Source organism: Centruroides vittatus, unplaced genomic scaffold (assembly GCF_030686945.1).
Source record: "Centruroides vittatus isolate TY-2023 unplaced genomic scaffold, ASM3068694v2 contig_178, whole genome shotgun sequence".
In the NCBI taxonomy this organism is placed as follows: domain Eukaryota; kingdom Metazoa; phylum Arthropoda; class Arachnida; order Scorpiones; family Buthidae; genus Centruroides; species Centruroides vittatus.
The window spans coordinates 265864-329034 of NW_027121089.1; the positions used below are offsets into that span (position 1 = coordinate 265864).

At 36.6% G+C, this 63171-nt stretch overlaps 1 protein-coding gene and 1 long non-coding RNA gene across 6 annotated transcripts; one reads left to right on the top strand and one right to left on the bottom strand.

Moving 5' to 3' along the window:
• Positions 1-8501: 8501 nt before the first annotated feature.
• Positions 8502-11470, top strand: LOC136969409 (uncharacterized). Its single transcript, XR_010879820.1, has 3 exons — positions 8502-8809; positions 9552-9653; positions 11372-11470. It is a non-coding gene; the product is annotated as an uncharacterized lncRNA (long non-coding RNA).
• Positions 11471-14493: 3023 nt separating this feature from the next.
• On the bottom strand, positions 14494-58392 carry LOC136969400 (puratrophin-1-like). Of its 5 annotated transcripts, none has more exons than XM_067263539.1 (27): positions 58319-58392; positions 55133-55531; positions 52509-52700; positions 40715-41111; positions 39548-39700; positions 38190-38301; positions 38013-38112; positions 37868-37948; positions 37680-37796; positions 37348-37586; positions 37128-37266; positions 34347-34469; positions 32737-32943; positions 32456-32659; positions 31492-32114; positions 31247-31396; positions 31084-31159; positions 25133-25306; positions 23940-24029; positions 23692-23835; positions 22276-22353; positions 22014-22193; positions 16896-17073; positions 15945-16064; positions 15457-15669; positions 15229-15386; positions 14494-14783 (listed from the first exon to the last, which is right to left on the bottom strand). In XM_067263539.1, exons 1-27 carry the CDS (start codon positions 58373-58375, stop codon positions 14763-14765), a joined length of 4725 nt encoding a protein of 1574 aa, XP_067119640.1. In that variant the 5' UTR covers positions 58376-58392; the 3' UTR covers positions 14494-14762. The 5 variants fall into 5 exon arrangements, with proteins under 5 accessions (XP_067119640.1, XP_067119639.1, XP_067119638.1 ...); XM_067263538.1 differs by having other exon boundaries at positions 31247-31399; XM_067263537.1 differs by having other exon boundaries at positions 31247-31399; positions 31489-32114.
• Between the last annotated feature and the right edge of the window lie 4779 nt (positions 58393-63171).

The window sequence follows — 63171 nt, forward strand, 5'->3', positions numbered from 1 at the left end:
AAAATCTACTTAAAAATAAAAAATATACCCTATTCTGATTTACATGTTTTAAGAAAGTTTTAAAAACCTCCAGTCCACTAGTGGTCGAGTGGATGGAGATTTCCCACGAACCGTTTCCATATAGAAAATACTTAACATTATTAATTGCAGCACACAAAGGGGTATTAATAACAATAATATATTTTAGTGGCTCGTTATTAAGTGAGCTTGAAGTTAAAACACCTTTATATATTAATGGATCGTATATCTTGACAATTATTATCTTGTGTCATGCAATGTGTGACGTCACAGCTGGAATTCTAACAACTGAGTAAACAAATTTTTCTTGCTGTTCTACATTTCTAACATGGGAGAGAACAATACACTTTTGGTCGGTGCGAAGAATGTTAATCTACTTGAAAGAATACGAAATGTATTGAACTCAGAAAGTAACATCGTTGTAAAATTGATTACATTTAGATTTCTGTGTTTATACTCTGCATTTTTGATACCTGACAAAGAAAATAATGTTGGTTTTTACTTTAGAAATTCGAAATTTAAGGATGTAGCTTACTTTATTCTTCTAATGGATATGATAACTGACGCAATTGACTATGTTGTGGATAAAGGTAATCGCAATTGTTTGTAATACTAAAATATATTATATATAATCTAATATTCTCTTATTTCTATAGTGTTTAGTAAAGAAGACGAAGAAATAAATTAAGATTGATTATACATTGAATCATAAACACTGGTAATTGATCGCGGGTTTTGACCTTACCAACGCACTGGTCACATGGAGTTTTACCCACGTTCTGACATATAGAGGCCAGTTCCTCTATTTGTGTCCTCCTTATTCCATCAATTTTATTTAAACTTTCAGTATAGACGATCAGTTGTCGAGTGATTTATTCATTTACTATAAGTAAAAACTAAATAACAAGTAGATCAAGTATGGTCTGATCACTAGACTGGTGGATCCATGACTGATGAACACCTGCATAATAGACACTTTTCAAGTACAGTATACTCCGCTTATTGCAATCACAATTCGGTTACTGTTGTCATTATCTTCGTAGGGTATTTTTAATTATGAATTAGTAGCAAACAATTGTTGCAATGTAGATTAATGGGATAAGACAACACAACACGTGTACACTCTGTCAAGTGGGAAATTCTTTTCCAGGAAGACTTCTATCAAAAATTGGTCCATGTTGAAATGGTGGCTACAGAAGACCTAGAAAACTTTATGTGGCCAGGCTATTGTGAGGCGCAAACACGCGACTAGTGCTTAAACTCTGACACTGGTTAGTATTAGAAATTGATAGTGTTGTAACTTTTAAACGTTTGTAACATTCTATGTGAAACCATTTACGATAGTCATGATTGTTTCTGCTCAATATAAAATTATGCATGCACCAATATTTAAATTTAGTTACAATTAGAAACAGTACAATTAATTCTACTCCTTGTAGTGAATTTTATTACTGATATAAATAAATACAATAAATTTATATAATACTTTACTTGTTGCATTTGATTACTCTGCTTATTTCATTCTTATGTATCGATTTCGGTAACCGTACAACCTCGATTATCCGTCAACTGCTACGTGTAAATAACAATGATTAAAATCTTGTGCAACTAACCTAGTACTTCTCTCCCTGCCATCAGGACAATTTTGATGCGTTCTTCCTGTGTTTGGGCAATGTCATGCCTGTTCTTCAACCTGTAACAACAAAGGAAACACGTTAATAATTTTGTAACCGTTCGAGATAGGTGAACAAATCTGTCATCAATTAATTCCTTGCAAAATTCTGACTCTAAATGATGTGTCACATGACCCCCTTCCCATTTAAAATTTCGGAATTGCATTCAATATGGCCGCCATCGTGTAACACACATCAATCTGTTTCCCCCTCGGTTTAATGTATTCCTGATTTGAGCAAATTAATTTTGGGTACAATCTATATTTTGTAGCAGAAATGTAAGTTACTTTCTCTACTTGCACTAGGTTTTTATAAACTTGAAATTGCAATATAAAAATCAAATGGAGATTTTCAGGTAGAGACACAACACAACACTTGGGCGATCTGCAACGTGTTGTGTATTTTCTATAGGTAAACGTCCTGTATTTGCATGAAAATCCTACGGGATCAACCAATTGGTGAGGTGTGAACCCGCGACCAGCTACCAATGTTCTAGTGGTATTATTCACTCGGGTACTAGTGGGCTAGGGTTGTATTTGGAAGTTTTAGGTAAATTATAGGGATATTTTAAGTAATTATTTAAAATATTCCATTAGATTTTAGTGAGATAATTAGTTTTATTGATTGATTTATTCATGTGTTGCAATCAATATACGATAATTAATTCGTAAAAGTAGGACGTGTAAGGTAACAACGCTATTTTCAAGATTCGATTTTGATATACATTTTGAAAATTCAAATAGTTTATTGTTCTAAGTAAAAGTTAAATTATTCACCCTGAAAATCATTTCAAGACCAACTAAATGTTTTTATCCTATTGTCTATGTATGACTTCTTGTATGAAAACATTAAGCAGTTTGATATATCACCTGTTTATGCCACGTGATCTCTGAAATTACGGTACATTAACGGCAGTAAACACTACAATAATTGAGTAAACACAATTAAGTTGCTACGAAGGCTTGAGTGTGTGTGTTTTGCAGTCGTTCTTCATTATTTATTAAGGGAAATAAACAATGAGTAGAGCTGTGCAAAATGTTACCGAAGTAAGTAAGGGGCATTAATTAACAATCGAATCACAACGTTAAATAGCCAAATTCTATTAATAACCACGTTATCTGGTAAAGTGGCTTTATCCATATCTATTCAAGTCACTTTACCTAACGACGTGCCCTGAATCCATTTATTTTTTAGGGTATTTACATAATAACATGCAAATGCACAGCAAAATGTTGGTGGTATTGTGTGACTGGATATCTAATTGAAGCTTATTGATCATTAATAGCTATCCCAAAAGCCGGATAGACAGGCGAGTAAGATTGAATCCTACCACTCTGAAAATCCAGGATCGAATCAGGACAGGTCGTAAAATACCTGGAAATTTTCGAGGGATGGTCCATCCAGATATGTTCAGTCCCGTCCCTCACCATTTTCTTACCATCGTGAGTGTTATTTTCCCAGATATTCCGCTCTTGAAGGATCAAGATAAGATCTGGGCCACCCATATGGGGGTAAAATCCCAGCATATTTTGAGGAGTGGACCGTGTAGATAGGTCCCACCTAGAGGGACCGTAAAATCGGAGACATTTTTCGAGGGATGGTCCGTATAGATATGTCATACCCTGTCCTTCACCATCTGTCCAACCCTTTATCTGCCTGAACGGAATTCCTAAAAAAGCCTTAAATTTTAATATCGTGTTAAATATTTAACAGTGTCCTGGTTCAGGCGACATTTTTGGGGGCGGTTGCCGCTATTTGAGGTTCGACTGCATTGTGTAAGCATCAGTATCGTTATACAAGTAGACGATAGACAATACTTAACGACATCAGCAATTAAACTATTTATTGTTTATGGGGATACTAGTAACATTGTTCTACGTCTTACTGTTTAAACAATCATCGTACAAATTGTACGCTACAAATGCTTATTTTAAAAGTAAAAGTTTTACAAATATAAAGGTTACAACCTGTAGTAACACATGGTTCTGTTATAACTGATACAAGTGCATTTAACTACTTATTATTTACTATCTTCTATTATAAATGAAGAAACTAACCAACGTATACATAATTATTTTAATAGTTAAATCCATTTTGCAATTTCGTCCACTTCATCCCTCATCAGTTTCTTCGGTTGCGGCCTGCATTTGATGCATTCCTTAAAATAAAGTAAAGAAAATATTAGTATTTAAATCGATAAGATTAAAACAATAATAGATCAATGAAAACATAAATTAAACTAATTGTGTTTCTGTGATTTAAACTTTAACAATGCTGTAATTTGAATTGATAATATAAGGCAACACAGCACACGGGCAATCTGTCAAAGAGAGGGATTCCTCTCTTTGGCAGAAGAGGGCATTTATGAAAAATCGACTCCTAGTTAGGTGTTAGGAATGTAAATAAAAAAACCCAGGAAAACTGCACGAGTTCAGCCAATAGGGCCAACTAAATACCAGTATTCGGTGGTTTTATCCACTAAGCCAATGGTGGGCTCGTCTAATTTAAATGGCTTTATGGTCTGTTCATACTTTTTCCACCCTGAGAATACTAAGAGGGCTTTTCTAGTCCTACCTATCGCATATTCGGCAAGGCCCTCAATGGATTCAGCTGGGTAGTGACGGATGGGGAACGACATTTCCGACACAGTCCTAAATTTGACTCCTAAACCATCTCAGCCATCCGGCCATTTTGACGGTTAGAGAAGGAAACTGTACGAAATTTACGCATGTTTTTATTATGTGTACATGCATGAAATTGCTCACGGACTTAAAACTTGCTGTACTTAAACAAGACAATACGAAATTGTACGTAGAAAGTATTTTAAGGTTATAAATGTTAAACTTACTTGACAAGGATACGTTTGGGCAGCATTGATATAATTATCGCAATTGTGATCGCTATTATCGCCTCCGCACTCAAGATGCAATGAATCGCATCGATCATTACGGTAATTAGAAGAATTAATGAAAACGAAAGCATCATATTCTTATGGAATAGAAGCAAATCCGATGGTCTAGGAAATAGCTTAAGGAAGAAGAAGATACATATTAATCTGAATACGTGCAACTTTAGGACGACATTTTCTTCTGATTTTAAAATATTCCACATCTTTTGATATAGAGGAACATGTTCCACATGATGCTCGAGACACTTCTCGGTGCCTAAACATTTGTTGTCTGACATGACAAATTGACATACAACAGCCAAACGAGAAAATTATGGTTCTTCTAATAGAGTGGCCTAATCACGACAGCTCAGTTGTTGGGAACACCCGTGACGTAAGTTTCATGTTGAACATTGCGTGATCCAAACCCATAATCCTTGAGTTTGTCAGATAAATGAATTTTTTTAACGTCCTTTGTTCAGATGGCCGGTGACTTTTTACGCTACCTACAGCTCTGGAGGGCTCGGGATAAAATCCGAGCGGCCGAAAACCTCCAGGAAATTTTCGGTGTGGGCCCTTCTTCTGTCCCATTGTGGCTCTGGTACCCTCTTAGTACCCACAAATTATAAACAGAAGCACTGTACTTATACATTATTGCCGTTCAAGTTCTTTGACACAACGCTTTCGTGTTAATTGTCTACGTCACACGACACTTCACTACATAAGTGCCTTCTCGCTTACGAAAGACGTCACGCATCGTCGTTATCGCATTTATATCGTAGACACCCCTTTACAACGCTTATAACACAATGCAACCTTAATCTTACTTTTCGTAAACAATAAGCATGCAAATTCATATCAGACATAAGACTCGCGTTATAACGGGGTAAAAAATTTAATGTGATGTTTTCTCTCATCCATAAGTATACTGATACGTATTTTGGCATTACATTTTACGTATTTATAATTATGTATGGTCTGAAATTATGTATGACTTTATCCTCCAATCCTTTATATAATGAAGAATCAGGGTATACCAGAGTTAGCCTTTTTTCAGGCTAATTCTTCCTTAAAGTTTTCCATATTTTGTGTTTTGTTCCTGATACTCAGGATAAGTTCCTTATTTTCACACCAGATGGCAGCACGAACGAATGGTAAGTGAATTCTGCCACTGTACTTTGCATGTAGCTTTTATTGACTATGAAAAGGCATTCTATGGTGTAAAGCTAAACGTAATCCATTAAACTGTAAGCATGTTGCCTGGAAATACTGCTTTAAATAGCTGGATAAGTAAGTAAGGGATACAAGGATCAGAGATGAAGCAAAGGTAAATATGTATTGATCCAGATCAAATCTCTTGCATGAAGACGGGATAGACATGTTATAAAAAGTGATGTTAACTTGTTAAACACTAACTTTATAGTGTATTTTGAAGACACGTGGCAAATTTTCATCGGTTGTCTTTATTTAGTTGATATGGTACATCATTTTTCCGTACGCGAACCGTACGGAAAATATGTACTATCACTAAATAGGCTGTTTTTTCCCCTCCTCAGCCAACTATAATATAATGCATATTGATTACTTATTACAGTAGAAGGTACAGTACGTACATAAGAACTAATAGCGAGGTCGAGGCCGAAGTTTTAAACGCGAAAACGTGTACGTCGGACGTTCGGCGCCGCTTTCCTGTAAACCTAGAAGTTTGACAATGGCGTTTGGAACGTCGATCATGATTCCACTGACTTTCCAAACGCCATTGTCAAACTTCTAGGCTTACAGGAAAGCGGCGTCGAACGTCCGACGTACACGTTTTCGCGTTTAATGAAAGGTATACGTTACGGGGATTGGGATAAATATGCTGTAAATGTGTAAATATAATGTTAATTTATGGACAATCCCTACTGTAATTCATTCAAAGATAAACCAGCAACGAGTTGCTGAACTTTCCTGGAATCATTTCAGTGGCGCCATCTCTTATCATATTTCATTAAAACAATTTTTTTATATTTTTAAATATTATAAAATGGCAAAAACTTTAATTTTGAGGGGAGTGATGGGTTTTATAAAAACTTGTAAATACTAATAACGAGTGAAATCGCCATTAAGATCTGAATAAATAATTTACAGTCAACGTTTTTGAGGCCTGTGTAAACGTAAGGCCCGTGTCAAATGGTCCTTCCTTGTTACAGGGTCTGTTCAACTGATACGTAAAAGTAAGGTTTTACATTCATTAGCACTACAATTCAAAGTTTTATTACATTTTCCTGGTTAAAATCTTGGTATCATGCGGATATTGCGTGAGTGTTTCTCATTCCGATTGCCATGTTTATGATATTTACATAGTTGCTTACGTCATAGATGTAGGGATCTTTCAGTAGACAATACTCGCGTCGATAACGTAATAGTCGCTTAACATTTGAAGCGAATTGTCTTTGCTGTTTTCGTTGTTTAACATGGAAAACAGCCAGTACGATGATACAAAGCCTATTATTATACCAAACGAGAAAAATTTTGAGGGGGGAAAAAAACGCATTGACATGAGTTCAGAAAGGAGTGCCGTTATCAGGTCTTACATTTTAAGAATCCTCTGTTTCACCTGCATATACCTGTTCCTTCCCGAGAATGAAACGTACTTGGACACGACCCTTAAGAGAATTTTGGCCACGCTCCTTGGAACGTTCTTAGTTGCTCTACTCGTTAGATTCGCTTGTTTCTTGTGGAACAGGAAGACAACCGTTGCCATGTGGTGCTTGTTCCTTGTGTTTATGTTCATGCCAGCGTATTTCCCCGAAAAGTAAAAGGTACATCATGTAATTTACTACATTTTACAAAGGAAATTATTTCTAATTAACCCATTAATGTAATTATTTTATATATATTTCAAGCGCATAAACAAGGAAACTTCACGAAATTCAAGAAGTTGAATCCATGCAAGTGGACTCTCACGTTAGTAAAGATTTCGTTATAATTTAACTCGGATGTTAATTATACTTAAAAAAATATAATCGAATTAGGAAATTTGCATTCATAACTTACGTAATATCGTGTATAACGCGCACGTAAATAGCATTGTAAACAGAAAATCTAATAATAGATCGTAGCAATAACACATTTAATGTATTTAATACGTTATACGTACATTTTCGTTCGATTTTACGCAATTAATATTTGAAATTTTGTAAATGTAAGTAAAATATTTGCCGTTGAGGCTATGTAACATGTGTAAAATTGTATAAACAATAATAAAATTAAATCAAATTAATTATATATTTAATGTTGTTACTTGTTTTAGTTATTATTTTGACAGAGTACATACCTAATTGAATAATAATTTTACATCTTAACCTGTTGTATACCTTTATATAATACATCCTTAATATATATATTTTCAATAGAGTATGTTTCAGTTTTAGAAGAAAACATGGAAAAGTATGCCATGTTATGCAACTGACACCAGTAAATCATTGTGTGATATCGATTTTCCTGTATGATAACATGTTTCTATTGGAATTATAGTCTATATTATAAAGAAATTGAAGAAAATAGAGGTTAAATATAATTATAATTATAATGGATAATTAATATTTAACACTAAAATTATGGCTTTTGTCTCACCTTGTGTTTTACCTGTTAGCTCGAATACGTTACAGATTAAAAAAAAGTATGTTCAGTTCGTACATAAACACCAATAATTCAACTGTTTACACACGAGAAACATCATTTAATTTGTTAAATAATATGCACATTTAAACAGTGACAAATACACGAGACGTCTGTGACGTTTTTATGAATTTTTATAATAGTTACCATAGTGATATCTACCGTCACCGATATGTTGTGACGCTAATTCTGTTTATTATTTGGAAGGAAATTGTATCAGGTAGTAACAGTTACGGCATATAAAGATGACGCCAAATAATAAACCATTTTTAATGTACATTTATGAGCTTTACGAATCATACTTCCGGAAGACTTGGGAGTATACGAAAATAGAAGATCATACACGTATAAAGTTAAATATATTTAGAAGCCTGTTCGTGTTGAATGCCATTATCTTTAGAACAGAAGTAAATTCACTGGCTGAGTTTATAAATCTCGTGATGAGACTGGTCATGGCTGTGATAATTACAATGATAGTAAATGCATTTATGAATGTGTGGGCCTTAAGAATTAGAATCTGTCTCGTTGTATTAGTCATTGCTATGATTTACCAAGCGATGTTTGGAAGGTAAGTGACAAAAGTTTATTGCTTATACTTTAATTACTATTGTATTTTAATTTTCACCCCTCTACTAAGTCTAAATATAAGGCCCTAAGGCCTCGGTTATAGGCTTCAAAGCTAGGCCTTTGCAAATCCTGTCATGACCTACCTTAACGCAATACGAAAACAGAAACACGTGTTATCAGCGATTGTTCGTTCATGTGTATCATACCGAGCTATCGATTTATGATAATTAATATTCACTCTTGACAAATGACTCGATTTTTATACGTAGTTGTTTAATAACACATCCCGCGAATTATACAAAATCTTGCCTCGTACACTCTAATTTTCAAGTACTGTATACAAACACTGCTTAATTAACAATACTTCGCTAGTGTATCCTTGTGTTTTTAGTCAGAAAATCAAAAACATAGCAATTTAAAGGAATGTGCAGTGGTAGTTTTGATCACGAGAAGGCATAGCAACCACGCGAGGCCAAAACGATCGATACAGCTAGTTATTTGTACTTTTTTCTTCCCTACGGGCACTAAGACGAGGCCTTTCTTAACAAAGCCTCGTCACAACGCTGCATGTCTTCAATATAACTGAGGAACTGCGATGATAGGGAAATACAGTAGACATTATAAATTTCACCAATATTTTATGAATTACAGTGTCTAGATTAATAAATATTTTATTTTCTGTAATATTGAGAAGAAAGTAAATTATTTTGAAAGCTAATTCTTCCATTTTTTAATCCCTAAAGCAAAGAATTGAACGAAGAAAAGGGTGAAGAACACCTGGAAGATCAAGAACACCTGGAAGATCAATCAAGTCTTTAACAATCGCATTGTACTTGCATTCATCTGTAAATATTCTATAATTTTCATTTAATGTATTTAATTTTATTCAAGGAGGCCCTAAGCTATAGAACTTTACGGGGCCTTTCCCATCACAATATATTTTAAACAAATACTTGGATAATTATTAAACGCAATTCGATGCAGTCACGCTTAGTACCTTTATTCTTTTTACACGTAAAAAATCGTTTCGAGGCCTTAGGCCCGAATTTCTTCCTAATCTAAGTAAGATACTGTTCTTCTTAATGTAAGTCTCGTGCTTTTAAATTTATTATTATTTGATGGGACAGGAAAGGTCCAGCTTATGGCCACAAATTGTCACAGGACACGAGGCTGAGGCCTCTCAGAATTCGAGGCCTTTGTTACTTGTTTTATTTCTCAACAGATGGCGCTAAGTGTATAGGAGGTTGACTCAACTATATACGAACTTCCCAACCGGACCGGAAGTCACGTGATTTTTTAAAATAGAAATATGATTAAAATCGCAGTGATGATGTAACAATAAGTAATAAATAAAAATAAATTAATTATACGCTATACCCAACACTAGTGTATTAATTAATGCAGTTGTTTTAGATTATGTACACACCGGGCTTTAACAAATGCGCCATTCCGAAGACAATCGCTCCACCTGTTGAAAGCAGCTAAGTAAACAAGCAAATGACAATGTCCCTTTCGTATAAAACGAACTATTTCATTGGTTTACTTAGCGGCATGAAACGAATAGGCGCCATTTTTAAGTACAGTGGCATACGCGTTTATGTATGCCCGCCATTTTACTAATTTAATCGTGTAAAAATTAACCGTTATCATATCGATTTCGTTCATTGGCAGCGAGTGAAAATAGCGTAATTTATCAGTAACCTGTGACTTAATTTCCTGTGTTTTTAAAAGCTAATTAACGGTGTCTTTTGTAAATACCTTATCAGACGAACGCTGTATTTTAAATTTTCAAAATGAATCCGAATCAGAGTGACCTTAACGAACGTTTGTTATGGAAATTTAAATTCGAAATTTCCAATGTTTGGAGGGAGATAAAGTTGGAAAAACACGTACGTGTAAAGTTACACTTGTTTAGAATTCTTTTTGTGTTAACTGCGTGTTTCTGTAACACTGAAATCGAGTTCCAGAAGGTTTTCCTGAACTTTGTTATGGCTATTGTTACTGCTGTGGCAATTAATAAGGTTGTGTCGTTAATTAATACATCTGTTAATGCCATACACCAGGTTTGGGTTGTGACAACGAAGGTTATGTTTGCTGTGGTCGTCATTGCGCTATTTTATCAACTTTTATATAAATTTTAAGGTAAGGTATCTCTTTGTAAAATTGTTAAGTATTGTTAGTATAGTTAAGGCTTAGAGTGTAAATTGAATATAAACTACCGTGTTATATGTGGTAGTCGATAACACGGTAGTTACGTGACGTGTTATGCGAATTCGTGCAATACGAAACCAAGGACTAATGCAAAACACAGCGTTAAGTACCAAAGTTAAAAGTAGGCCTATATGAAGTGAGGCATGCTTTAAACAGGCGTATGAAGTAGGCATACATGAAGTGAAGCACACTCTAAAAGGCGCATGAAATATACGAAATGAGGCATGCTGTAAATAGGCATACGAGGCATATTTAAAGTGTGCCTCAGTTTAGAAATCTTCCAGATTATTTAATATTTTTTAAACTTTTAAACATAATTTAACAGCAATTTTTACTTTTTTCTTCCCTGTAGACAAGAATTTCTGAAGAAAAACATTACTTGAAAGAGCTCAAGAAAGTTCAGTGTTGAACACCATAAATGTATTATACTGTTAATAAATAATATCGTTAAATATAATTAAATACAGTATTGTGTTTATTATGTAATTGTTAAGGTAAACACGCCTGCCAAAAGTATGGTTCTTACCTCAATATTTTCGTAGCAATTTCTTGATCCATTCTTATAGCATTCACTTTTCGATTTAGCGCTATCATTCACTTGCCTTTAAAATTAGCACTAAATCGAGTGATGCTTAAGCATCAAGAATTACGTACAGTCAACTCTCGATATAGTGAACTCGAGTAAATCGAGTAAATCAGTTCAAAATATTTATTGGCGTTTTACCAAGGAGGAGCGCTAAATCCAGGTCTGATTGTAGTTATAGTGACACGTCGTTTCGGTTTTAAATACCGATATTATAGATAATTCTCACCTTCAGTAAATTGAAACAAGAAATAAACTTCGAACTTTGCAAAACGCCCATAAAAACTTATCAAAGTTTCGATTTCGATTCGTGTAAAAAGAGGATCGTGTAAACTGAATTCACAACGTGTTCGGTAACAGAACTGATGACGTTTGTGGTGTGTTTGAGTAATGCAACAACGAATTTTGGGCCACACTGTACCTTAATGCGATGCTCTTGTATAAGAAATGTTTCGTGTCCCGTTAAATAACTGTTTCGTATGTAATATACAAAGTGACCCAAAAATCCTTTAACACGGGATGACACACTTTATTTAGATATAGATTAATGTCGTGTGCATATGATTTCATATACACATGCACACACATTCCAGAAAGCCTTCTTGCTGGCATATACCAATTTATGAACAGCCTCAGAGGTGCCCATACATTGGAGCACTTGTGGCATGTGCTCCACGTTTTGCCTGGGTTGCCCTTTTTTTTATCCCCGAGGAGTTCCTAAATTTCATTATCAATCAAACAACAGAAAAGTCATGACTTCTATCCTTTTCTACAAATATAAAAGAAACCAATGAACAATATGTTGTTTATCAGATAAATATACTTTTGACCCACAACCCATAGATAACAGATCTCACACTAGTTAATGGCACTGGGGAAACAGACAATATTGAATCTTATTGGGTAATATCATCAGTGATTAATCATAATGCATTCCTAGAACAATAAAAGTGTCTAAACTAGATTCTGTTGAAGCATAGAAAACAACAGGAACTACTATGTTTAACATGTTTTCCATGCTCACATGAACAATAGTGTTGAGGAAAAACAAGAATTTCTTACTGTAATAACAAAATGAATTTATTACCCAAAGTTAGGTACAAACATGGTTACTTTTTGACATAATCACCAAGATTGAGGAATTTGTCATATCTGCGGACAAGCTTTTCCATCCCCTTGTCATAGAATGTTGCCGCCAGTGAATTGAGATGGCCTTAACAATGTTGTTTTGTAGATTGTCATTAGTCTCAAACCTCTGCCCTACTAACTGCACATTTACAGTTCAGGAAACAGGTGGAAGTCTTCACATATTAAAAAGTTATAAGCTGGGTGGAAGTCTTCACCACCTTTAAACTCCCAGCATATAGCCCCGAGCGACTTCCACCTAATTCCTGTTCAGGAATTAGGTGGAAGTCGCTCGGGGCTATATGCTGGGTGCACACACGCCTGGCACACAGGCCGTGATTGGCTCATGTATTTAAGTGACTCGTACAACACGGATTCATATAACACAGAACTTATATACCGTGTTATAGGGGGGTCTACTGTATTTACATCTGAACTTGAAGGCAGTTTGTAAATTCATTCTTTCTAGTGTTTAGTTAGTTATAATATCGCAGAATTCTTGTAAAATTGTAAAATAAACACACACTAAACCGAATTTTATTTACAGAAAACTTTTTATTACTTTTAGTGAGACTTATAAACATTGCATTTTACTGATTATAAAATCTGTTCAAGAACACACATTAGATCAAGACAATAAATGGCACCTAAGATGAATAAAAACAGCTTATTTTTTACACAGAACAAATCCTTTATATTCCTCGTTATATATATTTATAATATATACATAACCACCTGCGGGTGGTCCCGTCTTCGTCGTGACGAATACTGGAATTTTTGTGTCATTTTAGAATGATCGTTTCATAAATATTACTTTATAGAAGGCAAGCTACTTAGGCAATTGATGCGGACTTCAATATCACATTACAATTCTACGCAAAATGATTTGTCGTTTGATAAATAACAAGTGGATCACTGTCGATCTTAAAGACTAGGAATTTGCTTAAGGTAAATTTCCAGTTTTTAACAATGGTTCTATTGGGTGAGATGATCTGTTATTGCTTAAGTGATGACAAATACTGTTCTGGATATTTCAAGAGACTGTAGACATTACCATTCAATTCTAATGTGAATTGGTAGAAGTAAATTTTGATTATCTGGCTAGTTTTTGGTTTAATTAACATAGTTCGAAGCATTATAATGGTTGGATAATTTTAAATATAGCATTAATAGATAATCTTATACCTCATTTATCTGTTTGAATGACATAATTTAATTCTACCAATTGATAATGGATGGAGTTTTGGATGGTGAACGACCCGAAATCCGAATTTCTCGGTAACTGGCTTTCGTATTGTCCAATTTTTCGTCGAAAAACCGAATGGTCGGATAAATAGAACAATAAATACTTTAATTGTTTAACATTTTCCTTTTGTAAATTGTATAATATTAATAAAAATGGATATAAAATGACTTAAAACTGAGCAGATGACAAGAGGATTTCAGGCACTTCACCAAATTATGGAATGCTATGTTTACAAAATCAATAGAAAAATCTATATAAGTACATAACTGTTCACTTAATAAAGTTATAACTAAATTAATAGTTGATTTTAATATATATATGTATATATTAATTATTATTATTACTGTTATGGAACATAGAATAACTTCTGGAAGCAATATATTATTAAAAAATAATAATTATTATTACAACAAACAACAAAATTTGATTTTAAATGTAACAAAGTATTAAAGATATGTTATATAAGTTTGGTGTAAAAATTAAATATAGTTATGGTACACACAAAAAACAACAAAGAAAATCTTAATGCGTCCATAGTTTTATCGTTTAAAAATACAAAAACCTAGCACAAATATTGTGCTTTACTCTTATCTTCCTGGAAACAAAGCATCGCTTTGTGTGTTTGCTTCGTACAAAGGAGCGACGTTTCATCCCTTTGGCATGCGGTCTGCAATTTTCTCTTCCGTTCTTTAACTCGGAAGTTTAAATCAGAACTGGAGGCACTTCTCCGCAGATGAGGTAGACTTATACTATGAAGTGGATACATTTATGAGTTGTTAGTGGTTTAAGTCACATTGGTGTTGATACCGACTGTTTAAAAAGGAAAAAATACATGAAACTGGAGTTAGAACACTAAAGAAAGTAGGCTTGCCAGATTTATGCAATGTCAAAAACTGGGACAGGCAACAGAAGCATCCTCATCTCCCCGTTACAATTCAACGTACTTAAATTTCATGCAACACAAAATTCAGTTATTATGACAAGAAAACAATGTACACTGAAGTCACATGATATCCTGTCTTTGCTGTTATTTGACAGGAGGGATGGAAGGCAGTAGGGGTGCATTTGAGTAGGAAGAGGAACTGACAGTAATTCGGCTGCCAAGCCGGTGCTGGACGTCAAGATCGAGCCACCTTTCTTGGCAAAAGTTGCTCCTCTGCCTTTCAATTTACATAAATTTTGGTACCTCACCACTAACTGGGACTGTGCCAGTTGAACCGGGATGTCTGGCAAGCCTAAGGATACGATAACTTACCTCCTCATCGGGTTCTTCATTAAGAGAGAGGAAATTAGATGACGGTAAGTCTTGAGATAATAAACTATCACTACGTTCGGGTTTAGACAGCATACTGGATTGATCTAAATCGGTCACTCCATCCCCCACGATGCTGGTGTCCGTGCAAAAGCCGCTCTCTGCAAGAAAATTTGAATAAGTAAAAGAAGATCTAGATTTGTTTACGTTACCAGATTTTAATCGACTTACCCGTCGAACATTGCGATTGTTGCGTCACGGATCTACATCCCCTGTGGGGACTGTCGCTGGACTCGACTCCTAGATTGACGTTAGTACATAAACTAAAAGAGGAATGACTACTTCCCGAAGATGAAGAAGAACTAATGGATATTATAGAATGTGGACGTTTGTTGCGCATTTGTTCAAACGATGACATTCCGGTACTGCCTCGATAATACGAACCTACCAAAAGATTTCAACTTTAGTTGGAGTTTCGACTCATTTTTATTAAAATTATATAATATTACACCAACAAAAATTAATGATTCGAGGAAATAGTCACTCTTAGAGCATAGAATGTCCTGATCCTCTAACAGAGACAGGGTATAGAAACACCCCTCAAGTTGCTAGATATAATGTAATAAACGGTTCATAATAAAAACGGAAAGTAGGTGGGATCATTAGAGCTGAATCGAGAATGGAACAAGTAATTTACAGTAGATAATTGCACAACTTACCCCTATTTAATTGATGATGGAGATTAACAAATCTATCGTTTATCTGATCTTCATTCGGTCTAATATCTAAACACGGTTTTCTTCCAATGCCCATAGATGACATTTCGGCTAGGCGCATCTCTGAAAGAGTTTCATTTGTTTTTATAATATTAATACTATTTTGAAATGAAAGAGATGATACGCTTGCTCGAGAGATTGCAGAAAACATTAAACTTTATTAACAATCATAACGAATTCCGTGAGTCGAGCCTGGAATGCTTTGGAACATGGAAATTCCATTATAATACACAAATATAAGAAAACTTGCAGAAAATATTAGCTCTATCCTTCCTTTTTTCTACTGGTATTTGATTTTTTCATTGTTTTCTATCAAGTTTGCTCAGTTGTAAGTGGTTGTGTTTTAGTAAGATCGCAAACTGATGTGTTAAAGATAGTTTTGTATATGTATTTACCTTCCTCTAGCTCTGCATTCTCACTTGATGCCTTTATTTGTGTGTGGGATGGGAATCGTGGTCAGTTATTTGATACAGTTAATTTGTCTCTGCTCTCTACAAGGATCCTTTCTAATTATGGGTAAAATTATTTATTATTAAACTATTGTTTTTATTATTAAGGTTTATTATTAACACAACCTTTAATCAAGACAAAGAACTTGATTGAAGGTTGTTCTATCGTGATTCCGCAGGACCACAGCATCTCGGAACTAATGGGGTGACAAACTAAATGTGGTCCTGACATTTAATAATTATTCTTTTCGAGAATATATTCACTTATATTTTCCGTACTTTCGCCCTCTTCGTACACATTAAAACATTAAATCTGTCTTCGTACGCAGGCCAGCAAAATTATTATTGTTAGAGTGATTAATTAAATGTTAAATGAAAGTGTTTAATTTAGAAATATTAAACCTTATGATTTCGAAATTAATTAATTAAAAATAATTGTTCTCACCTCGATTTCTAAGCGCCTGCTTCCATAACAATTTAGATATTTCTTGCACCCAAAGATGTTTGATTTCTGCATTTGGAGCCTGTAAGACGTAAGTATCTTGCAACTTCCTCTTCCTGAACCAAATTTCGAATTTCGTAGGGCTCTCTCCGATTTGTTCCGTCAGACCTATGTCCGTCGTCTGGACGCAAAATAAAATGTTTAGAGTATTTTGCTTTATAAATTAGGAAATAAACTTAAGACCATTTAACAAAACATTAATAAGTTCATTTGGATAACATTATGTAGCCCACCGGTAAAAAATTCACTGGACCACCGAGTAACAGGTTTGCACCTCGTCAACAGTAAGGCCACATGAATTTTTCTGGATTTTTTTCATGTGTCAAGTACCTAAACAGAAAGTATGGTGAGCAGGCATTTCCCTTGACATATCACTTTAATGTTGTATTGCCTTACACCCGTCAATTCAATTCAATAAAAGTAACATTACGCAGACACTTTGTGTAAATCTGCATGCACATTAGAATAGATATATATGATATCAAGCATATTAAGTGCATATATGTAAAGAGAGAAACCTCTCTTTCAATTTGGGTTTTGCCGCGCGTCGCGCTGTCGTCGACATGGCACGTGTGGAAGAGAAATATGGCATCATTCGATATATCATTGTAAATTGTGAAGACAAAGGAATCGATTTAGAAAAAAATAAACTTTAAATGTCGTTTCTTTGTTTACAGGCGAGCATGCCCATTACATATTAAAAGTGTTACTTTGCTAATGTAAATTTAAAACTAAAAAAATAAAACCTTTGTTTACAGAGCAACACATCGTAGTTTATTTCGTTTGTCTAGTCTTTTCCCTTTCTGGAAGATAATATAAGTCTTATAAAACGACATTTTTGTTACAAAATCTAACTGAAAAATGGAAAAACTTCGCTTCGAATTCACATTGTTACCAGGAAGTGATGGAAAATCAAACTTTTATGGTATAACTTCAATAACCACAAGTGACAATAAAGTGTATGCAATACCAGAAGAGCTACGTTCTGCGGATTGTCATACAGGCATAATAAAAACACATGCCTTTGCTAAAGTGAAGAAAAGTTTAGTAAAAAGATACCAAGTAAGAAGGGTCTGGATTACATTGACTGGGGAACTTAAGAATACTTACCTAGATGAGGAGGGAAATTTGCAGTTTGACGGTCAATTTTTAGAAGAATTGAATCAAGAAGAGCTTAATACAGTACAGAAAGAAGAAACCCATACATTAGAAAAACTGTTCGAGAAATTTATAGAAAGTACACAGGAAAATAGACCGCAGAACTTAAAAAATGTCGCAGAACGGTTCGTACTTGAAAACTTTACAAGCAAACATATGAATGCAAACCAGTGGATTAATAATTTTGAAAAGGAATGCATCCGCTTCGATGTGAAAACAGATGAGAAGAAAATTGAAATGCTGAGGCTGTTTATGGATAAGAGTTGTGCAGACTGGTACAGTTCCATGATTGTAAAATTAACAATTAATGCAGAATGGTCAACATGGAAAGAAAAATTCTGTGAGTCATTTGCAAGCAAGGGATGGAGCCCCGTCACCAATGCATTGTTATTTAAATATAAAGAAGGTTCATTGTTGGATTATGCAATAAGAAAAGAACACCTTTTATTGGAGATGAGAAGATCAATCGATACAGGTACAATGGTGGATCTTATTGCAGCCGGTTTACCAGAATTCATACTAAATAAGATTGACAGAGAAGCAATAGAAGATACAGTCAGCTTGTTTAATGAGGTGAGCAAGTATGAACACATGATGAAAAAAAAAAGTTGTGCACCAAAGAAGAAATATGGAAATATCAAAACAAATAATAGAAATGAAGAACATTCCCCATGTAAAATTTGTGAAAAATTAAATAAAGGTATTCGTTATCACCCGGAAGATACATGCTGGTTCAACGATAAAAGAGGATGAGAAAGAAAAAAAAATATTAGACATGTGAACAATACAAGAATAGAAACTGAGTTAAATGAGACTGATAAAATAAAAAAAACGAATAGTAACGCCATTAATAAAGGTCAAACTACTATTGAGCGATAAATTAGAAGTATATGGAGTGTATGATTCAGGTTCCAACGTGTCTCTGGTTAATTCTAAATTACTGAAACTAAAAGGAGGAGGAAGTAATTTGTACAATTGTACAGATGTACAATTGAAGATAAAAAAGAAATAGAAGAACAAATAGCGAAATTATTAGATAATAAACTGATAGAAGAATCCTACAGCTCGTTTGCGGCACCCGTTACTTTAGCATTTAAAAAAGAAGAAAACAAAAGGTCAAGGCTATGTATAGATTTCAGGAATTTGAATAAAATAGTAGTACCCCAAGCTCAACCATTTCCTCAACCCATTAATAGATGATCTGTTGATAAAGAATTGTAAACTTTTTTCAACTCTTGATATTAACTCTGCATTTTGGTCTGTTCCTTTACGAGTTGCAAACAGGAAAATCAAGATTTACCAATCAATATTTATACTGACGCTTCTTTAGAAGGTGTTGGGGCCATTTTAAAACAGATACAACCCGACGGAAAAGAAAAACCGGTGGCTTACTTTTCAGAAAAACTAAATGGAGCCCAAAAGATAAAGAAAGCAATATACTTAGAATGTCTAGCTATTGCACAAGCAGTGAGATACTGGCAATACTGGTTAATTGGCAAATCATTCACGGTTTATTCAGACCACAAACCACTTGAGAACATGAATTTAAAATCTAGAACTGATGAAGAATTAGGTGATTTGACATACTACCTATCACAATATGATTTTACAATAAAATATGCACCTGGAAAGCAAAATTTGGAAGCACATTGCCTTAGTAGAAATCCAGTATTAGAATCAAATACAAATACAGATGAACAGTTAAAAGTTGTAAACTTACTTAAACTAGAAGATATTGTATCAGATCAAAATAAAAATATAGAAATACAGAGAAAAAAAAAAGCAAATTGATTGAAAAACAACGATTATACTTTAAGAAGGTTGGAAAAAAAAGAAAAAATAATACTTACGGAAGAATTCGGCATCAAACTATTGAAAAATTTACATGAAAACTTGTGCCATATTGGAATTAGACAATTAGTCAATTCTATACAGCCAAAAATCTAACAAATAATATCAGAAAGGTTTGTAAAAGCTGTGAAATTTGTATAAAAAACAAATCAAGAGGACACAACAAATATGGATTTATGTCTCATCTAGGCCCAGCTGCAAAGCCTTTTGAAATAATGTCCATTGACACAATTGGAGGCTTCGGAGATTCAAGATCAACAAGAAGATACCTACATTTGCTGGTAGATCACTTTACCAGATATGCATTTATTAAAACATCAAAAACACAGAGCGCAAATGATTTTATAAAATTAGTCCAGGAGATAACAAAAACAGAGAATATTGGTATGATTCTTACCGACCAATACCCAGGAATTAATTCGAAAGAATTCAAGAAATTCTTACAAGACAAGCAGATACCTATTGTGTTCACGGCAGTAAATGCACCATTTTCAAATGGTCTGAACAAAAGGCTAAATCAAACATTAGTAAACAAAATTAGATGTAAAATAAATGAAAGAGGAAAGAAGAAAGCATGGACAACAATAGCACAAGAATAAAACAAGATATATCGCATAGTGACTGGAATAAGGATAGAACGACAGCATTAAATATCGTTTCTTTGTTTACAGGTGAGCATGCCCATTACATATTGAAAGTGTTACTTTGCTAATGTAAATTTAAAACTAAAAAAATAAAACCTTTGTTTACAGAGCAACACATCGTAGTTGATTTCGTTTGTCTAGTCTTTTCCCTTTCTGGAAGATAAGTCTTATATATATATACTGTAACTCCATGAGAAAAATAATCACTAAACACTAAAAAAAATACTGGAAAATACAAGAATTTGAGTGCTTTCAAGTTAGCATTCGTAGTCAAGAATATCGCCATTGTGGAGGCAAAAAAAGCAGATTTAACCGATCGGTTAGTATGGTTATAAAAAGAAAAAGGTTGTAAAATGCATCAGTCCAAAACAGCAATTGCAGCATTCAGGACAGCTTTCCAGACTTTCAAGTGTTATTTATAGTTATTTAAAAGTAAATTGAGAGCAAGGTATATATTTTTTAAAGTAACTGACTAGTAGAGATAAAATGAGATCATATAAAGATTGTTTTGTTAAGTTGCGGCTATGCAACACTCGGGCAATCTGCCTAGGGGGATGCCTTCTGGGAGGTCTTTTTAATGGTAACTAGCCTCTATTGAGGCATTACAGACATAGAGTAAATATGTCGGATCTACATAGGGACTAATAGGGCTCAAGCCACGGGCCCCCAGCGTCGAGGGCCCACAAAATTTGAATTATCGTCATAAATTTTTAATACTTTTTCATTATAATATATTTCATATATTTCATGTGTAGATATAATGGGCTTTATAATAGTCCATACTTTTTTATTCACACCAAATAATGTTTCTGCCTATTGTTTAGTGCTGGAGATAGGCCTGTTATTTTTATTATAACTTTCGGCATGCCCAAAAAATTTGGTTAGGATTTGCCCGATAAATAGTTTGTAAAAGAGTGCCAGCAGTAGAAGTGCCGGCACTCTTGTATAAACTATTGGCCACATTCTGGATGCAGGTGCGGCAAAAATTGGTTTTACTTCAGCTGCAAGATTATCAAGCTGGCACCGAACGTTGATAAATTATATGTAAGTTCTTCCTCTTCATTTTTTAATTCTTTTTTTCCTTTCACACATTAAAAATGACTTTTATTCATATCCATTATGCATTCAGCCTGGCACTCAAATCACATGGTGAGGGATGTTATTGATGTATCAGGGTTAAACTACCCTGAAAATTGCTCCAGACTTAAATCCGAGTTCCCAGAACAGCAGGCTTGACCATCTTTGTAATCATCAGTGAAACGTTACTGATTATTTGACCCAAATTCAAACCCAGGAGCCATCAAACATATGTCTTAGCCATCTTATTTGTTCAGTTATCAAATATCAGTGTAACACAATCGAAACTAGGTTAATGTAAATCTATCTACAAGTAATTAATTTTGCTTACCTTAATGCTATGTTTATACTGATAGATATCGAATCCCTTTCTTTCAGGATCCCTCCTGGCTTTACTGAATAAAATTAAGTCTTCAAATAAAAAGAGATGACGGAAGGACTTTTTCGATCTCCCCTGCCACACTAAAAATTCTTCCTGTCGTAGAAGTCTTCCTTGTTCTTTCACGTTAACCTAACGAATTCAATTTTCCAAATTACGTTAACAATACTTTTAATAGTAAAGTCACGTGAGTATGTATAGTTTAGTTACTAACGTCGCATTCTCTCAACGCATCCATGGCGAGTAGGTCGTTTCCGTGTCTTAATTGAAAACGAACCATTTCTTCTGCAGCCTAAACAATAAGAAATAGAGAAGTAAGCGATGCATGAATAACAAATGAATTTATTGTCTTTCCCTGTAAAAAACACAGTACAAAAATTGTAACAATGTCTGAAATGTAAAGCTGTCTCTGAATTAAAATTAAGATTCCCGAGAGAAACTTTCAGAAAATTTCAAAGCTAAGGATAGATTTAAATAATTTATTCTATTGTACGGTATCAAAGAGGTGTGAAATGAACTATTCTTTATCGACAGCTGTAAGATTCCATCAATGTTTGGTTGACGAGTCATTGTACTCCTGATATTGACCACGCGAAATTTGATCCAGTTTCTTTGATAAGCAGCTATTACAAATAATAATAACATAATTAAAGAAATTTAGATAATCTAACGAGTATCTAAAGTATATTTCTGTGATTTGAATAAAAGACAGCAACTTCTAAACGTGCATACTAGTATCTGTGTAGATAATTTTGTGCCTTTGACAACCTTTGACGCTACATAAACTGACGATCACATTATGCTACGTCTGCATATAGACTTTACATTTTTGCATCAAAACTAATTAGATTATGTAATGTTCTTATACCACACTTGTTAATAGCAAGGTTGAGGCTGGAAGTTTTCAATGCGAAAACGTGTATGTCGGACATTCGGCGCCTCTTTCCTGTAAGCCTAGAAGTTTGATGATGGCGTTTGGCCTTCTAGGCTTACGGGAAAGCGGCGCTCGACGTCCGACGTACAAGTTTTTGCGTTTAAAACTTCGGCCTCAACCTCGCTAATGTCACTGTGCAGTGCTGGATGGTGAAAAATAATAAAGTGAGGCAAGCTTTGTGATTGCCATTTTTTTATACAATACATGAAATTAATAATGGGAATAACAATTTAGTGTTGCACTTTCATCTTTATAATTTACAACCTCTTGCAAGCTTTGGAGCATCGCAGATTTCTGTTTTATGAGAGTTTCAAGAGTTCATTAAGTAAACTGGCCCTCTCATTGTATTCAATTACTTGATAATATGTTTTTAATTTATTGTTTTATCCAAACTGCTTGATAATTGAGTCATTAAACTGCTTTTCATTAACTAAAAACTCATTATAAATTATAGAAATTTCTAATTTAAGACAATTTGGCAAATTTATAACTAATATTAGTTCTTAGAAACATGTAATTGCTGTAGATTTGCAATAATTTTGCTCTATTCTAATGATTTTAAAGCATTTTAAATGAAATTCTGAAGTGAATTCTTGAAAATGTAGCTGTTAAGGTACAGTTATACCATTTTAATGGTATATCAATGAAATATTCATTGTATAATGCTTCAAAATAATGTTTTTACTTAAAACTTACCTTAAGATCGTGATGATCGGAATCTCTTTCCGGGCATTCTTTCAACAACTGCTTAAGAAGAAGGGCATATTTTCCCATTCTTTGTACGGGCTTCAACAGATAACTGGCTAAATCCATTTTGTCACTAAGTTCAAGCTGTTTTTCCTAAACAATTAGAAGGACAAGTAAATATTAATTACAATTAAAACCTGTGTTATTACAATATACACCACTTTACAGAGATTATAAATGATATTCCGCACGCTTACCCTGAAAAATGTTGTGCCGTATTCCAGCATCAGTCCGTCCGACTTTGGTTTGTTTTTGTTGTAAAGAGCGTATAAATAAAACTGCGATTCCTGTAAAGGCAAACTGATTTTAATCCTTTTTTTTAATCATTACGTTATTTTATATACAATAAAATTAATTGCCTTGTTTATATTTTCTAAGAAAATACTTTTTTTCAAAATAAAATTTCCTGTTTAGTCTGAGGTTGTGTATTATTCATCGCCACGTCGTTATAATCTGATATTTGTGCCTTCAAGGACACTTTACGTAACGCGACACTCTAAACTATCGATTGTGTAAGCTTAAAACTTAAGAAAATCATTAAAGTATAATTTAATAAATGTTCCAAGAAAGCAATTTCTAAATTTAGAAATTTTTTTTTATACAACACTGTAGTTCATTTGTATTTAGAAGTTGCTTTTAGAGTAAGTTTGTAGATTTAAAAACATAATCACAATAGTGAATTTATATGCAATTTATATATTTTAAGATACAAATTCATTCAAATTGTCATTGTAGGGATGATGCTAAGTACGCAGGTTGCACCTAGTATCATCCCTGCTATACCCTAGATTGCTACATGCACAGGTGCATCTAGCAATACCCCTGGCATCAACGCTTTCTCGAGTTTTCAGCCGTACAGCGGTACCCTTACTTGCCGGCACCCGAACACTTTCCTTACCACACTTACCACCAATGTCGGCGTTACATAAAGTTATTAATTTTAAGAGAAATTGGCAATTCTTTTATATCCAGGCAGCGTCGTAACTAGTCTTTTATGCGACCGGTGAGAGCTTCTGTAACTACGCCCCAAGACTATGATATAAAACTTGGTCCAGGTCATTTCTACACCCTGTGCCAGGGCACCGCTGGCATCGCCCTAGTTACGGCACTGTATCCAGGGTTGAACATTTCATAGAAATTTGTAAATTTCAATCAAATTTCGGTCTTGCAACTTGAAATTTACAAATCTATGTGAAATTACAATTAAAATGTATGAAATTTAAGACAAACTGATACATTTTAAAACAACTTGATTCATTTGATGAGAAAGATTCTAGTGTAATTACTGTTTACAGTTTATTTCATTTTAAAATTTCAACTTTAAACATGCTTGTTAAGCATTTAATTATAATTATAAAATGCCTATTTATTAAAAATACAGGAAACTTACATATTTTAAGAAGCATTGTCCAACAGTAAATGGATGGCTTTCACAAGTCTCTATTTCCTGGAGGAAGTATTGTCTGTGAAATTCATAGATTTTCTCTATGTTGCCAAATATACCGTTCCTTTGACCTCTAAGAGCTTGAGGAATATCTTCTCGCAGAAGTTCCGGAACATAATTCTGGAAAAAAACATAGTAAATATTTCACTAAATAGACTTAAATGTGTTTATATATTACACTCATCAAGCCCATTAATAATTATTAATCCTTGTTTATATTTTTCTCTTTTCACTTACAGTGAAAAGGCTTTATCTGATATAGATTATCACTCAATGATACCTGATAAAATATATTTTTCTATCAATAACTTTATTTGTTTTAAAGGAAACTGCTCCATTAACTCATTTGTAGATCCATAAAGAGTGCCACTAAAATAAATTACGGTTTCCTTCCATGTTTTAAAAGGTAAACACAATTAAAAGCTGCGTAACGAGTTGACTTTTCTTCTTATATCTCGTACATTTAGAAGGTATATAATGCTTACATAATTTACTGTGAAATTTTATAATTTATTGTCGTTATCCTTATAACTGGGTTTAATTACATAAAATTTAATAATTGTCAAGCATAAGATTATAAAGGATAATCAGATAGAAATGGTTAAAGATTGTTTTGTCTCTTGCACCTGTCAATATTTTCCTACCTGTGTCATGTCAGCTTCTTATGAATTCATGAAGTGTAAGGACAATATACACAAGTTATGCAATTCTTCTGGCTAAGTTGCAACATTTCTGAGGGAAAAATTCTTCACATTTTAAGTAACTTCTGCACATAAATTATCTTTACGCACACTACATATAGATTTATGATACTACAGTGACTTCAGAGATGGTATAATTCTACAAGTATGCATCTGTACATGAGACAATACATGAAAAATTTTCGCACAAACTTGTATTTAGAGTATTTTGCAGCATTTCTGTGTTAAATGCACTTATTTTAAGGATTTTTAAGGCCACTTCACGATACAGGAATCCTATACAGACATCATTCATAACCTAGTTTAAGTCATAGCAACAGGTGGTGGACAGAGTTACAGCAAGAGTGAAGGGTGATGATGTATGCAAAGAAAATCTAGAATGTATGGCGCGTATCAGTTAACAATTGCATACCCCTAGCTAAATGTTTCGTGTGGGATACTGTAGGATTTTACAATAATGCTACAAAAACTATTGCATTTTATCTGAAGATGCATGTAAATGCTGTACTTCATAAAACGTTCTTGCAGCTGGTTGTGCTTCATGAAATAATCTTGCAGCAAGATGCAGCAAGTTGTGCTTCATGAAATAATCTTGCAACAAGATGCAGCAAGTTGTGCTTCATGAAATAATCTTGCAGCAAGATGCAGCAAGTTGTGCTTCATGAAATAATCTTGCAACAAGATGCAGCAAGTCTGAAGATGCATGTAAATGCTGTACTTCATAAAACGTTCTTGCAGCTGGTTGTGCTTCATGAAATAATCTTGCAGCAAGATGCAGCAAGTTGTGCTTCATGAAATAATCTTGCAACAAGATGCAGCAAGTTGTGCTTCATGAAATAATCTTGCAGCAAGATGCAGCAAGTTGTGCTTCATGAAATAATCTTGCAGCAAGATGCAGCAAGTTGTGCTTCATGAAATAATCTTGCAACAAGTTGTACTTCATAACGCATTCTTGCAGCTAACTGTACTTCATGTTCTTGCATATATCATATTCTATAAGAATTATAGCTTTTGCATATAATACTAGCATATGCAAGACTTACAAACATCACTCCAACAAGATGCCAGAGTATGTAAGTACAACAGTAAAGTACAGAATATACAAGGCTATTTTAAGAAGGGTTCATCTTTAACCTTCAGTCGTCACCATTTTTAAATGTTTCAAGGTGAGCCATACTATAAAATACCAGACGAAATTTATAATCTTATATCACTTTTAATAACCAAAATTACAGAAATTAAGTACTTTGTAGCAAATATTAACAAGGAGTGGTAATTGATATCCCTTCACGCGCCTGATATAATCAGCAGAAAATTCTTTATCAATATAAACAAATAATCTGTTTAAAGCATATCTTTAAAAACAATCATAAAAAAAACAAATAAATGCGTCATAGACTACATTTAAAATGCAAAAGAACGAACTTATGAATGGCGCTGTTTAATTCGTTTATGCAAAACAGTAACAAGTCTGTTGACACTGACTCGTTTGTAACGTTTTCCTCCCCTCTCCTCACTTTATTCAAATTTTCTCCTTGACAGCTTACCAGACTAATTACATATTCTTAAGAGGGTTTATTTTCCATTCATATATAAACAAGTAAACTTAGTTTATTTAAAGAAAACGTAACGGGAAGAACGTAATTTGCTTATCCGGCTTATCAGAATATAACCGTAGACCTTTACACTTTGTACCAGTGGGAAAAAGTAAATGGCAAAATGGTTTCATCTAAACATATTCATAATCTGATCTTTGTTTTCTCGTCGTTTGTTTAATTTGTATTATTTAACGCTTTGGTTGTGTAATTTTGGGTAGAAATTTAGGTTGAATGCTTGGGTATTGCTACTGAAACTGATGAAGAAACCTGAAGAATTCTGGAAGCTCGCAAGAGCTCCTGAAAGGGAAGAAATTTTACAAGAAGTTTATGAGAATGAAAAGATTGAGCTCCTGAATATAGGAGAAAAATCTGACGCAAACAAGAGGAGGATCAGAAAACGCAGCTGAAAAACAGGAGGAAGATCAGAAGAATCTCACGAAAACAAGAGGAAGATCAGAAACAGAAGCTGAAAAAAGAAGGAAGATCAGAAAGAGTAGATCATAAAAAGCGGAAGATCACGAAAAAATGTTCTTAAAGAACAGAAATCTCAGGAGCTGCTGAGAAAGGAAAAAAATCACAAAAACAGGATCCTGAAAAGGAGTAAATCTCAGGAAGAAAGAAGGAATTTCAGAGAAGAAATTTTGGAAGAAAAGAAAGTGCAGAAAAAACTTCTAATATAGGAAAACCTGAGTGAGAGCTCTTAACAAAGTAGAAATATAATAAAAGTAGAAAGCTACAGTAATCGATCTGCACACGAACAAACTGCGCATACGTATCGGGTGAATTAGGGCAGTGTCCTATGTAAATCGAAGTGGAGACCTCCCACCAGCATCCCTTTTAATCACATAATAAAATGTATATCTGCTTTCGAGTAAAAAATAAATACAGGAGGAGGAGGTTGGCCACATTAAGGAGGATATATCGAGTGCGTAGGCATACAGGACGTTAACCCTGTATCCAGGATCTATAAGAGGCCATGTTAAGTTAGCTTTTAATTATTCTACATTGATTGTTTCTGAAAAGGAAAGTCGTGTATACATTGATATAAGAGGCCTTTGATGGTCTACAGACGAATTTCAATGTCGTTACTTCGTTAATGAGCTAAACAAGATTGGAGCGTCGTTATAAACGGGATGTAAATATCGTTTTTTTATTTTTTATAATAGTGTATACGCAGTATTGATGTACAGGTTTCGTGTTTGTGTAGCTTCAAACAAGCGTGGGGATGCACTTTTTATAAAGAAGGGTGCACTATTGTGAAGAGGAAACCGAGCTGCTGATCTTCTCCCTTAAAAAAACAGCCACTTTAGAAGGAAAGAAAAGGTGAAAACTCAGAGAAAAAGTCCCTGAGAATAGTAAACTTCAGGCTTATTATTATATACGAAAGCTCATATTTGTATTTTTTTTTTTTTTTTCTTGAATTACGAGCAAAATTTAAATATTTTAACAGGGAAATGTTCGTTAAAACAAGCAAATAATGCGCTAAAAAGAGGGAGGAGGTAGAAGTAGTAAACAGTAACTGAAGGATAATGACGTAAAGAATTAATACAATAGCCCTCCCGCCATGTCATCGAGGAGTGTTTAAAGATCTATTTTTAATGCTCAAGGGCCCACTTTTCCTTCTATATTACAGAAAAATGGATCGAAAGATGAATGGAAATGGATACAAAGCTTTAAAAAGAGAAGGTAGTAAATACTGTATAAATAGCAGGCTCGAGTACACGAGGAAAAAAAAAAGGGCAATATTGAACGAGAAGTTTGGTAATAAATTTGAAAAATGAACAATTAAATCTCGAAATAGAAATTAAACTAAGCATTGGGAGCTATTAAAAAGTGCGTTTTGGTTATTCTTACCAGATGCGATCGTTTGTCAAAGTACAAAGTTCAATGCTACTATAAAGTAAACAGATGTTAAGCTGTGTGAAGTGCAATATAAAGGATATCGCGACATCGAACTCGACAAAGTGGCGTTTTCTTTTATAAAATATTTCACTAAATTTCAAGAATTAGCTTTATTCGTAAGCTCATATGCTGGTAAATTTGTGCGACCATTCTGTTTGTCGCTCAAACCACAAAGATCCAATAAAAAATGGCGAATCCTAGATAATTTTTTTTATATTTATTTATTTAGTGACTCATTATAATGCCAATGCAACTGTTTTATTTAGAGTTTCATTCTATTTTTGAAAATTAAAAACGGGACAAATACGGGAAAATGTAGGGAAATATTGATAAATTCAGGGAAAAAAATAGGGAAATATTGACAAATGCAGAGAAAATTTAGGGAAATATTGATAAATGCAGGGAAAATGTAGGAAAATATTGATAAATGTAGGGGAAAATATAGGGAAATATTGATAAATGTAGGAAAAAATATAGGGAAATATTGATAAATGTAGGGAAAAATATACGGAAATATTGATAAATGCAGGAAAATTTAGGAAAATATTGATAAATGCAGGGGATATAGGAAAATATTGATAAATGTAAGAAAAATTTAGGGAAATATTGATAAATGCAGGAAAAATATAGGAAAAAATTAATAAATGGTAGGGAAAAATATAGGGAGAAAATTGATAAATATAGGGTGATGTTAAGTAAACTACAATGATAAAAAAAATTTCTTTGGTGTGTAGATGAAACAGGACTTTAATAAATAATATCAGTTGAAACTTATCTTTTTCAGTTTGTTATATAAAGTTATCTGCATTGATAATTAATTACTATCGCAATTTCGAGGGGAGATCCATGATCCATTAATGAGGGGGAGAAACTGGAAACTTTCTGCTTGTAAGCAAAAATTTTGTATAAACAGTTTATGCTAATTTCAAAGTTTAATGTGGGAAACCTCGTAGGTCATCGCTACTGTGGGAAAGAGGGCAGAATTCAGTTAACCGTCTTATTCGTTATTATATTTTTATTCTTTCCACTAATTTACGATTTATACTCACTGACGAACTTAGATACAAACCACGGTTAGGCCACCATTTGTGTGTGATTTTTTTCTTTAATTAAACACATGATTCGGGATTAATCATGTATCATCTTAGGAGTATCTCATGGAGATTTTTTCATCTCAAATGACCTCACTATAGGGACATTAAAGGGAACTGCATACAGATTGCTGAAGAGAACATTGGTTCCTGCATGGGATGGAAGAAATTATCTCAAAGATATTCCCTGATAATGGGGAATAGCCCTTTGAAAATGTTAAATAATTCCCTTCACACTACGCTAGTGTCTTCAGAGAGGAGGTCTTCATCTTACAAGTCATTGTTTTTTTTTTACATTCTTCTACGTCAGAAGAACACTAGAGATTACCGAAAAACACTGGCATTCCCCCGTTCAAGATTAATGGACGGAGAAGAATAAATAGGATAATTTTTAAGTTAAACTGTACCTAATGAAAGTTGTTCAACTAAATTAAAAGCCATAGAATTTTTAATTCATTATTAATGGCTTACACCTATGGTGCAAACAGAGAATATACTCTGCCATCTTTCCCTCGGTGTAGCTTATAATAAATTGGTTTCCCGGGAGAATATGGGTGGAGTCATAGCTCAGCACGATTGGGTGGGGTCACGATAATTCTACTTACCTCGATGATGTATTCTAAAGATTTAACGTAGTCTCTCTCCGTCTGTATCATCTCCCTCATAATCAGCATCAGAGTTCTTTAAAATGGAAAAAAAAGATGGTAAGATGGGATTTTTACGGCTTTGAAAGTAATGAAAGTGCTTCAAAATAGTGGGAATGCTCACTTTTTTGATTTCCCTTTGTCTTCTGCGCTGGATATTTCAGAAAGGTCTAAACTGGAAGGTCGTGTCAGGTGACTATTTACAGGTACGGGACTGAAAACCGGACTGGAGTGACGCTGTTCCGGATAATTGATTACTTTTCTATTTTCCGGGCTGCTGTAACAGGGAGGTTTTTCATGAACACACTCGCCCCTTTCCGGTGCTTGAATTGTAGGCAAAAAAAATCAAGTAAAATAGACACTAACTACCTGTTATCGATTGCTTCCTCTTGGTTTTTATCTTTCTGAAGTCTTTTGTTCTGCACTCGGACCTCTTCGGTGACTTTTTCGAGTTCCTCTTCACAGAACTGCCATGCTTGCGAGGGATTGTGCTTCTTCGCCTGCTCTTGAATGCTGTTATTATTGATTTTATCTTCCAACTGCCTGCATTTGATGCTTGTAGGCGTCGTGCTGTGTTGCCCCACTCTTGCCTCCAGAACGGAAGTTGGTATAGAAGCAACCGGACCCTGTGTCGTCAGGTCTTCTGTGATGAGCCCTTGATTAAGAAACTGCTCTTCTTTCTGTTGCAGGTACCAGTTCAACTCTACATCCTGGTTGAGTCTGGGATACATCCCGTTAGTGTATGATAAATACAGTCCAAATGGCGAGCCTGTAGCTATGGAATGTCTTTGATACAGCTGAGAACTGGATAGGGACTGCAAACACGTGACATTCGATTGCGTACCCCAAGGATTCTGTGTACAAGATTTGTGTCTGTACTTCGGTGTTTCCTTCCCTTTCATCTCGTTTTCAAGCTGGTGTTTAGCTTTCAGTAACATCTCTCGTCGAGTTTTCACTAGCTCTGTCGTCACTTGACATCTCGACCGTGCTGTCTACATATTCAAAAACAAAAATAAACTTTATTAAATATAAATATAACCTAATCTGTTTCTTTAAATAGGGCAAATCGCCTTTTATCGATTATAACCCGAACAATTATCACGTTTTTATTTTTATTTATCGTAAATTGTTTAATAAATTTCCATCTGTTATCTTCAAGACAAATGCACCTAATAAAGTAACACTTGTTTCGCCCTCAAAACTAACAGAAAAGTTTTATTTCTAGGCTATCAAAACACTCCTACACCCTCCAAAACATCGTAAATTTTCTTGCCTAACCCCCTAAAGCAACAAAGATTTTAATACTATTCTAGTATACGTAACAAAAAGGCACCTTGCATTGTTCCAATAAGCGTTCGTTGTGAAGATTCTTTGCGATGGCACTCATTTCTTCGAACACCTCATCACTAACGGGTGGATGATTATTTACATAATCTTCCAAATTCTTCACCAACTTCTCCAGATAGTCCGGTGTGGAAAGCGTGTCCATTTTCATAACAGACACGTACTTCATGGTTTCGAGTGCCCATTCGTAACACTGGAAAGACACTAGTTTTTATTCATCTTAACCTTAACATCACACGAGTTTAGGGATCTTAAAAAATGAAATGGCACCTTATCTAATAGGTGGTAACATTTTGCAGTTTCTTCGAACCTCTCTCTGGTGTCTTCTAACCTCTCGTTAAAGTTGTCCAGGTGTTGTCTGAGCGACATTGCCACTTCTTCAATATCGCCTCCATCATCTTTCAAGCTCGATGTGGGTGTCCCTTTGGCCATCACTGTCGCCTCTTTTAGCAGGTCGTTACCCCTTCGTATCTGACGCTAGAAGAAGAGTAATTGCGCATCTTCAACACTCGTAAATTTGATTTATGTTTTTTCATTTATTTAAGGCCTCCTCTATTCAGGATTTTTAGGCAAATACACCCCTTGTTTGTCTCTATACGCGATCAATGGGTGAGAACTTTGCACGCGTGGGACGGAGAGATGCTCCTAACGAATTTTTAATTTGTCTCCTATTTCACACCCTCCCCCTTTTTTGATGTGACTGGTGTATTTGAGAAGCTGCGCATTCCTTAAAAGTATAGAAGGCGTGCTGAATCTGGCTTTGCTACCCACGTGTCTATGTTCGGCGCCACAAAACCTGACCATTTGTGTACGAGCAAAATCATTACTGTTGATTAGCCTTGACTAGCCCCAAACGGAACATCTGTCCGTTTGGTACCACACTTTAACACTTACACGTTATGGCAACCTCCTGCTGGACCCTCGACTCGGCCCGGGGTGTTACTCCCTTTCCGATGACAGATTTATTCTCTGATCGATGCCACACGAAACGAGTTACAGACCTCTAAAACGGGGAGTGAGATACGCGCAGGAGGGCAGCTTCTCGCCCCTCTCACGTGACACAGATTTTAAAAACGATCGGGTTAAGCCGACACTGGTTTCGGCACGTTGCGTGCGTGGCCGTATCACGTAAAACTCACCCTTGAAATAATGGAAACTTGAAGAAATTTCTGCACTATTGATCGAACCGCGCATTATATACTAAACACACAGGGTGTGTTTTTTTCGGTTAGGAGATTAAATATTAAAAAAATGCCACACCGGAGCAATGGTGCTGTATAACCGGCTGCTGATTGAAAGCACTTCCTGCTATCCCGCGTGCCATCATAAAAACTGAGGGGGGTCGACCGGACGTCCCTTTGATGCGACCCCCCTCCAGGGAAAGAACGGTTTTTTCGCCATCTGTTTTTTCCCTTTCGTCCTCAACCGACAGACATAACTCCCAACTCCTCTCGCGGATAAAAAATGAAAGTGAGAGCTGGCAAAAATCTCTACTTTACACACCAGCAAAGGCTAAAGGAGCCAGACAGAAATGCAGTAAAACAACAAGAGTGAAAACACAAGGGTCGACTCCCCTCCAACATCTGGAAGGTCAAGGAGATAAATGGAGTCGTTGTGGAGGGAACGTCTCTGGCCCATCTTTGGGGGGGGGGAAGTTTTATTACACTTACCTTACACCAGCCCGATCCATTTCGTAAACAATAACAGTTGGGACCAAACACAACGTAAACACGGCAATTGTATTGTGTAAAGTGAAAACTGGTGAAGACAGGTTGTCACTGTTAGTCACTGAACGCCCATTTTCGACTCCTACGTCAAAGCGGCCCACACTTTTGAATGCAAATATTTTAGAAAGCTATAAATTACCCTCCGCTACTCACCATGGCAAAGAAATAAAACTCTTCGAACTCCTCTTCTCGATTCCTTATGGCAGAAAGTGAATCGGAGAGTTTTTGGTATTGGTTGAGTGATTCTTCCCCCTTCTTGCATAGCCACGACAATACCTGAAACGGTAGTAAAATTAATCTAGGGATGGAAACACTCCTCATATTATAATGAGCAACGTGCGTGTCAACACGACCACGTGATTTTTAAACTGTTCTAAATCTAATGACTGAATCTAAATGCACCCCTTAGCTACACCCCTAATAAAATTACTTAATTTTTAAATTTCTCTGGCATACACATTATGTAAATGACCAAATTTCATAACACAGTGACACTACCATGAACTTTCCAATGCCAAGACGAGACACGAAAGCATGAAATGTCAATTAGTGTGACACTAACCGCTTCAATCTGTGAACTAAGGAAGGAATTTCAGGTGTAGCTTCAGAAATATGCCAAGAAAAATGTAGATTTAGGGGGGTAAACTAGTAGTTAAAACACACATCAGGGGTAAAGGATCGTCCATAAATCAATTTCTTATAGATGAAGACCATAGATCTGGTCTTAACTACTTCATTAACTTCCAACTGGTTTCCTCCTAAGGGCAACAATAATGTCACATAGTGACACAGCGACATGTTGTCCTTGGTTATCTCGAAATGTCACTACCGCGTGTTTGACTCGTGAGTTAAAAATCGCATACCAACGTTAATTTTATGTAAAAATTAAATATAAAAAAATTCCCTAATATTGGAAAACAAGTGGGGAAATTCCTTTGTATAATCAGCACAATAGACCAACACAATCTGACCCTCTCGTAAATAAATCAAGAGCCTTAACAACCCAATAAACTTTCCAACGTCCGACTGACCAGATAAGACCGCTAATGAAACTAAGGAATCCACTTTACTTTGACCTCATAGATAAGATTCAAAATGAGTTTCTGGGTAGAAATGAGCGTTTATTGACAGGAAGTATGATTCATGAGTTTTAAGTCCTGTAGTAGGGCGTCTCTTTGTGGGAATATACTAAAAAGATTTCCGAGAAGAGGTTCCAGTAAATGCTACAATAAAGTAATCAGCAGTTTGAAATTTGAATTCTTTTGTTGAGGTCATGCCCCCTGTATTCTTCGAAATAGAAAGGAAATAATGGGTACTGGCCCTTAAAAAATTCGACGTTTTGTGTGGCACTTCATGAGACTTTTAATTTTATTTCTTGTGAAAACTGAGCATTCAATTCTGGAATATGCAATGCCCGTATTATTTGCAATTTCTAACAAAGATTTCGTCGTGTGGCACCCAATTTTCCTATTATAAACTAAGAAAACTGTATTGTCATCATTGTAATTTACTTGTAAATTGGATTTGGTGTAATTTTGATGGGCTCGCCTCTTGGGCAATATGCCAAAGGGAGTACCTCCTGAGAGGACTTCTATGGAAAATTGCTCCATCTAAGTGTTAGACACGTCAAAGAAATCTCGGATATAACATGGTCAGCCCGTTAGTCAGGTGCGAACCCGCGACCTGTGGTGTACTGGTGTTATCCATTCTGCTACTGGTCGCAATTTCTAATCTATCTATGGTAGGTCAGCCTTGTTCCCCATGAGGTTCTGTTCTGTGCCAGTATATTCAATTTCTAATAAGAATCCTAAATACATTTGGTTCTTTACTGATCTCCTTAGGGAAACTTAGGCATCAATTCGCGAACGTGAATTATTTACGCAGTGCCCAGAGAATCACAATAAACTGACATAATCCCAATCCCTCAAAATCCACAAGATTTGATCCTCGTGAGCACTTCTTAGTGATGAGAACCATGTAACATCAAACTTCATCTAGATTCTACTTACAGCAATTTATATCCCAATCGATTATCCTTCTTCTATTAACGTAAAGTTGTGCCATTCCCTCTACACTCATCAAATGGGGAGGGGCCACCTGCACAATGTCACCTATATATATACGTATGATCGATCCAGATTACGGTATAAGCTCGTGGCAGGTGTTGAGAATCGGTCGGGTGGCATCGATTTGGCCCACCTTTGTCAAAATCCCCTACTCATTTTTCTCCCTTATTACTTTTCGGGGAGTCCAAAAGGGGGTGGACGGTAAATATGGCAACTTCTGCTCGTATATGGGTCAATGTCAACAGTTAGACAGCCGTTTGTTTGCTGATGGTCTCCCCGTTGCCATGGAGATTAGGGGGAGACGGTGTGACGCTACTGCTGCAAGTAAAATCAGGTCAAGTTTGCCGATTTCCCATAATAGCTAAAAGGGCAGTTTCCCGATTTAGGAGGAATTGAAAGTATCGCTTCCTCTCTGCACTTCCATATTTACTCCACCTTGAAAGGTAGATTAAAGATGTGGCAAGAATAGCCTTATTAGTTATTACACCTACAAAAAAACACTAATTTCTTAAGTGTAACTTATAAGAGGGGGTGAAGATGTGCAATTCGAAAATCAGGCGTCAAAAACTCTTGTATTTCAGCCTGTTGCAACTCTCCACCCTGCCTCAATACGGACCTTCTAACCTTAAATTTACATAATTCCAAGAGGTTACGCATATTCTTAATTATAGAAATAAAAAATTTAAATAATATAGTCTTACTTTCGGCTATAAAATAAAATCTACGGGCCTCCAAAATGAAAATATAAATGCTTCTAATGGCAGTTTACTGCCGCACGCAACGATGCTTAGCCGCGCGTGAATATAGATAGCCACATGGTAAAAGTGGCTTTTAAACCGGTGACGCAACGTAACTCAGCGTAACTTACTTGACTAGATTCCTCGTGAAAGCTTCTGTAACGGATGAATTCTTCCAACTTCTTCAGTCTGCGATCTGCCAATTTAGAAAATTTCCTCATGGTTTTCTTTATTTCTTGATACAAAGATGAGCACTTTTCCAAATTATCCCTTCGGAGGAACACCACAAGATAAGGAAACCATGCGGAAGGAAGGTGGGAGGAAAAACACACGAAAGAAGAATAAAAATACCTGTAGTCGACATTATTGGGTGAACTAATCCCATAGGATTTGAGTTCTGCCAAAATGGTCTCCCCTTCATCCTCTAAGTGGCGGAGTTGCTCGTCTTGAAAAGTTTGATTGATGCGATTTCTGTGTTGGTCGACAAGGTTTCCTGACAATCCCGAAGACAGATTAACTCCCAACTCTTGCAGCATAGTCACCAGATAATGGCCCGAGAAGCGGCATCCGTTGAGGAAGGGTTCGAAGAACTGAAAGAGTTAAAATGCCCACCCCCCAGTTGTAGTATTTCTGGTGGTGCTGAAAGCCTCTTCGAGTCATTACGCCCGCAGTTTTCAACGTACCTTAAAAAATCCAATCCATTCTAAGTGATCGTAAGCGTAGGAACCCCCAAATTCTTGAAGGAGTTGGTCCTTCTTGACATATATCTCCAACTTATCTTCCTTCCATACTGACTCGAACTGAAAGTATCGAAGAAAAAATTTCAATAATGGCACTTCAGTAACACAATCTTAGATGATTGTTTCCTCACCTTCACCCCACTTGTAGGGAAGGGCTCTTGAAAATGGCACTTCCACAGCAAAACTCTGTACACGGAGCGACTTACGTTACTCTAAAAAAAGTTCAAATTTAGTACAGAAACCTCGAAGGAACTCGGATTTAATGAGATGCCCTACCTCCAAAATGGAGAATGCCTCGTCTAACAGAGGCCAGTGTGCTTCAGTCGCTTCTCTACCGTCAACTAATACCAAGAATCCATCAGATACGTCGTCCCTCCTATAAGAAAATGGAATCATTGGTGCAACTATAACCCCCCACCTTATCTATAGTTAAAGTCTACTTATTGTACTTACTTGGGTATGCCATAGAAGTACATGAGAAGTTGAGCCAGGCGACGGGGTGAGGTGCCTTTCAACTTGGAGATGAAGATAACTACAACACTTCTCCCCGAAGTGTCGCGGCAACCTGAAAAGCGCAATTGAAGTGGGTCAGCCACGTATAGGGAAGGTCGAGTTTGCTTTATCTTACGAAAGGTGTCCTCGCGCCGTGCACAGGTATGCACTCCATTTATGGAATGTATAAAAAAAACAACGAGTATTGCACCATTCCAGATATCCCGTATGTACTCTAAATTTTGCTGAGTCTTCTGTTTTTCTGGTGTCATCGGCGGCATTGACACAAGCAGTGATATACTGGCAATGAGACCCAATAGGTTACAATGATATAATGGACACTTCCTAGGTTGTGATTCCACCATCAGGAAATGGGGGTTCAGATTCTATCTGGATGATTTACGACCAATTTTTATTGGTTCCTAAAGAATTTTCCTGATTCGTTTTTTCAGTATCCCCCCAAAAAGTTAAACTCTACCACCCCCCAACGAATGCAAACGAGCGAAAGTAGAACTACCTCAATACTCAAGGACGAAATCTGAGGAAAGAAGTTTAAGATCTGTGTTGTTTTCAACACGATTTAAGGAAGTACGGTGGCTAAAATCAACCCTAAATTTACCCTATTTTTATTTGTAAGGTATAAAAACCACCTTAACATAAAAATTTCTACCTAAATATTTTGGTTCTGAGAGCTTCCATTATTCAAGTTTGACACCACCCTGAGCTCAAGTGATTCTATCCTGCTTAAGGATAGAATAAGGATTGATGGAGTAAGGCAATCTGCTAAGGAAAGTTGCCTCCTTAGAAGACTGCCTACTAAACTCAAAAAACTTCACGTGGAGAGGCGCGAAACTGCAACTGAAGTGTATTAAACTTATACGCTTGGATACTAGAGGTCACAGAAGAGCCGAATGTGTGCCATAAGAAGGATGGACAGATTCGAACTTAAACTCAACCTATATCCACTGTTTTCTCAACAATTTTAGTGTTTGTTTATAGAAAAATTCCGCTTTATCGTGAAAAACCGTGTTAGAGCACTGAGAGCGCGAATTACCCACCTTCCATTTTCGCACAGGATCTCTCGATGGCATCAGACAGGTAAAATCATTATCAAGGATATCCGGCACATGACGTCACACGAGTTAAACTGTTAAACCGTCACAGGAAGCGAAGGGGTCCATGTCCTCTAATCGACGCCGCGTCACCCTGCAGAAGCGCAGGATATTCGAGCGTGCAACACGCTGCAACGCGGTACTTACTACTCGGTCCTTTCAGAACAATTGAGAAGGGGGGCAAAGAAGCAACGCGTTGAAACTCACCTGGTAACAACACGAGGCGAGAATGCAATAACTCTTGATCCAGGTCGCTAAGCGAGGGTGATGAGCAATCGTTATTGTCACAGAATCCGTCGTCTGCACTTTCGGCGCTGGCAATCTTGTTCCAGATGTTGTCCGAGTCACCCACATCCGCTTCTGCAAGAGGAAGCAATTTGTTAAATTGTTAATCCGATACCAGGAGCGGGAGGAGGAGAGAGGAAGATAGCCGCGTTACGATTCGCCATTCGGAAAAAAATCATTTCTTCGCACGCGTTACGCTCGTTTCGTCGTAACGCGATGCCGACCGGCCTTCCCAAATATCGGAGTCACGTGGCACAGAAACCGTAATCGCTGGCGATTACAAGCTTACGTCGGGTTACGTGACTTCTGTAATATAACGTGTAACCGGGTACCACAATAACCGTCTCCATTTCGGAGATCGGGTGACTATCGAAATCTCATCACGTGATCGGTTGTTTATTGTGTTATCTGCGCTAAATATTGTTATCGAGAAGCATTACGTTTCCTGAGTTCAGGGTCCTCTGCGATGTCGTCAGGAGTCGTAAAGAAGAAGTTATTCCCCAGAGGGGCTCCTAAACCCTCCTAAGTCCAATTACAATGAGGCAAGCAGTGAGAGTTCTGTCCAGTAACCTGCAGGGCAGGAAACAGGTAACACATATCTCAGCGGTGACTCACGCCGCTTCTTTTCTTGCCTGACGAATTTTTTTTCTTCATACTTGGTGCAAGGTTCACACAGCCGCTTCGCGAGTCCTCCCCTAGAGTGAGAATGAATCGGAAGAGAGGGGGGAAATGCTTCATCCAATCAAAGATGAAGGAGGGCCGGTAAGATATGAGCCGCTAACGTGATTAAATGAGGATGCCGACAGTCACGTGACATCCGGTTACTGGGGTATAATAACACAGTAGCAGAAATTGGCATCACGTGACGAATGCGAAATTTCTTCTACCATGACCAGTGCGACGAAGAACTTCGATAACAAACACCCTTCGCCATTGTGGTTCTGGTTTAAAATCCATTTATACTTTATAAATGAAATTTAGAGCAGTTTGAAAGTGGAGCCCCACGCAGTGAAAGTGTCAAGAGTCCTTTGTGAAGGGTTCGTGACACTTTCGGGACCTAGTAATTTATTAATTGCCGGTATGACTCACCTAGGTTGAACTCTTCCGGCCTGGCTAGGGGTGCAAGTATCCTTTGCTTCTCCTCCCCGCATTCACGAACCTGAGCTTCTACCATAGTGGCTCGTATACGATGCCAAGGCGTTTCGGCCGGATGCCACTTCAGACGTTCGACGCCCTTCTCCGCAGAGACCAGAAGACAGCGCAGGACGGACGTCAACTGTTGGTCTGACAGCCACTCCATGGGAAACAGGGGTGCATGGATGCCGATTCTGCCCACGTGCGTCTCCGTCTTGTACTGAGCGCTGAGTAGGATCGAGCGCCCAACCCGGTGCACGCACAGATAAAAGTCTCCCGGTTTCAGCACGTGATCATCGAGCTCCCCTAGTTGCACCACCACTCGTTTTGCGTGGCACAGTGGCCAACTTACCTGCAATAAACGAAAATATAGAATTAGAATCTTACAATAGATGCTGGGTTCGAAATAACAGCTGCGATTACTGCTCCAACACCGGAAAGACCAAAACATAACAGCGTGTTACGAATAATATAGAAGTTACGCCGGAGTGATTCATTAAATTTCTAACTGAACAAAGCCGGATATTCATATAGTGTCAAACGGATAACACGTAACCGTTACATAGAAACAACAATCGGAAACACCATACGTCATAATCGCACTGACTGTAAACTTCTATGGAATAAAATGCCAAAAATATACAGAACTGCTTCACGTAACAGACAATATGTAAATAACGCTTCTCAGAAAAGAAGCCATAATGCGGTTTTACTCCGTTAAAGTAACAGTAATTCACTGAAAAAACAAAGGGAGTGGGGTCGGTTCCCATAGAATTGCATCCAGTTTTATATGTATGATGACCGCGTAACAGTCGAAGCCGGAGGGGGGAGAGTCGCATCGTGGCGCCAAGACCACCGCCGAGTTACCACCACACGTGACGCTCTTAACAGATTCACACCTCCAGAAACCAACCCAACGTGCCCGTGGCTCAGGACCTCCTCGGCGTTACTCTGTTAAAACCGTAACGATGTGCGAGGAGCGAGTAATATTTAATCACCTCACGCACGTGCTTACCTCTAGGGAGAAGCGTAACTGTTATCCACAACGTACGTCCTCATCACACCAGGGATAAGAAAAGGCTGCACACCCATGGGAAAAGTGCCGCTGAACTGGCAGCATGCAATACGCCCTCTAGCGGTGGTGCTGCTAGACCAATGGGAAGAGGCAGCATCCTCCAGCAGTGCCGGTAGTGTTTGTGTTTGCTTGTGTGTGAACGGGCCCTGAAAAGCCCTTACTTAAGGTAACTATACGAATTCTTTCGTAGTTTCTACTCTCCCCCCGCTGCGGGGTTGAAGTGGAATTAATACTACATTAATATTACATGCAGATAGGGGTGGAGATGAAAAACAACCGTTCCCACCCTTTATTGTCGCTAGGTAGATAGTGTTAAATATAAACTGATAGCAGTGTCGTCTCGGAAACACGTAAATGCTAGTGTTGTGGCACACGGAGATAGGGCAAATCAATCAATTAGGGATTTTTACATAATATGCAGAAAATTCTAGTGTCTTAAGCCTTTCCCTGTACTGACAGCGGAATTAAAGCTAAAGTCAATACACGACCCACCCATTCTGCTGTATAGTCACTATGACAACCGTGGAAACAAAAGGGTTATGGTCAGTGGGAAAGGGTGTCAAGGGTGTCTAGGGAGCTTCCTGGTGTTGAAAGTTCCTCCTTTTATACAACACTCTAACGGTAGAACCCTTAAAGGGCACGATATATCGAACTATATTAATGTTGGGAAGCTCAGTGAAATGAAGCTGTGTGCACTTCCCTTCGTTGCATACGAAACCCCCCTCGAAAGAATTCAACTTTAAGACATTCCAAAGAGTTCAATATCAGGAGAGACAAGCACTCCACCCTGTGACGACACAGGAAGTGACGTCGCGTGATAGAGATCCGGGAGAAGTCGTCTCCTTCATTAGAAATCTGTCGAAGTCCTGACCGCGGCCTCAAGGGGCCTTCTTTTCTTGTCTCTCAACTTTTAGGTATGCGAGAGTGGATGCACCTGCTGCTGTATGGGGGTTCGCTTTGCTTCTCTAAATTAACTTTACGGTCCACCCCGTGACGTAATCCCCGTCGCCACCCTAAAAATTGATTATGGACCCACCGCCTGACGTCATACACTTCAGGCACGTTCCACTTTCTTCTTCCGTATTTAATGACGTTTCGTTTTGTGGTTCGAGGGCTTCCTTCGCGGAGCCTTAACACAAATATCGCTTTTATTATTATTATTCATGATTTGGAGCATCTCTTGAGGCAATTGAGGAAGTTCAAACTTAGTTAATGACATTTATTTAAATGTGTAATTGGCAGGAACACCCCAAAGTTTCGAGACCAGCACAGGTGTGTGGGCTTGCATAACACGGTTTAACACTGCAACTGAGAGTCACCCCAGAGCCAGTAACAACAAATAAACACCAGGAGCATCACCAGAAATTATAGCATTGGGGGATGCACCCCCAATTGAAAGTAAAAGTACATTTCTATGTTCTAGTAACCAACATAAAGGGCTGGGGGTGGGTGTCTTCTGTAATCCGCCCGCAAAGGTTAAAGAGGGAGTTACCGAATCGTATGAGGTCTCCACCCTCTTTGCTTTTTTCTCTAAATTACATCAGCTTGGCTGCTGCACGTGAAGGGGTCAACGACTGATCTAGTGGAAGAGTTAAGAGTAGTAGAAATCCTTTGGCAGAGCGGGCCACTTGTCAAATCTGTCGTCGCTTCTCGAATGACTTGTTTCCTTCGTCCAAACCGGAATTTACACTCAGCTGCTGTGTTACTCTTATGATTTATGCCGTGGATCCCTCCAGGGCTCGTTACCATGCGTTTAGATTAGCAAGAGTTAGGAAGAGGAAAGGAGGATCTTCCTCGTTCCGAACCCTTCCAACAGATAGACCCTTCTAACGTATACCCCGTAACATAAATAAGATCGGAAACTGAGAAGATCCTCCTAAAATAAGGATGTTTAATCGCGTTGTCGACGGAGAGTATCCTAATGTGAGCTATTCTAAGGTATCTTGGTATGTAGGATACCCAGATAGATAAGCTTAAAAGTATTTAGGGGATGGATCTAAGATTTTTAGGTATTCGGCTACTAAAAACTAGAATATCCTATTAGAATACAATACTACTAAATTTAGTGAATCCTAATTTTCTCCCAAATCCAAAAATGCACCCCTAATACGAGTCCCTAAATTCCTTGTTTAGATACCTCTAAATCAGAGGACTTGTTACCTCTTTCTTTAATTGTAAGGTAAGGGTGTCTATAGAAAATCCTTGTATACGTTTTGTCCTAAGGTTACAAAGGGTTAAACCATCATTTATTTAACAGAAACAAGTAACAATTCACGAAACTCGTTACAAAAGGGGTGCATTTTAACGAGGAGCTGGCAGACTTGGCATAATAAAAACCGCAAATAACCCGCAAAGTGAGACGTGCCAACGTCGCGACAGCAGCTTCGTTTAAAGGGCACCACCCAACGAAATAATAGAAGGGGGCAAAGCTATTGTCCTATCCGAAATCGAATCAATTTTGGATGATCAGCGGAGCGTTGGTGCTACTTTTGTTCGATAGAAGGCTGCGGAAGAGGCTCATTAATTCAGGGCAAAGGACAACAAGGGCTCTTCTCCCTTAATCGACGAATCAATCCGTGAGAACGTCCATCAGCGGGATTGTTTTTGAACTCGAACCCATCACGCGAAACGGAATCATTACTCAGTCACGCCAAATTCGATTTACATCTAAATTGGGACCTCCTCGACCAAAATCTTTCACCCCCACGTCACCTAAAGAACGTTATTGATTCTGACGAGTACCCATTCTGAAGTCGAGTGGCACTTATGCAAATGAGTTTACAAGATTACTACACTCGAATCTAACCGTTTCCTGACGAGCCCTAGGCCCACCAGTTGCCAATCGGTCTTCGTTCCCTAAACACTGGGAGTTCGGTCGTGGGTTCGCGCCTCGCTCGGACGGGCTGGCCACGTGGTTTTCCGAGTTTTTTCCACGTCTATAACACCTAAATAAGGGCGAGTTTCCCTGTAAAAAAAACCTCCCGGAAGGGACCCCCTAGATAGATCGCCCAAGTATTGCGTTCCCATAAGTGAAAAAACAAACTGACGAGCCCTGAAGACCCCTACTTTAGGGTGTGTAATACATGTAAGGATATGTTACGTCTTGGTATAACCTTATAAATTCGATGCACCCTTAATATATTTATCATAAACGAGCTTAATTGTGGTCCTGTGTATGACTGGCATGTTATTTTTCAGTGGGTCATAAAGCAGCACGCATGAATTTACTTCATAAGCATCCATTGAAGAACCATAAAATTGTAAGGGAACCAAAACAATGAGTAACATCAGCGATTAGTTCAATTAAATACCTTTCTTTCCTCGGAACAAGCTCACGTTTCCATGGGGTGTTCACGTGACCAGTGTAGAGGCAAACAGGGTGAACATCTGACGAAGGTGGGTGACCTTGTCGCAGTTCGGCAAGCCGACTAACGATCTCTGGACGTATTTTTAAAAACAAATCCTCTCCTCGCGCGGGACAAGGAGCAAATACATTTGGCAGAAAGGGGAAACGCTCCGCACGTGATCGTAACAGCACAAGCACGCGGGTCACGTGATGGCAGCGGTATACCTATCAAGATGAGTCGAGTGGTAGAGCCGAGGGTTGGTTAACCTACCTTCATTCAACTGGTATTAATTGTGTAAGCAAAGCAAACTCGATTCTCGGTGTTTTTGATAAATGGGTTGTGGGTTCACCTGTCCGTTTGTTTATCTCATTTGGTTGTTTATCTGATCGTCTCCCCTTCTGTATTTATTGTTCCCCAGCTCTACTATCTTTATTATTGTTATACTGCCGAGTTATTTTCCAATGGAAACAAGTGAAACAATCTGAATAATGGTCCGGTAAAAAGAGAAATCGATAACAATATAGGTAGAAGGGTCCGTCTTAATGTTCCACTCGACAACAGTCACGTGCAGACTTTTATACCCCTGCTTTACAGTATAAAAACTCTCATATATGAAGTATTCCTGACGTATCAAAAGTGCACAGCTGAGGAAAGCGGTATTTTAATCCATTTTCTTAATGGGGGGTCTCGTTTTGATGAAAAATCTCCGTTAAAATTTTAAATGAAAACAACTGTAGTACCCTTGAAAATGAAGTAAACGGTTCGGGAATTGCAAAATTATTATTTTCTGCGGAGTAAGGTTTGGGTTCGTGCACGATTGACGATGGATTCATTGCCGAATAATGGGGATTTATAGGGAAACTTTTATAGGAAAAAATCCTCACGCTTCATAGGGAAAAACCTTGTGCTTTCATAGGGAATAACCTTGTGCTTTCATAGGGAAAAATCCTCACGCTTTCGTAGGGAAAAAATCTCGTGCTTTTACGGGAAAAAATCCTCATGCTTTCGTAGGAAAAAAATCTCGTGCTTTCATGGGAAAAATCCTCATGCTTTCGTAGGGAAAAAATATCGTGCTTTTATAGGGAAAAATCCTTACGCTTTCGTAGGGAAAAAATCTCATGCTTTCATGGGGAAAACTTTTCATGCTTTCGTGAGGAAAAATCCTCATGCTTTCATAGGGAAAAAATCTCGTGCTTTTATAGGGAAAAATCCTCACGCTTTCGTAGGGAAAAAATCTCGTGCTTTCATGGGGAAAACTCCTCATGCTTTCGTGAGGAAAAATCCTCATACTTTCATAGGGAAAAAATCAAACATTTATAGGACCAAAAGGAAAAAATCCTCATGCTTTCATGGGAAAAAAACGAAGTCTTGAAGCTTTCACAGCAAAAAGTAAAAAATTCTTGAAGCTTTCATAGCAATAAACAGTTTATTTTGAAGTAAAGCAACTAAATAAGCAAGTGAAGCGTGAAGAGGGAAAAAGTGACGAAAGTTGTCAAGTGAAAAAGAGGAAATGGATAGGAAATGCATTCAATTATGATACAAAAATCAATAAAAATAGTCCACCAAGTGTAAAGTTGCAAAATCTTCGGTTAGAGTACGAAGGTTTCAAAGCATCTCGAGAAAAAGAAGTGAGTAAAGAATTTCTTTTATACCTCGTGAATGCGAAATTTCCTCGAGGAAGTGTTAATAGTGTTACGTGTTACTGCTGCAGTAGTGTTTCCAATTTCCTGAAAGAAATCGTTTAATACTGCTGTAATAACGTGTCAACCTACCTCAACTTTCACGATATTTCTTTCTTATGTTTAATTAAATCTCTAGTCAAACCTCTCAACAACGGCCCTGGGCAGAACCTGACAAAGTCCGTTTTTTGGAGGTTTTTGTTCAAAAATTTTAAAAAATAACCACTTCTGAAAATGGCAGTTATAGTCATTGTTTACAGGTAATATTGTATGCATTTTTCTTTAAAGCGTAATTCTCAAAATGTCCGTCTTAGGAGGTTATTTTGTATGCAGTTTTGTTTAAAAAATAATTCTTAAAATTCCGTATTGAAAGTGATTTTGTATCCATTTCAGTTCAAAAAATTAAAACAATTCTGAAAAGTGGTCGTTTTTTTGGAGGTGTCCGTTGTTCGAAGGTTACTTTTGTATTTATTTTGAAAAAATGTCCGTATTTTAGAGATGATTGTGGTATTTCTGTTTTAAAAAATATCCCGAAAAACGGCCGCTGATTAAAGTTGTCCGTTGTTGAGAGGTTCGACTGTATAGCGAAAATTAAATGGAGAAACAAATGGAACAAGGAGTGACGAGTTAAATGGATTTTAAAATAATTATATTTAAAAATAAAAAAAAAACCTGTTAAAGATTCTCTCGACATTTTAACTTTTATCCGTAACACACATTTTACGCTATTAATCACGCTCCAACTTTCTAAAAATAGCCTCACAAATTGTCCTCCTCCTCTATTTTCCTCCCCCTTCTGAGAAACTGCTATTTATAACACCGAAAAATATAGTTTTCTGCATCTACCCTGTTCCAATGCACACGAGAAAAATCGATAAACTGCAGCAAACGTAACCGTATACGCGCCTCGTAACGCGTAACTCTTTCTGTGAGAGACAAGCGTAACAGAATTATCATTATTTGTTTTATTTTTTTATTTTTTGGCTGTGATTTACAGATAGGAAGAAAGCTCCTGCTAATATAATAGGACAGACAACCCAACAGGAATTTTTCTAGCGCGTTATACCTGTATAACTCGTTCCTACGGTAGCACGTCTTAGCCAATTTCTTCCGCTAACATCGCATAATTTATAAGATTTGTTTACATTACAGGAGAATTGCCTGTTATTTTTTTATATCCTTCAAGTGTTTTGTTGACCATGGTAAACTCAGTCACAGCGTCTACGTGTTAGTACTGTAAACTTTTACACTGCACTAATTTTACTACCTTAGTAACATTATGCATTACGGTAATAAAAACCTGAATCACCTGTATACGTTTGTACAGTAGACGTTTTAAACGTCTACAGTCGGTTACCTATGTATACGCAGCCTTACAATATAATGCTTTGTATGTTTACATTATTACAGTAATAATACAGCACCCCATTACTATAAACAAACACAGTAATAATATATTACTGTAGTATATTAGCGTTGTTTTTGGTAAAAAGAAAGGGCCTGTGACATATAATAGGCCTTCCCTTTCTACTCAATAATGATACGTGTGTAAATTAGAGGCCATTGTAAGCTTGTTTAGCTTAAGTGTAAATACTGCAAGTATTGTATAGTGCTGCAAATACATAGTAAATACGTCTACAGTAACAATTGCTAGTGATTGAAGTATAGATGTTACGTAATTGTTAATAAACATAGATGTAAGGTTAAGTACTAGTGTAGTAGTAGCATAATTATAACAATTGCTATCACAGTAATAAACATATAAACAAACAAGACAGCATGCAAATACTACTGTAGTAATTACATGTTGTATACGTACCTGAGGATAAACACTAAGAATATTGTACTATTGTATTTTAATACATCGTTTATTACTCTAGCAGCATTGCTCTAGTAATAAGCGGAACGGCTGTAGTAATAAATATAGGAAGTTTAATTAACATGTGGATAGTTTTTTTTTGTGTTACTAATGCAACATTATAGTCTCAATGCTGTAGTAATAAACAATTTAATATTATAGCAAGATTACGTCACGCTTAATTAATCTGCGCAACCGTATTGATAAATATTACAAGTTTAATTTGTGAGTACAGTTTTGCACTTTACAAGTCATAATTTATGCTACTATAAGTATAATTTTTCTTGTGTTAAGACACATATAACAGCACTGTTGCTGTAATAAACAGTAGGGCTACGATAATAAATATAAGAAGGCTAATTAGTACGTAGATGTAGGATACTACTGTAGTGACACTGGTTAGTAGTATAGAATATACACTGTGCTACTATAGCAATGCTGCTTTAGTAATGTAATATTTCTGTAGACTATTATTACTACAGCAGTAAACCATGTAGTTATTGTACAGATGAAATTGCCATGCTACTATTATATTATTATTGACAGTAATTATTTAGTTCTGCAGCAAGACGACTATAATGATAAATAGTAGTGTAAACAGTATAATAGTGCCACCACAGTACTGCTGTAGTAACAAGCTATTGCATAGTACTGTAACAATACTATTAATTATCAATGTTTATTATTAAAGGAGCACAACACTAATAATGAATACTGTTACTAAACCATTGTAGACGACAGTACTTGTAGAGCACTAAATAACTACTTTCCTCTAATTACTATATAGAAGGACTTACTACTGTAATACTATTAGTATCGATATTATTTAATTAGTAATGAAGAATGTGAACTACATTTATAGTACTGCCGTTATTATTACTATTATTTTATAATAATACTCTTTAGTGACAATAGTTTACTACTGTAATAATGCAATTAATTATCAAATGATTAGTAATAATATACTACAACACTGATAAATACTACTGTTACTACTGTTACTACACCATTTCACAAGTACAGTACTCAAGTACTAATTACTATACAGATGGCTTGAACATGCCCTATTATACTATAAGCTCAATTAATGCTTTTACAGTACTAATATTTTATGCAGAAAGTATTGAATAAGAAATACAATAAAAATGTTTACAGTGCCATCTAGGGAGAATTAAGGTAAGCAAAACTATATACAGCAAAATAATACCGTTTACGTTACTTACGTCTAGTGTGACATCGAGATGATGAATTACAGTAAGAAAACCACGTGACGCGACGAATTTAAAGTATAAATAGTTCGTACTTCCTCTCGAATCCATAAAAATCCGAGAGAGGAATTGAAGAGGAAGGAAAACATCCGCTCACAAGACAGTTGCGAGATTCAAAACACACGAGACGTGGGCCTATAACTGCAAAAATTGGGGTCGTGATAAGTTGAACTCCTCGCGGAGATGGAGATGTTAAAAAATCTCACGACTTCCGCAACCTACGAGGGCGCGAAAATGAAGGAATGGTGGTGTCTTTCTTTATTATTTTATTTTTCCTCACGATGAAGGAGCAGAGATCAAATGCCCGTTCCTTTCCTTCACAGGCTCGAGCAATTTGTCCATCTGTCACGATAAACTAACCTTTTTTCGAGTGATAAATACGTGAAACCACGCCATACACTAAAAGAGGTGGGCCTGGCGGTAAGGTGAGATCAAAGGCCTCTATCTCTCTGACCTAGATGCAACGTTTTAACTCCCATTAAAGAATTTTTCAATTGAGAGAGAAAATTATCTTCTACTTTTTTTAAAGTGAGGTAAAGTCGAGGGAGTGTTACGACTCGTCTTTAAAAGATGCACGTCAATTTGACACTTCTTTGGTGAAAAAGTAAAAAATGCCTGATGATAAAATTCCATCTGCTTTTTATAACAATTTTAAAATAGCAAGTTGTACACTATCTCCAAATGTTTGTACTCTGAAAAACAGGAGTTGCATGCAATCTCCAATTTATATTAGTCTCTAAAACAGGAGTTGCATGAAATCTCCAATTTATATTAGTCTCTAAAACAGGAGTTGCATGCAATCTCCAATTTATATTAGTCTCTAAAACAGGAGTTGCATGCAATCTACAATTTATATTAGTCTCTAAAACAGGAGTTGCATGCAATCTCCAATTTATATTAGTCTCTAAAACAGGAGTTGCATGCAATCTCCAATTTATATTAGTCTCGAATACAGGAGTTGCATGCAATCTACAATTTATATTAGTCTCTAAAACAGGAGTTGCATGCAATCTCCAATTTATATTAGTCTCTAAAACAGGAGTTGCATGCAATCTACAATTTATATTAGTCTCTAAAACAGGAGTTGCATGCAATCTACAATTTATATTAGTCTCTAAAACAGGAGTTGCATGCAATCTCCAATTTATATTAGTCTCTAAAACAGGAGTTGCATGCAATCTACAATTTATATTAGTCTCTAAAACAGGAGTTGCATGCAATCTCCAATTTATATTAGTCTCTAAAACAGGAGTTGCATGCAATCTACAATTTATATTAGTCTCTAAAACAGGAGTTGCATGCAATCTCCAATTTATATTAGTCTCTAAAACAGGAGTTGCATGCAATCTCCAATTTATATTAGTCTCTAAAACAGGAGTTGCATGCAATCTCCAATTTATATTAGTCTCTAAAACAGGAGTTGCATGCAATCTCCAATTTATATTAGTCTCTAAAACAGGAGTTGCATGCAATCTCCAATTTATATTAGTCTCTAAAACAGGAGTTGCATGCAATCTCCAATTTATATTACGGTGATTAAAAGAATATTGCTGATGCCGTCAATGACGTATAGACCGAAGTACAGACTCAAATTTCTTTTAAAAAATAAAGTTATGCTACAGAATTGCATGCATAATGTAAACAGCACACTAGTCGATGCGCCTGTTTCGTGCACAGCCTAGTAAAGGGAGCATAATTTTCGCAAAATTCCACACTAAAATGGCATAATGTCGTGCCTCTGCCGTATGAAAAAGGTTAAAAAATAACTTCATTGTCGAGTTAATAACCTATCCTTCGGGTCACCGAGATAAACAAGTTAATTGCACCCATTTTCTAGGCAACACCTCATCTTACCTAACATACAAGAATTCGATTTACTTTCAAAAAATGCGCCCAAGTTCATTGGTTGATGCAATACGAAAGTGAAAATATTTACGTGTACCTCCCTTGTTTGGAAATCATTCTTTTACAATAAAAGCACCGCTTAATTCGTTTAATTAATTTTGTAAAATAATTTCCTCTTTAAACAAGTTGTAGAAGCCGCGTTAAAGGGTTAAAATAGGATTTCAGCCATTTCAAGGTAATCCTGTTTGCTCCACCAACGGAAAGAAATCTGTAGTCACGTTGTTGCACAGAGCGTGACTGTAACACCTGTCTTAGGTAGAATGGGCCACGAATGCTTTATTGGGTAATTTTGCACTTTTCCCAATTGAAAATATTATCTGTCCCTGGTATGCAGGTAAAATTCGAGAATTTCGGAACGCATTTAATGTTTATCTTGTCACGTATTGTTCATATACACCAGGAGAAAACACCTATCAAACCGTGCAATCTGAGAAAACATCCCCGACCTTCACTGAATTGTTTCCTAGAAAGCACCTTTAGACCCCACTTTTTCGGCAACTTTCACTTGAGAAAAATTTACATACATTCTTCGTGAAGGCGTGACGTAACGCCATTACGTAACTACAAAAAATATTTCCGTAACGGTTACCAATTAGCATGAGAAAAGTTTACTCTACCTTAGTTTTAAATTTAATCAGCAGTTCGGATGCCGGTCCTAAGAAACTTTCCATAAATCTCTTGTGGTTACCATTGTAGTGTACTAGCAGCATGTCCCTACACTGCTTCACTAGTTGTTTTCTAACAGAACGAAACGGTTGATAAATACTACTAAGGTATTGTTCTGCTAGAGTAGTTACATCGTGTGAAATCTGAAAATAAAGTATCAATATGTTACTCTATTAGCACTTTAAGAACGTAAGTAAGTTGCTAATACAACAATAAATCACAATATCCATACTGTTACTCGTACGATGACACTACTATAACAACAAATCAATACCCACACTAGTTGTTGTGTTATTCATAATCTTTATTAGAAACTTCACTTTAATAACAGAATTTCTAATTAAATTGGCATGTGTTACCACAACAACAAGATCTGTTGTCATTAGATATGCGCCAAGAATCACAATTTGTTACTCTAGTAGCATCGATGTGTATAAAAATAGGGAAACGAGGTCAACACTCACGCTGTTAGTTGTTGCCCTTCAAAATTTGAACCCTCATTAGATGTAAATTTCCCCGGTTTGATTGTTCAAACGATAAGTGTTACTACTACATTAAATAATAAAAGTAACTTTATTTGTGCTGCTGTAGTAACAAATTATGTTTATAGGTCAAACTCGGCTGCTGAAAATTTTATTCTGCTCGTATCAATTATTTCATAACGTGCCAGCCGAGTTAATCTGCAAATAGTTACTATGGCAGTACCTTATTTATGAGCCCTTTTTTTGTTACTTTAGTAGTAATTCCTCTGTCGTTGGCGTCGAGTTGAGAATTTCATCCGCAGCATTCTTCACTTCCCAGTGCAACGGCCCAGTGAACTGATTGGCACATTTCCCAAAATACTTCCGGATATAATCATACAACCGAAAGTAGCACATGCCTAACCCTGTTTTCAATAAAAACTAAGGTTAAGTTCGGTTTCTACAAGCCGAAAACTAGGACAGAATTCAATGGGTGATGCGGCGTTTCTTTCACTACTTTCACTTCTAAGTAATCCTCCCCCCCACACACACACAACAAAGTAGCCCAGTGGATCGAAACAACAGGGAAACAGTCATGGGTTCGAGCCTCACTAGTGGGCCAATTTATCATAGAAGTCCGCCCTGGTGGCATCCCCCTTGGTATATCGCTGCAGGAAGCATGCGTGAGATTTCAATCTGTGTTAACCTGATCCATAGTTGCTGAGGGATCAATTACCATAGATTATAATCTAAAGCATCTTCACTGTTCTGGGAGGGATCTATGCACTAAACTTAGTTCTGGGACACATACCAAATTATTCCTTAGGGTACACAATCTGTTCTGTAACTATGGTTCTACAGGTTCTAGCATTACTTCTGTAAGTATACTTAGTTCCGGAATTATGCACAGAGTTAATTCTAGAACCGGATACCGAATACTATACATCAAATTATTGTATTGATGAAACAAGGCAACGCAACACGTAGATAATCTACCAAGGGTTTCTACAAGAAAATGTCCCCTATTTAGGTGTTACACACGTAAAGAAAACCCACGTTACCAGAATTTTAGTGAGGTGAAACCCGCGACCAAGTACAGTGGTTTTATCCACCTGGCCACTGGAGGGTGCACTATACATTACAGAATTAAGGGTTTAATTCTAGACATATGCACAAACTTAATTCTAGAATTACATGCCAACTCAATTCTGGAATCATAAACTGTTTAGTGTCATTCTATTCACCGATCCTGTGGGGTTATACGTCAACTGCTATCAATGGTGTGGTATCACCTTCTTGGTAACTAAAAATCTTAATTTCATTAGTTCAAAAGTTAAATAGGTTATACCATTTAAGTTTAACACTAATTAATCTAACCTTATTCTCCTGAATTCAGGAGCAATATTTTATCAATTAATCATCTGTAAGGAGCTTATACATAAGTTACTTCATCTCACAATCGTTTCAGTTCGTATCATATAGACCACGGGTTAAACAATCCATATAGAATAGTTCAAAGGTCAAACGTGGCATTTCGGAATTTTTTTAAATATTTTTTCACGGTTATAGAAAATTTCACCAGTTTTTTCCTCGGAGGTTTTCGAGTCATTATTTATAGAACGAGTCCTGGTAGCCTCTGCACTAACTCACCCCCTTAGCTCCTTTAACACCTGCCTGTTAATATCCCCCGTTTCGTTCACGAATGGAGGGGGGTGCAGAATTAATTACCCTGGTTTTGCGGCCGTTGATGACGTCAGGAAACGTGATAGAATAGCCAGTTACGTCAGTTTTAACAGTTGATCAACGTCCAACAATCGTGAAATTCAACTGTTGGGCATGCCCCATTGAGGAAATGTAGGAGGATTAGGATTTTCTATTAACTAATTAACTCTTAGCAAAGGGTCGTTTCACACTTCTTGGCATGACACTTCTACACTTAAAGGTAGGTATTTGGCATAATATTCTGTTAACAATACGCTTAAACACTAATCCGCCTCATAACACATCAAATTATACTGTAATTGGTATTTTAGTGCTGTGATGCTGCCACACCATCGCAGCACCAATATAACCACTTAAATCCGATCACTTAAACTTCGATACAGGTTACTTACCCCATAATAGAGACGTGCCTCCATTCTCATTTGGTTTGTACCCCTTCCATCGTCGACAGATTGAAATCTGTTCACTTCCTGTCTACTCTTCTCCCCGATTTTGCGTTTCAACCCGCATTCATTGTTCACTTTCCCGACATTGCGATGTATATCCAACGTTCTCATGTATCTAGTGATGCTGTTGTCGCATATCGACCATAGGGTAGTGGACAGCACGGTACGACTCTGTTGGTAATCCGCAGTATAATACAGCGTGGTCTTTTGCCTCCTGTAGATCCCGAAACCGCATTCAACGGACAGAAATTTACGTTTTAACTCCTCACCTCTTACAGGATGTAAAACGTTCGAGATAACTGAAGAGTGCTTCTCTTTCTCTGATTGGTCCGCTTCGGCAGGTGTCTGTAAAGAAGAAAATCACGAAATTCATCCCTTCGGAAAGTATACGTTACACAACTTTACAAGTAAACCCTGCGTAACTTTAAAAATCGAGTTACGTTAATCGATTGTATCTATGAACTAATTTCGGTGTTACGAAACACAGGCAGGACCTAATTCGAATTTTAAATCGCGCTTACAAACTAGGCAACTCGTCGGAATCTTTTTAATAAGGTTAAAGTCCTGTTTGACCACTTAAATAAACAACCCATGGGCACCTATAGGCCATAAAGTAACAGTGATTGGAGCGAGTGTTATACACTGGCGTGTCGTAGTCGTTCGTCCTTGAGGGGAGAGAAACCAACGACTACCACGTGACAGCCTATATATAAAGACAAACCTAAACAAACGGGAGCAAGGTTGATGGCCTTAGAAGGCCCATTAAGTTATTTAGCCATCCCCCCTTTAATAGATTAAAGATTACCTCGGTAGCGATTATGTCCACCATGTCCTTGGTTTGCATGTAGACTGCAACTGTCCACAGCTTCAGCATGATGATGGAAGAGTCTAAACCCTCTATTCGTTAGGGGTTGTCGCCCCCTGACTGTAGGCGGTTCCGGGAAAAGCGGGTCTATTAGGGGATATTCTTTACTAAATCCATCATACGTTGAGACATGGGGCGATCCATTCAAATGTTTACAAGATAGATTTTTGTTAAGGAGCAGAAGGCGATATATGTGTATTTATATAAAAGGGGACCCCCTCGATGCTTGTGACGTCACGTGGTCGCATATTTTTAGAATAGGAGCGTTAATTCCGCTCCTATTTCTTACCAAATTAACCACCCCGCGTGCGCTTTAATCAATTAGTATCGTGCAGTTTGATGCTGAAAGAAGTTCCGATGGAAAGCATTTCGTGATGTCACGTGCAGCCTAATTCATCCGGAGCAATGCCAAAAGAGAAGAATGCTGCAGCATCGTCAATAAAAGTGGCGACACTTCTTCTCCATCAATATACCTGTAGACTGGCTGGCGACACGAACATCCCGGAGTTTGGGAACATCCTCAGCTGCCCTCCCGAAGTCTAGACTGAATGGCGTCCATCTACATTGACCCACAATGACCCTCGTTTGTTTTAAAGGTAGAAAATGACCCGTAGAAATGGCTTGGGTGCCCTCGATTAATCCTACATTAAATACATCTGAGAAAGTTTTGTTTACAACCCTAATTTAAACTTTGACCTATTTTTCACCCTCTTAATAAATAGCACTCTCTCTTTACACCAAACAGGTCTTCCTCCCCACGAAATGGTTCGACCTGTTTGGTCTTCACACCTGAACCAAATCTTCTTGAACATTTCTCCATAAAACACAGCCTCATGAACATTCCCCTGAACCACCATGAACTGGTCCACTGAGATGAAGGATGAAATTTGGGTTATACACGAATTTCCAGCGCCTTGATACATCAGTATAATAGGACACTACTACCAACACTACCTGCACTTTAAACCATGTGTTAAAACCGTTATTAGCCCACAAATTTAGGTGAAACCGACAAACATGTGTAATTTAAAACAGATCTTTACAACACCTGTAACAGCACACAGCGTACTTATAGATACGAATTTGAATTCCTGGTTTTGCTTTGTTGGAGGATTCCCTTGTTACCAAATACCTGGTGGAGTATCGAGTTTTATCACGTGTTCGGAGGAAGAAAGGGAAGTTTTTTTAGCATCTTCCACAACAAAAGTGTGTCAATAACCCTTCACCCTATCAGCATTACCATCTCCAGGAAGACGATGAGGTCTTTAATGATACGTCGCGTCAGTTATGCTTTCCAACCAGTTGATATAATTGGAACAAAACAGGTCCATCCCCAAAATGTACGTCCCTTTAAATTATATAGTCCGCTACTTTGTTTCTTCCCATACCAGTTACTTGCCCTTTCAACTCGCCGACGATGCACCTTTTTCTTCTTCTCAAATTAATGTGTTACGTCCAAACAGGTGAGAAACGATCCTCACTAACAGGTCCAACCCCCGCGTAACTGATGATCCTTGTATTTTACGGAAAATTGCCTTTAACATTAATTATCAGAAAGAGACAACTAGAGGGAGACAAAAGAACACTTTTACGCTATTTTAACCCAATAATGAGATAAAGCAGTGTGGCTACATTATGCTACTTTAGTGCCCCATTAACTGTGTCAATAAGCTCTACGAATTATGTTAGCAGTTAACTAAAAATTGGTGAAGTAACCTTGAGGCTAACACTGTTTTTTCCAGATTTTTATGCTAGTGTTACAAGTTTATGCCTAATTTTCTGTGTTGTGTGTTTACATATGGCCCAATTTTTGCAATTTTTTCGTTCTTTAATCAATTAACGACATCTTAAACTCATACAAAAACAATACCTTAATGCCCTGTTAAGTCCAACGACAAAACCATGCGCTTATGTATACTGTATATTATAAATAGTGTCTTACAAGTAGAGGGTTTCATCACGTTGTGTTCAGAACACGTGATAAAAGTAACCCTCTAAACACTATGCCAAACAGAAAACGACACTCATACGCAATGCTTTAGTATAACTCGATTCTACTACAGGCCTTTTACTACTTAATACAAGAAGTTTACTACACTACAGACACTAAGACAGAGGAGTTTAATTACTAATCAGAGAGGTTGCAGCAGCTTAATAAACACGTCAGCGAGTAATTAAACGTGTAATTTCTGTAAAAAAAAAGTTAGTTTTTGCGACTTAGCAGTGCATTAACCGAACAGAAAGTCTGTTAACAATAACAATCCCACCTTAACAATCGGTTTCCGGCACAGACGATTGAAGAAGGTCCAGACAGCCGACGCCATCGCCACCGAAAAGCGGATGAAACCTCATAAGTCACGTGGCTCTCGCCCGTCACGTGACGTGCAGTTCGTCTTTCAGAATAAATATGGACGATGAGTCTCGCCGCCCAATTTAGAATGTGACAATTTTGGGAAGTATCGACATTTGTTCTAATCCGGAAAGTGTCGTGTTGGAAGTAATGTCGTGTGAGTGCTTTTCTGCGATAATACAAGAAAAAAAAAAGCGCTAGTGGGTTGAGTAATGAGAACTTTTGGTCTTTAACTGTCTTTAACTGTGGGGGGATGAGGAATAAAAAGTTTTAGTTTTTTCTATCTTTCGGCCCACCCAGTAGATAAAACAATAGGCCTCACCAATAGAGTTTTCCTGATTTTCTTAGCACCTAAATAGGGGCCAGTTTTTTGTATAACGTCCCCCGAGAGGCATATCGCCCAGTGACTCGTTATAGCTTCACGAGGCCCAAGTAAATTTGAATTAGGGGGCCTACTTACAGTGTTGACTTCAAGCATTCTTCTTCGAGGAAATTTTTTGACAGGGGAAGGAGAGAATTCTTACAAAATATTCATTTAGAGACACTGTAGATGGGAAACCACGGCAATTGCCCATTTTGCCCATAGGATAACGCGCTGCCGAAATGGCTCATGTGTGGCATTGACTTATTTCGCGGACTTATCTAACTAACTCTTAATTAACCCATACGCGTGAGAGAGAGTTTACATAAATCTAATAGATTATACCTTCTCAGTATGAAGCTTGTCTTCTTAGTTTCGCCGTGTTGGTAAGTATTCTGGGGTGGTCAATCTTCTACATGCGCTTATGCGGCCTATGGCAACCTTCCTATGGTACTCTTACGGCTGAGGTCTCGTTGAACTGAGCATAAATTCGTATTGTAGTTTTTTCGCAGAGCTGCCCAAAACTCCGTAGAACTACCCTAACTTCGTATGGCACTCTAAACTTTGTAGAACTTCCTGGAGTTTGGCGCGCATCTTTAATTTATTCTATTTTTCTATTACAATAGAGATTAAGAATTAAGATCGTCTGACTGGGTTTCATGATGAGTCTTTTGGGCTTTAGTCAGCTTTTTAGTCATGGGAGATTATCTCCCATGACTAAAAAGTGGTCTCTCTTAGGAACGGGCTAGTCAACACAAGATACATTTGTTCCTTGTTCTCTTTGATTTTCTATTAATTTTCTAGAGTATTTTCTCTAAAATTCTGTGGTCTAAAATACATCATAATTTGTGGTAATTAAATGTGTTTTTAATGGATTTTTAAAGGGTAATTATACGCAAAAATGTGCTAAATAACATTAACAGCGCGGGTGAGAAATTTATGAACTAATTTTAAGAATGCTTGTCATCAATCCTATCGCGGCTTGGTTATATTAGTGATAGGAACGTTTATAAATAGTTTGGAAAGTCATGCTGCAAGTGCGAATTTCTGCAACTTGGCATTAATTTAGCACTAATTTTTGTAAGTAAACACATGAAAATCCCACTTCTAACACTCATACGGTAATTATTCATTAATAACTACTTTGTGTAATTTAACGGTGTTAGTCGTGATACCCATTACTGAACGCTGATGACGTCGCGGGTTCGCACCTCAACTTTGCTAGTATCACGTGAATAGGACCTAAATACATGCCAGTTTCCGGCAGAAAGTCCTACCAAGAGGCATGTCTCTCACGTGCATTGCCCCATCCCATCAAACTAGACAAATTAGTAACGTCTGTCGCTAGTAAACTTACACCCTTCCTAGCTTAATTATTACAAATTACAATTAAACTAAATGTAGTTACTAAATTCAATGCAATTAATCGCGTGCTAAACCCTAAATTTAATACTAATTGGCAACACCAGTCAGTAGTTAAGTTGTCTCTACTCCTTACCTTATGTAGTTTAACTGCTAATTACATTTAAACTGAGCAATAATTGTGGAGTTAACTGTAATTAATGTGACGTGAAATATTAACTATGCCACTTACTTAACTGCAGTCGAACCTCCCAACAACGGACATTGACGGAAACGTGGCCATTTTTAATAATACAGGTGGCCGCTATTGAAGGTTTGACTTCATAATTAAACTGACTTAACTACAATTAAAATGTCAATAATTACTCAGGTAATTACCATTTTTCTAATTATGAGTATTCGCTTTCATTAGTAAATTAATTTTAAAAATTCTTCTAACTTAATAATAAATTTAAATACAATTAATTAATAATTATTTAATAGCTATTGACAATTATTTTTTTTTTTTTTTTTTTTTTAACTCTTTCCGCCCTGTGGGCACTAAGAGGGCCTCTTTTAGTAGGCCCATTATGGGTTCGGCCAGGCCCACAATGGGGCGACCGGGTGGTGAGGGACGGGGCCCGACATATCCGAACGGACCACCCCCCGAAAAATTCCTGGGGATTATTCGACCCGTTCGGATTCGATCCCGGGTCCCCCAGAGCGGTAGGCTGCCACCTTTACCGCTCGGCCATCCGGCCGTCGCTATTGACAATTAATTGCAATAATTGTAATCAGTGTTTAGATAGTAAACTGTACCAGATTTAACAGCAGACTACACATAAATTATTCACTTAAATATAATTAAGTAATAACTAACCTAATTATAATAAACGAGCATGATTATTTAATTACAACGGGTCAAATAGTTAGTTATAATCAGGCAAACACTAAATCATAATTATAATCAGGCAAACACCAAATCATAATTATAATCAGGCAAACACTAAATCATAATTATAATCAAGCAAATAAATGCTAACGTAATTACAATTATTTTATTAACAACCTTTAGCTTAGCTATGATTTAAATAGTACAGAATGGTAATTTAACTACATTAAGCACATAATTGCAATTAACTTACCATAATTGTAATTATTCGAATATAAGCTGAAATTAATCATTTTGAACCGTACATAATGGTAATTTAATTACACTTTAATTTAATTAACTTTAACTTAATTGTAATTAATTCAATTCAAACTAGAATTGATCGATTTAACTAGTGTAAATGCTAATGTAACTACATTAAGCATCAACTTAATTTCGATTAACTTACCATAATTATATTTAATTGGATTTAAGCTAAAATTAATCATATCGAATAGTACAAAATGGTAATTTAATCAAACTAATTATCGATTTTAATTGTAATTAAATCATTTTAAACTTTAAATGTTCGATTTAACTAGTATAAATGCTAATATAACTACATTAACAAGTGACTTAATTGTAATTAACTTACCATAATTGTATTTAATCGAATTTGAGCTAGGATTAATTATTTTAACTAGTTTAAATTCCTAATATAACTACATTTAATGTAGTTAATTGTAATTAACTTACCATAATTATAATTAGTCGAATTAAACTAAAATTAACTTACCAAACCTGACAAATATAATTTACGACAAAGAAACAAAGAGGAAAAATTAAAACAAGAGACGAAGGAAAACTGCAAATTATTCCCATACTTAAACAATGCAAATTATTATTAATCAAAAGGAACCTAAGGAAACAATACTTAATTAGAAACGAAACATTTATTTTTGAAAACATTTCTAACGTTTCATACAGGTAGAAAGACGAAAAAGGGAAACACAAAACTCTCTCTTTCACGCATAAAAATCACCGATTTAACCAAGTTTTCTGGCCACACCACCCTATTTTTAGCGCTAGAAAATAGGGAAAATTCGTAATTTTTAAAGTCACTTACCGATTTAACGCCCGTTTAATCTTCTCGGTGGCATTCCTTGAACTGATTGCTGGTCATCACCTTCTCCTGCACTCGTTCCTCGCTTCGTATAAACATAAAGTTTTATCATCATTTAGACCTAGATCGTGATAAACCCTGTTCAATTTTTATAAATACGCTGTTTTTTTTCCTGGTTTTTAAACCTAATTAATTACTCGTTCGCGGAATTCTGCCAAGATTTTTCTTTCAATACAATTACGCGGAATCCTGTATCGGAATCTAATACTTTAGGGATAATTTTTTTTGAAAAATTCGATGAGTACACACCCTAAATGAGCTAATTCTTTGGCTCCTTTCGTCAGTTTTTCACACAGGAGACATCCAGACAGCTTGACAGCTCTAATTTGTTTATAAATGAAGAATTTCACTCAACGCAATCAATCGCTTATCAGCTGATCCACTTACTAAATGTGGACATAAATAAATAAACAATTTAACCTTACGACCCCGAAAAATAGTATTAAGTGCCTCCTCTTCTGGACCATTGACTTCATTTTTATATACCGAAATTATTTGTCTTATGCCTAAAGGCCCGTGAAGGTGCCTAAAGTATGCTTTTTTTTTATGCTTGCTTTCACGCTTCCATCATTAAGTAATTTTTGCATTCTAGTCACGTGGACCATTAGCGGTAATGAGGGCGTGGGGTGTAGGTGAGGTCTTACTATAAACTCTTTTCTAATTAGGTAAACTTGGTACTTGCTGTCGTGAATAATTTCGTACTCGAAGTGTCAGGATTTTTGCTTTAAATTCGAAAATTGTCACTCGAATGTTTCGCATTCCATGCTTTATTCTAATGGATTTTTTAGTGAAGGCCCTGCTTTTGTAATAATTCTTGTACTTGTAATAATTTAATGAAGACCCCCACTTTGTGACTAATTTAATTAAGACCCTACTTTGTAAGTACTTTAATGAAGACCCCACATTTTAAGTAATTTAATTAAGACCCCACTTTGTAATTACTTTAATGAAGACCCCACTTTTTAAGTAATTTAATGAAGACCCCACTTTATAAGTACTTTATTGAAGACCCCA

Bases quoted from the DNA above. Each gene is read 5' to 3' on its own strand.
- LOC136969400 (XM_067263537.1), bottom strand. From the start codon at position 58,375: ATGGCGTCGGCTGTCTGGACCTTCTTCAATCGTCTGTGCCGGAAACCG. The intron at 38,113-38,189 runs GTAAGTACAATA...ATTTTCTTATAG, and splicing joins TACTTCTATGGCATACCCAA to GAGGGACGACGTATCTGATG. The intron at 37,267-37,347 runs GTATTTTTATTC...GTTCCTCCGAAG, and splicing joins CCCAATAATGTCGACTACAG to GGATAATTTGGAAAAGTGCT.